The sequence below is a fragment of the Nicotiana tomentosiformis genome, chromosome 6 (genome assembly GCF_000390325.3).
Source record: "Nicotiana tomentosiformis chromosome 6, ASM39032v3, whole genome shotgun sequence".
Lineage (NCBI taxonomy): Eukaryota > Viridiplantae > Streptophyta > Magnoliopsida > Solanales > Solanaceae > Nicotiana > Nicotiana tomentosiformis.
The window spans coordinates 96,585,218-96,657,306 of NC_090817.1; the positions used below are offsets into that span (position 1 = coordinate 96,585,218).

Here is a 72,089-nt window from a genome sequence, read left to right on the forward strand (position 1 = left end):
CTATACATCAGAATCTAACAAGGAAAATACAGAAGATAATGGACATGAGAAAGAGTAGAAGCGGACTCTGTCTGCGAACGCAGTAGATATACCTTGAAGTCTCCAAAGCTGTCCCGGCTCACTGATAGTGCGGCTGATAAGGTGCACCTGGATCTGCACACAAAAAACATGTGCAGAGAGTAGCATGAGTACACCACAATCGGTACCCAGTAAGTGCCAAGCCTAACCTCGGTCGAGTAGTGACGAGGTCAAGTCGGGGCCCTACTGGCAAATATATAATAAAAACAATATAGAGTGTAATACCGCAATAAAATAAAGACTGGAATTTAACAACAATGAAATCATAGAAGGTAACAGCTCAGTACATAGAAAACACAACAGGGGATCTCCCGAGATACCGTCTAGTAGTCCCAAACGTAAATATGCGGGAAAATCTCCCAGAATACCGTTCCGTAGTCCCAAAGTAAATTTGCAAGACATGGGAATCTCCTGGAATACCATTCCGTAGTCCCAAAGTAAATATGCAGTATAGGGGGATCTCCCAGAATATCGTTCCGTAGTCCCAAAGTAAATATGCAGTACGGGGGATCTCCCGCAATACCGTTCCGTAGTCTCAAAGTAAATATGTAGCGCAAACGATAGAAATACAACTACATCACAAAATTCTTACAATTTAGACTAAGTACCAGTCAAGAAAAAAGCAGGAAATTCACTAAGCATGCTGCACAGAATTCACATAAACAATTAAGATACGTAGACATGTTGTATTAGACTAAACATGATAGCTACACATATTGGAATACTCAATTAAGAATAAAAATAGATTAGTACTCATTAAAATGGTATAACTCAAAATAACAGGAAAACATATTGCTACTCAGTAAGAAAATCGGGTTTTACCACAACTAGCCCATGTATGTACTCGTCACCTCACGTACACGGCACTCACATATCACAATAGTTCCAAATCTTATGGGGATTTCCCCCACACAAAGTTAGGCAAGCCACTTACCTCGAACCAAGCTCAATCAATCGATCACAATGCCTTTCCCACGAATATCCGGCTCCGAATGGCCCAAATCTATCCAAAAGCAATTACATATCATAAATACAACCATAATAGACTCATCTAATTAATGAAATCAACACTTTAACAAAAATTCTGAAATTAATTCAAAAATCGCCCGTGAAGCCAACGTCTCGGAATCGGGTAAAAGTCACAAAATACGAACCCCAATCGCTCACGAGTCTAACCATATAAAATTTACTCAAATCCGACCACAAATCCCCTTCAAAACTTGAAATCTTTGTTGAAGAAGTTCTTTCAAATATTTCCCAATTTCAACCCCAAAATCCGAAATTAAATGATGAAATCAACCATAGATTAGTGGAATATAACCATAAAGGAGTTAAGAATCATTACCCGATCTATATATCTGAGAATCCCTCAATACCTCGTCCAAAATCCAAGCTCCCAACTCAAGTTTTTGATAAAATGACAAAAAAACCCCATTTTTTGGAGACTTTAACACTGCCCAGTGATTCTTTAATCGCGATCGCGGAACACCCTCGCGATCGCGAAGAACAAATTCGATGCCCCATTATTTTTACTCTACGCGAATGCATAACCCTCCATGCGAACGCGATGAAATAGCTCCTCAGACTTACGCGATCGCGACTGACCTCATGCGATCGCGAAGAACAACACCGAATTCCACTGCTGCCTTATTTCTTCTTCGCGAACGCGGCCTAGCCCACGCGTTCGCGATGCATAAATTGACGAACCTACGTGATAGCATCCCATTCTTGGCGAACGCGAAGAGATAACCCAGCTGGTCTCCCAATTATTCTATGCGATCGCGGGCCTTATCACGCGATCGCGATGAAGGAAACCAACTGCAGAACACCAGTAAAAACTACCAACTCCTCTTGTCCAAAAATGACCCGTTGAGCATCCGAAACACGCCCGAGGCCCCCGGAACTAAGTCGAGCCCTCAAATCACATCAACTAACGCTAAAATCACAAATCATCCTCCAATTCAAATTTAAAGAACTTGAAACTTCTAAATTCGACAACCGACGCCGAAACCAACCGAACCACGTCCGATTGACCCCAAATTTTGCACACAAGTCATATTCAACATTATGAACCTACTCCAACTTTCGAAATCGGAAAATGACCCCGATATCAAAAATTCCACTACCGGTCCAAAACTTCAAAAATTCGACTTTCGCCATTTCAAGCTTAAATGAGCTACGTATCTCCAAAACACAATTCGGACATGCCCCTAAATACAAAATCACCTAACGGAGCTAACGGAACCGACGGAATTCCATTCCGGAGTCATCTTCATACAGTTCTAACTACGGTCTAAATTTTAAGGCTTAAACCTCCATTTCGGGACTAAGTGTCCCAAAACACTCTGAAACCAAAAACAAAACCTCCCGGCAAGTCACCTAAGCAGAAAAAGGTACGGGGGAAACAATAAATAGGGGATCGGGGCTATTACTCTTAAAACGACCGGTCGGGTCGTTTCATCCTCCCCCTCTTAAAACAAACGTTTGTCCTCAAACGGGCATAAAGACATATCTGAAGTGATGAAAAGATGAGGATAATGGCTGCGCATATCCTGCTCGGTCTCCCAAGTCGCCTCCTCGACCGGTTGTTCCCTCCAATGAACCTTCACGGAAGCAATGTTCTTTGATCTTAGCTTTTTGACCTGCCTGTCTAAAATAGCCACTGGCTCCTCAACATAAGATAGATCCTTGTCCAATTGAACTGAACTGAAATCCAACAAATGGGATGGATCGCCATGATACTTCCGGAGCATAGAGACACGGAATACCGGATGAACTCCTACTAGACTGTGAGGCAAGGCAAACTCATAAGCAACCTCCCCAACTCGACGCAACACCCAATGGACCAATAAACTTTGGGCTCAGCTTGCCCTTCTTTCCAAACCTCATAACGCCCTTCATAGGCGAAACCCGGAGCAAGACTCGCTCTCCAACCATGAATGCCATATCACGAACCTTTCAGTCCACACAACTCTTCTGTCTGGACTGGGCTGTGCAAAGTCTATCCTGAATCACCTTCACTTTTTCCAAGGCATCCTGAACCAAGTCCGTTCCCAATAATCTGGCCTCGCCGGGTTCGAACCAACCTACTGGGGAACGACACCGCCTACCGTACAGAGCCTCATACGGTGCCATCTGAATGCTGGACTGATAACTGTTATTGTAAGCAAACTCCACAAGTGGCAAGAACTGGTCTCAAGCACCCCCAAAATCTATCACACACGCACTAAGCATATCCTCTAATATTTGAATAGTGCGCTCGGACTGCCCGTCCGTCTGAGGGTGAAATGTTGTGCTCAACTCAACCCGAGTACCCAACTCATGTTGTACAGCTCTCTAGAATCGTGATGTAAACTGCGTACCCCGATCAGAGATAATAGATACTGGTACGCCATGAAGCCTGACGATCTCGCTGATGTAGATTCGAGCTAGCTACTCGGAAGAATAAGTAGTCATCACAGGAATGAAATAAGCCAATTTGGTTAGCCTATAAACAATCACCCAAACTGCATCAAACCCCCACTGAGTCCGTGGGAGTCCAACAACGAAATTCATAGTGATACGCTCCCATTTTCACTCCGGAATCTCTAACTTCTGAAGCAATCCACCTGGTCATTGATGCTCATATTTTACCTGCTGACAATTCAGACATCGAGCCACATACTCTACTATGTTCTTCTTCATTCTCCTCCACCATTAATGATGTTTCAAGTCCTGATACATCTTTGCGGCACCCGGATGAATAGAGTACAGTGAACTGTGAGCCTCCTAGAGAATCAACTCACGCAAACCATCTACATTGGGCACACATAGCCTGCCCTGCATCCTCAATGCACCATCATTTCCAATAGTGACCTCCTTAGCATCACCGTGCTGGATAGTGTCCTTAAGTACAAGCAGATGTGGGTCATCATATTGACGCTCCCTGATACGATCATAAAGAGAAGACCGAGAGACCACACAAGCCAATACTCGACTCGGCTTAGAAATATCCAATCTCATAAACTGGCTGGCTAAGGCTTGAACATCCAACGCCAATGGCCTCTCTACTGCTGGTAGATATGCTAAACTACCCAAACTCTCTGCCTGGCGACTCAAAGCATCGGCCACCACATTGGCCTTCCTAGGGTGATACAAAATAGTGATATCATAATCCTTAAGCAGCTCCAATCACCTCCGCTAACGTAAGTTAAGATCTTTCTACTTAAACAGATGCTGTAAACTTCGATGATCGGTGTAAATCTTACAAGGAACACCATACAAATAATGTCTCCGTATCTTCCAGGCATGAACAATAGCTACTAACTCAAGGTCATGGACATGATAGTTCATTTTGTGCACCTTCAACAGTCTGGATGTGTAGGCAATCACCCTACCATCCTGCATCAATACTGCGCCGAGACCAATCTGCGATGCATCATAATATACAGTATAAGACCCCGAACCTGTAGGTAATACCAATACTGGGGCTGTAGTCAAAGCTGTCTTGAGCTTCTGAAAGCTCTCCTCACATTCCTATGTCCATATGAACGGAGCACCCTTCTGGGTCAGCCTGGTCATAAGTGCTGCAATAGATGAGAAACCCTCTATAAATTGACGGTAATACCCCACCAAATCAAGAAAACTCCGGATCTCCGTAGCTGAGGACTGGGCCAACTCTGCATTGCTTCAATCTTCTTCGGATCCACCTGGATCCCTTCACTCGATACTATATGACCCAAGAATTCCACTGAGTCTAGCCAAAACTCACACTTTGAAAATTTTGCATATAACTTCTTTTCTCTCAAGGTCTGAAGTGCAGTCCTCAGGTGCTGCTCATGATCTTCCCGAGTCCGGGAGTATACCAGAATGTCGTCAATAAACACAATGACGAATGAGTCAAGATAAGGCCGGAACACATTGTGCATCAAGTGCATAAAAGTTGTTGGGGCATTGGTCAGCCCGAAAGACATAACAAGAAACTTATAATGACCATATTTGGTCCTGAAAGCAGTCTTCAGGATATCTGGTTCCCGAATCTTCAACTGATGATATCCTGAACGTAAGTCAATCTTGGAAAACACTTTGGTACCCTGTACCTGATCAAATAAGTCATCAATACGAGGTAATGGATACTTGTTCTTCACTGTGACTTTGTTCAACTGGCGGTAATCAATACACATTCACATAGAACCATCATTCTTCTTCACAAATAAGACAGGAGCACCCCAAGGTGACACACTGGGCCAAATAAAGCCCTTATCAAGAAACTCCTGCAACTACTCTTTCAACTCAGGAGGAGTTATATGATATGGAGGAATAGAGATGGGCTGAGTGCCCAGCAACAATTCAATGCCAAAATCAATATCTCTGTCAGGCGGCAAAATCGGAAGATCAGCTGGAAACACATCTGGAAAGTCCCTCACTACTAGAATTGGCTCCACTGTAGGGGTATCAATACTTACGTCTCTCACATAAGCTAGATACACGTCACACCCCTTCTCAACCATTCATTGAGCTTTAAGAAATGAAATAACTATGGTGGAAGTATACTCTAAGGTACCTCTCCACTCTAATCGTAGTAAACCTGGCATAGCCAGTATCACGGTCTTAGCGTGACAATCAAGAATAGCAAAATGGGGTGACAACTAGTCCATGCCCAAGATAACATCCAAATCTACCATGCTAAGCAATAATAAGTCAGCTCTGGTCTCAAAACCACTAAGAGCAATCAAACATAACCGATACACGCGGTCCACAATAAGAGAATCTCCCACAGGAGTAGACACATAAATAGAGGAACTCAAAGAATCCCGTGATACGCCCAAATACAGGGCAAAATAAGAGGACACATATGAATATGTAGAGCCTAGGTCAAATAATACTGACGCATCTCTATGACAGACTGGAACAATACATGTAATGACAGAATCAGAAGCAACTGCCTCTGTACGAGTAAGAAGGGCATAATATCTGGCCTGGCCTCCCCCTCTAGGGCGACCTCTACCTCTCCGACCTCCACCTCGAGCTGGCTGAGCAGGTGGGGTGGCAGCTGGTGCTGTAATCATAGCCTGAGGACCCGGTGGAGCATGATGTGGTTGAGAAGTCTGTAGAGGTGCACCCCTCGTAAATCTGGGGAAATCCCTCACCATATGGCAAGTGTTGCCACACTCAAAACAAGCTCTGGGAGGGCGTGGCTATTATGACTGGCTCGGGCCAGGTCTGCTGGACTGGCCGCTAGGAACACCTCGTGCAGGATGCACACTAGAAATCGGCAGTGCATAATAAGGCTCCAGGGGCCTAGGAGGAGCTGGAACACCACTAGCAGCTGGAAGATCTGAATTAATGGGGCAGTTTACATAACCCCTACCATGGCGAGCTACTGGGACACGAGCACCAGAAAAATAACCAGTCTTTCGAGACCTCTTGGCCTCTCTCTCCTCTATGTCCCGAGCAAGCATGCCCTCCAATCTCCTGGTAATACTCACAACCTGCTAATAAGAAATATCCATCTCTAACTCCCTGGCCATACTAATCCAGATGCTGGGGAGGAGTCCCTCAATGAACCGTCGAACCCTCTCTCGAACTGTGGCAACCAAGACCGGTGCATGTCGGGCCAAATCACTGAAGTGAACTGCATACTCTGGCACAGTCATAGATCCCTGGCACAGCTGCTCAAACTCCGCATGCCATGAGTCCCTGGGGCTCTGAGGGACATACTCTATCAAAAACATGTCCGAGAACTGAGTCCATGTAAGTGAAGTTGCCTCATCCAGACTACTCAGCTCATAAGCACGCCACCACTGATAGGCTGCTCTTCTAAGATGGAATGTATAAAAGAAACCCCGCTCGTCTCCGCTATGCCCATAGTACGGAGTATACGATGACACTCCTCCAGAAAACCCTGAGCATCATCTGTAGCCAATCCGCTGAAGGTAGGTGGGTGGTACTTTTTGTACCTCTCCAGTCTGAGCTGCTCCACCTCAGAAGCTACTACCCTAACCTCGGGCTGAGCTGGAGCTACCGGCTGCATTGGTACAACCTCTAGAACCTGGTCGACCTGAACCCGCTGCTCTGGAGTACCGATGACGGGAGTCTGTGCTCCTCCCCCGGCCTGAGATGTAGCAGGAGCAAGTGGAATCAATCCAGCCTGAGCTAAGGTGTTGAACATGCTTAGAAACTGGGCTAGAGTCTCCTGGACGGCTGGTGCAGGAACAAGTGCCTCAGGTGTCTGCCCTCCAGCTGGAGCTACTGGGGGCTCCTCTGTAGTAGCTCGTGCGAGTGCTCTGGCTGCACCACGTGGACGTCCTTGACCTCTACCCCGGCCCCGACCTCTGATAGTGCGGCTGATAAGGTGCACCTGGATCTGCACATGAAAAACATATGCAGAGAGTAGCATGAGTACACCACAATCGGTACCCAGTAAGTGCCAAACCTAACCTCGGTCGAGTAGTGACGAGGTCAGGTCGGGGCCCTACTGGCAAATATAAAATAAAAACAATATATAGTGTAATACCGCAATAAAATAAAGGCTGAAATTTAACAATAATGAAATCATAGAAGGTAATAGCTCACTACACAGAAAACACAACAAGGGATCTCCCGAGGTACCGTCTCGTAGTCCCAAACGTAAATGTGCAGGGGGATCTCGCGGAATACCGTTCCGTAGTCCCAATGTAAATATGCAAGACATGGGGATCTCTCGGAATACTTTTCCGTAGTCCCAACGTAAATATGCAGTACAGGGGAATCTCTCAAAATACCGTTCAGTAGTCCCAAAGTAAATATGCGGTATAGGGGGATCTCCCGGAATACCGTTCCATAGTCCCAAAGTAAATATGCAGCACGAACGATAGTAATACAATTACATCACGAAATTCTTACAATTTAGACTAAGTACCAGTCAGGAAAAAAATAGGAAATTCACTAAGCATGCTGCACAGAATTCATATAAACAATTAAGACACGTAAATATGTTGTATTAGACTAAACATGATAGCTACACATAACGGAATACTCAATTAATAATGAAAATAGATTAGTACTCATTAAAATGGTATAACTCAAAATAACAGGAAAACATATTGCTGCTTGGTAAGAAAATCGGGTTTTACCACAACTAGCCCATGTACGTACTCGTCACCTCACGTACACGACGCTCACATATCACAATAGTTCCAAATCTTAAGGGGATTTCCCCCATACAAAGTTAGGAAAGCCACTTACCTCGAACCAAGCTCAATCAATCGACCACAATGCCTTTCCCACGAATATCCAGCTCCGAATGGCCCAAATCTAACCAAAAGCAATTACATATTATAAATACAATCATAATAGACTCGTCTAATTAATAAAATCAACACGTTAACAAAAAATCCGAAATTAACTCAAAAATTGCCCCACATCTTGGAATTAGGTAAAAGTCACAAAATATGAACACCCAATCGCTCACGAGTCTAACCATATAAAATTTACTCAAATCCGATCACAAATCCCCTTCAAAACTCGAAATCTTTGTTGAAGAAATTCTTCCAATCTTTCCCAATTTCAACCCCAATATCCAAAATTAAATGATGAAATCAACCATAGTTTAGTGGAATATAACCATAAAGGAGTTAAGAATCGTTACCCAATTGATATCTCTTAGAATCCCTCAATACCTCGTCCAAAATCCGAGCTTCCAACTCAAGTTTTTGATAAAATGGCAAAACCCCCCATTTTTTGGAGACTTTAACACTGCCCAGTGATTCCTTAATCGCGATCACGAGAACACCCTCACGATCGCGAATAACAACTTCGCTGCCCCATTATTTTTGCTATACGCAAATGCATAACTCTCCACACGAACGCGATGAAATATCTCCTAAGACTTACGCGACCGTGACTGACCTCACGCGATCATGAAGAACAACACCCAATTCCACGACTGCCTTATTTCTTCTTCGCGAACGCGGCCTAGCCCATGCGTTCGCGATGCAAAACCTGACGAACCTACGTGATCGTGTCCCATTCTTGGAGAACGCGAAGAGATAACCCAGATGATCTCCTAATTACTCTACGCGATTGCGGGCCTTATCACGCGATCGCGATGAAGGAAACTAGCTGTAGAACACCAGCAAAAATTGCCAACTCCTTAAGTCCAAAAATGACCCGTTGAGCATCTGAAACACGCCCGAGGCCCCCGGGACCTCGACCAAATATACCAACCAATCATAAAATACCATACGAATTAAGTCGAGCCCTCAAATCACATCGACTAATGCTAAAATCACAAATCATCCTCCGATTCAAACTTAAAGAACTTGAAACTTCGAAATTCGACAATCGACGCCGAAACCAACCGCACCACGTCCGATTGACCCCAAATTTTGCACACGGGTCATATACAACATTACAGACCTACTCCAACTTCCAGAATCGGAAAACAACCCCGATATCAAAAATTCCACTACCTCCAAAACTCCAAAAATTCGACTTTCGCCATTTCAAGCCTAAATGAGCTATGGACCTCCAAAACACAATCCGGACATGCCTCTAAACCCAAAATCACCTAACAAAGCTAACGGAACCGACAGAATTCCATTCCAGAGTCGTCTTCATACAGTTCCGATTACGGTCCAAATCCTAAGGCTTAAACCTCCATTTAGGGACTAAGTGTCCCAAAATACTGCGAAACCAAAAACAAAACCTCCCGGCAAGTCACCTAAGCAGAAAAAGGTACGAGGGAAACAATAAATAGGGGATCGGGGCTATTACTCTCAAAATGACCGGTCGGGTCGTTACACACCTTCTCCCCGTTCAACAAAATTTCTTACCCGGACTTTATTTTTGCAGATCAATAATAATAGAGTCAAACCTTCCTTTGACTAGGAATTCAAATAAAAGGTGACTTGGAACACCCGAAAAATCAATTTCAAGTGGCGACTCTGTAAATAAAATAATCCCTACTCAAATTTGTCACTTTAATTAAAAAAAACTCTTTAATCCACAATAATTCATAAAACATAATACAAATTCTTTTGGGGTATAAAAGAGGTGTGACATAGTGTAGACGACTCTTTATGAGGAAACCTCTACAAAAATAATGATTGTCGATTCTTATGTTTAGCTTCTAAAATCCCTCAAAAAGCATCATAAATGAACATGTAAAATTAGTGTTGGTTTGGTTCAATTAGAATTGCATTGTGACAACCGAACATGAGGCTTTGTGGCAACTAATTATAGCCTTTTTTCAGGCTAAAAATACCGTTTTTATTAATATTTTTTTCTCGAAGTTAAGGTGTTTAACTAAGCTTTTAAAAAGGAAAAAGTATTTTTAAGTAAAAGCAGAAATAATTTTTGAATCTTCTCCCTCAAAAGTACTTTTTGAAAAGTATTTTTGAGAAAAACAAACTTAAAACACTTTTTGAAAGTTTGGCCAAACATTAATTGTTGCTCAAAATTATTTCTTAAATTAATTAGCCAAACATAACTACTTCTTACCAAAAAATATTTTTTGAAAAAATACTTTTAAAAAAATATTTTTCAAAATAAGTTCCAAACATGTGTGGTTGTGCGCACTTCTCAATAGTTAATTGTTTTTCTTCGTGATCAACGAAACATGCGCAATCGCACATGTCCACTTTAAGGGAGAGAAGATTCATGTGTGGTCCATAAGTTCTATTTAATACATTCATTATGGAACTTCTATTTCACTTTAAAATAAAATACAAAATCATGTCTATGGAGAGGAAAAAAAGGAAATATATAAAAAATTATAAAAGAAAAAGATCAATTGAATAGATAATAAAAATATATAGAATAAATTTGAACATTTGGACAAAAGAGAAGTCAACTAAATTTTAAGGTTGAGTTTCCATCGGTAGTTTGGTAGGATGCATTACATAAAATAATGCATCCATTAACTTTGTGTATTAATAATATTTTGTTTGGTATATTTTTGAACCTATGCAATAGTTATGCAAGCATTAGTTATACAGCCTATTTAGTATTATCCTATGCATAACTAATGCATAAAAACCATGATATTAACAATGCAATTGGCTTTAATGCATGCATTAGCTTAGTTAAAGACAAAATTGCCCTTCAAAATTTATGCTTGATTAAAATATGCTATTATATTAATGCAAGTTTGATATAAAGTTTGATACTAAAATTGCTCCCGCTATTTATATTTATACTCCGCTAATTTCTTCATTGTAAATTTATAAATTTGTACTCTACTACTACGTACTGGAATGCACTTGTAATCAACTCATTTTTTTTTAATTTTTTTAATTCAAACTTTTTTGCCTAATAATACAAGAAAGTGGAAAATAAAATTATATCCCTAGCAGATAAATAAATACTTAGCATATTTCCTTTTTTATAAATAAAAATTCAGTTTTATGCTACAATATAGGTAGACATATAAAATATTTATTTTAAAACTTTTTTCATATAAAAATATTCCTCGACATATGTTTCTTTTTAAAAAGATAAAGTGATAGACTAGTTATGAGGGTATTTTTATTGACAAACAACTATTTTAGAAATTGTGCAATACTTTAATACATCAAACCAAACAATGGGTAAGAAATATGCCAGCATTACTAATGCCAGCATTACTAATGCCAGCATAATTAATGTAAGCATAACTCATATCAGCATAACTAATATACCATATTCAGCATTATTCTTATGCACCCTACCAACCGACCCCTTATTTTTATAGCTTCAGTGCACGTAAATGCACACAGTTTAAGGTTTAAGGGCCGTTTGTCTATGTTTTTTTTCCTTTTTTCCTATACTTTTTTTTCCAAAAAGATGTTTGACCATAAAATTTTACAAGTTATTGAAAAAATTTCAAAAATAATTTTTTCAAAAACCAAAAAGCAAATCACTTTTTAAAAAAATTCGAAAATTTCTTCCCCTCACAAAACTATAATAATCAAATATAATTCTAAAAGTTATATTCAAACATAATTTTTTTGTAAGTGACATGTATATCCAAATATAATTTTAAAATACAAATATTATTTTTCAACTTAACTCCAAATATTATTTTTGTTAAAAAATTATAATTTTTATGTTCAAACGCGTACTAAACCAACTAACCAAGTATCTCCAAAAAAAAAAAAAAAAAGGATTCTTTTTATATTCACCTCAGCCTCCCTTGTCATTAAAACAAATTCAGTTAACAGTCACAATTCGCATGGCAGAAGCAACTACCAAAATTAAGAGCTCCTTTTCCATATCTAATCAACTAACTAAAGTCATATATTTTCGCTTTCTTTGCCCCTATATCTTATTGGATTTCCTTATTTGTGTGCCCCATTAAATCTTCTTGGATATATATGCATATAATTTAGGCGAAGTAGAAGATGCATTTGCTAAGGTTAACCAATTTGGTAGCTCTCTTATTTCTTGTTCTTGCCTTGTTCTTGTTCTATAGAATATAGATACCCTTCTTTTTCTTCCCCTCAAACTATGGCTGAAGGATCCCCCAAATCACTTTATGATTTCACTGTCATGTGTGGTCCATAATTGTTTTTTAATACCTTCATTATGGAACTTCTATTTCACTTTAAATTTTTTTTTATTTTTAAAAAAGCATGTCTATGCAGAGAAAAAAGGAAATGTACACAAAAATTATATAAAAGAAAAAGGGCGATTGAATAGGTAATAAAAATATATAGAATAAATTTGAACATTTGGACGGAAAAAAAGTCAACTAAGGACCCGTTTGTTCATTAAAAAATTTCTTTTTTTTGAAAATGTTTGTCCATGAAATTTAACAAGTGTTTGAAAATTTTTTGAAAATGAATTTTTCAAAAATATTTTTTCCCCCACTCACAAAACTGCAATATTTTTTCAAGTGAAATGCATGTCCAAATATAATTTCAAATTTCAAATATCATTTTTCAACTTAACTCCAAATACTACTTTTTTCAAAAAATTATATTTTTATGAGAAACAGAAGGAAAAAAATGACTGGAGTGGGAGAGTCAGAGTCGAAAAGAGGATTCCTCACTTTTTTCTATTATTCAAAACCGTACATGAAACTTTCATCTCATACGACTCCTAAGAGATAAAAGAAAGAAGAACCCAATTTCTTTCTTTTTTGATTACCTTCCTCGCGTATGTATAAGACCGAATCCATTCGATTTCTAAAAAGGATTACAAATTTTTAACTTTTCGAGGAATCCTTCATCAGTGGTTGTGTGATCCTTTTGATGACCTATGTTGAAGGGATATCTATCTAATCCGTTCGATTGCGTAAAGCCCGCGGTAGCAACAGAACCATAAAAAACTAAAAAGTATCATCAGAGATGAAATTCCGAATGTCTCTAACGCCGAATAAATAATCAACATTACTGCAACTAGAACTGTCACAGTTCCTCCAACTATGAATATTTTTCACTTTTCAATTTGGATCTTCATTGGTATTTTCAATAAGACCAGACTGCTCCTTGATTTATTTAGCCCACACCGGCGTTCGAACTCCTTCTTAAACAACATCGAATTAAACATTTACCAAAAGCAGAAGAAGAATTAGTAGTAGGGTATCAAACCGAATATTTAGATCCAAACGCCTACTAAATATTAAGGTTGTTATAAATATATTATATTATGGATGTTCATTTAGTACTCTGATGTAAATAAACTTTCTGAAGAATCTTATCCATATGGAACTCCACCGTAAATATGTTTATCTATTTAGTACTCTATTGGAAATAAGCCTCCTAAAGAAACTTATCCTTTCGGTACTCCGTTATCGATAAATATTATCCCTGGTGTCACACTCCAAACCTGGGGAGGTGTGGCTGGCACCCGGTGCCATGCTGGCCCGAGCGAACCACTCTGTAACTCATGATCATTCGACCAAAACTAGAACATACTTAGGTCGAATTAACTGAACTCATTCCTTTTGTAACTATTATGGGCCAACATGGCCAACACTCATAATGTACAACTGTAAGTGGGAAAACACTGTATCAATGAATCATCGTTCTTAAAACATGAATATATATGGACTGTCAAGGCCTCTGACATACTGTACAAAATGAACCTCTGTCTACAAAGCCTCTAAGATTATTTTACATCAAATGGAACAGGGTACCGGCCTACCTATAAGTCTGTAGCAAAACTCTGACACGATGACTCATAGACTCAGCTGCACTCCAAATGAGGTAGAGTCTTACCGATCCTTCGCTGAATGCTAACCTCGTGTACTATGAGGGCTCGTCATACTGATTATCTATACCTGCAGGCATGAATGCAGTGTCCCCAACAAAAGTACGTCAGTACGAATAATGTACTGAGTATGTAAGGCGGAACTGAAATATAACAATAAGACAACATTAATTAAATACATATAGGAATCAACCTGAATCTCTGAAGTGCCAACGTATATGCATACTTATTATACTTATACATATAATGTTTCCCTTTGAGACTATTTCTACTATCCATATCGTATGACGCATGACTGTCCAACTGATCTGTGGTAACTGCCCGACCGGCCGTAACGCGGTGGTAAATGCATGACTGCTCGACCGGCCGTAACGCGGTGATAAATGCATGACTGCTCGACCGGCCGTAGCTCGGTGGTAAATATGTAACTGCCCAACCGGCCATAGCTCGGTAGTAAATGCATGAATTTCCTACCGGTCGTAGCTCAGTGGTAAATATGTAACTGCCCAACCGGCCGTAACTCGATGGTAAATGCATGACTGCCCGACCGACCGTAGCTCGGTGGTAAATGATGATGCATATAATATCATTATGAACATTAACATCTTTATCAAATACCTCAATAGGGAACTAGATATATACTTAGACATGCTTGAATATTATTTTACAGGAATAAATAACGTAGACCTTCTTAATTACTATGAGTAGAACCATTTATGAAATAACATTACATTTACGTATCGTTACTTGGATCATGCCATAAGAAAAGAAGGGATAGCCTTAACATACCAGAGCCGATTCTCTTGACAATCCTTCTAACACACACCAATCGCGACGAAACACGTAACAGCGAGATCAAAATAGGGAACAATCCGTATGATATTCTTGAGAAAGATTGCAACGTACTCCCTTAGAATCGCAAATCCCACGTTGCTATAGTATTAAGTAGTTTTTGTATGAAATGTTGAAGAAAATCAAGTTACTAGAATGATACCTCTCTTTGTATGATACATTTCTTTACTATAATGTTGAAATGTTGAAGCAAATCATTAAGTAGTCACGTTTGTATGAATTGCAAATAAGTAGATACCTCTCTTTAGTGAAGTAAAGAGATCTTTAAATATTGTGAGCTCCATCCGTTCAAGCTTAGCATCTTAATGAGATAAGGAAATCTCCAAATTTGTTGGTTTTGTGGGCCCCACATTAGGATAATTAGGCCATAAAACTCTTCTTAAAATGTGCCACCTTTTTACATGACTTAAGAGTCATTTCTTGGCTTGATCAAGACAACCTTGGGCTGCCATGTTAAGGGCACTTAGTTTTATTTATATTATGCTTAATTACTCAATTAGCTTAATTACTTAATTAATCTCTCACTAAAAATTTATAATTTCCCAATTATTCGCATAATTAGGAATTATCTCAAATTACTTAAAATATTATTCACTTTTAACACACTTTGTACACCTTACTATTATGGTCATGTGGTATCATATAAAATCAATGCATACACTATTATTTCATTAAAACATCCATGTAAAAATACATATATTTTTTTAACTTCTAATTTTCCTAATCTTATATAAAGAGTATAAATTTTCGTACGCTTAATTCTTAAAATGGTAAAAGATAACCTTCTTTTCTTGTGAGAAAATAATTTCTATCTTTATAATAAAGAAAATCTCATAAACTTTCTCATATTATGCGTATAATTTAAAGCATATTCGAAAGTAGTAATATTAATAACTATATAAAATCATATTTTTCAAACTTTTTTTTTTACAAAAATATTCCGTTCAAAATACCGTATCAAATGTATATAACGGCATCAAGGTTGTTAAACTTACGGGGTCTTACAATAATATAGTCACAAATCCGCTATAATCTCATGAATAGTCCTAATCCCTTCAAGATCATATGGATTACTACGACTCATCCTAATATCAAAGTACGGGATGTAACATCCTTCCCCCTTTAGAAATATTCGTGCTCGAATGTTAACTCTTAGAGATTTACAAAACTTTTGCTAGGGTCTCCTCTGTAAACTAAACTAAAATCCAACCTCTATCTGAAGTCTCGACTATTCACAATCTTTTGTACTTGAGTATCTCGTATCTTCTTCACATTTACCTTACTCATTTTTCAATCTCGCGTCGTTTCTTCTGTTTCTTTCATAACCTCCCTTCCACATAGGTAGAAATTATGCCTTAAAGCTCTACTGTGATACTTGCACCTCTGGTGCATACAAAATCTGGTGAAAGCTTCATACTGACTTCTTACGACTTAGCTCTATGGAACGATCTAGAAATAAAATAAGGGTAACATTTCCTAAATGCCCTATAGCCTCTTAATTATAAATGTGGCGCGCAACACACCCATAAGTGAGACTCTACTTGGCACGACTTTGTATATAACAACATCAAGGTTGTTAAACTTACGGGGTTTTACAATAACATAGTCACAAATTCTCTATAATCTCATGAATGATCTTAATCCCTTCAAGCTCATATGGATTGACGACTCATCCTAATATCAAAGTACGGGATGTAACACCTGGTAGAAGATTATCTATATCTGGTACAATACGCTTATCCTTTCGATATTCCATTATGGATAAATATTACCCCCGGTAGAAGATTATCTATATCTGGTACCCATAAATATGTTTATCTATTTAGTACTCTATTGAAAATAAGCCTCCTGAAAAAGCTTATCCTTCGGTACTCCGTTATGGATAAATATTACCTCCGGTAGAAGATTATCTATATATGGTACAATAAGCTTATCCTTTCGGTACTCCGCTATAGATAGATATTATCCATTTAAATACATCACCAACCCCTTAAAATTGTCCACACTTTTTACTTAGACACTCCATTTTAAGTTCGTTTCAATTGAATACTCCAACCACATCCCAAATGTGTCATTTAGACACAATTTGATGATGTGGCATAGTGCGTGTATTACACCATTTTTCAGAGCGTGAGAATTCAATTTTACCTTTTATAATTTTTTCCTTCGGGTCACCACCTTCCTCTCTCCCTCCACTAGTCCACCACCATCACCTCTCTCCTTCTACTTAATAAACCTCAAATATTTTGTTCTTCTTTGTTTCTTCTCCGCTAAAGATTCGAACCTCAACAATAGCTAATATGAATTTTGATTATCACGAACTAAGTAATAGCCGAATTTGAGTTATAAGTTAATAACCCAGATGATTCTTTTGACAATAACCAAAGCTCCAAAAATTTTGGGATTCAAACTTCAACATTCATATGCTAAGAGTCAGATCCAAAAGTTTTCGAACCAAATAATGAGATTCAAGCAGATCTTTAAACCCAACAAAATTGTCCGAAATTTTCAATCCAAACACCATATGTGAATATCTAACAAACTATAAATAACCAACACCAATAGAGTTTAAGAATCTCATATTCACAGGAATTCAAAATTTCAGAAACGATCTCTAGTGAATGTCAAAGATTTCAAACAACTACTAAAAGAAGGAACTTTCAACAAAAAGAAAAAAAGAAGAAAAGTTTTGACAGAAATTGCTCCATGGCTGAATATTTGGTGTATTTGGTGTGTATTGTTTGATTCCAGAAGATCTCGATAGCTTGTTGTGGCGGGTGTAATTTCTGACAATCTGGGATTAATCCTCCATGACAGAGAAATTATTAGTTAATTTCTATATCTTATGCATGTTCTTAATATTGTAGAGGGCTGGAGGTGGAGATTAGGAGGAAAAAGAGTGGTGGCAGGGGAGTGAATCTGTACCTCTGTTCTTTCTTTTAGAAGAAGAAGACAGAAGGAGGGAAGGGGAGTCGTTGGGGTCCTGGGGAAGATGACAAAGGGGTGGGATGGGTTCTTGTTTCTCGTTTTTTTTTTCTTCTCAGTTTTTAAAATTCGTTCAAGTTATGTCCACTTAACTCCGTCTTATTCTTCATATTGGCATGTGAAATACACGTTTCTTTTGTATTTGGTTGCATATCAATTTTGTGTCTAAATGACACATTTGGGATGTGGTTGGAGTGTTCAATTAAAACAGACTTAAGATGGAGTGTCTAAGTGAAAAGTGTGGACAACTTTAAGGGGCTGGCGATGTATTTGGCCTAAATATTACCCCCGGTGGAAGATTATCTATATCTGATACAATAGCAGCTTACAAGTAGCTTGCAGTAGCAGCTTGCACAACAACTTCCTTTCTTCTATAAATAGAGGATATTTCAGTTCATTATGTACATGATTTTGAAGTTGAATAATATATCAATCTCTCTCTATATCTTTCTTCGATTTATTTACTTTACTATTTTTATTTTATAACACGTTATCAGCATGAGACTCTGCCATTTTGAGCGCTTACTTCGAATTTAATTTATATTTCAGTATTCAACTCCGATGTAAGGCGACGCTCTTATGTATGTGGTTAGATCTTGTTCATTCCGAGCATCATAAGACAGATTATATCCTTGAGGTGGTGAGTTTTTCTTCTTGACAGTAGTGATGTAGATATCACTTACATATGGAGTGGCTAAATTTGCGTAATTAATTTGAGCCTTTTGCTTATATTTTAATATCTTTATCATCGCTTGCTTGGTTATATGTTACGTATATAGTACCTATTTTGGTATTTGTTTTCATCCTATTATCTTAATATAGGATTATAAAGTGGATAACATTGTTAGATCCACTTAAAATCCAGCAGAGTTTGCAAGAAATATATAACCACCAGAAGTGGTTATGTTTCGTATATCTCATTGTAACTATATTTTGTTAACCACCAAAAATGGTATATGACTATGACCGCCATAAGTGATAATTTAGGCTTTCTATTGTTACAATTGAAGATAAGCTAGAGATATATTCTCTATATTACATGCATGCCTCGATTTGCTCTTGAAGTAGTAAATATTTTAAAAGAAGTTGAAGCATCACAATTTGATGTGATTAATGCGCGTTCAGATAATTATGTTCGATTTCCTGAAGGTTGAGAATTTTTGATAAATATTAATTCATTCCCCGAAGTGAATGTGATAATATTAATAAAGCTCGTAAATATGAACGCGTTCTTGATGTAAATATATTACAATTCACCTCCAGAAGAAGTAATATGATTGAGAGAATATATACTCAATATTTCATATTTTAAATTTGCTCCAGAAGAAGTAACACAATTGAAATTTTCTCATGAAGTAGGAAAATATTATGAAGAGGTTTTTTCTTGTACTTAAACAATTGTTTTATACTATTGTTTATTTGATTATACTTTTCTCTCATGATACCATAAGTGTCTGAGCAATTTTTAATTGTACAAAATGTATCAACAACTCCCGAAGAGCTAACTATTTGTCTAGAAGACACATGACACCAGTAGTGTATGATAAATATTAGATTGTGGATAATAAATGAAGGCTCTCGAGGAGCTTATATACAAATATGTCATTCATATTATATGTGTAACGACTCGACCGGTCTTTTTGAGTATTATAACCCCATTCCCCTATTTACTACTCGATTTATACGTTACAATTATTTTATGACTTACCGAGTTAGTTGGTTCGGGTCCGAAAGAAATTCGGAGTGAAATGAGACACTTAGTCTCATAATTAAAAATTTAAGTTAGAAAAAGTTGACTGGATGTGGACTTATGTGTAAACGACCTCAGATTTGAATTATGATGATTCCAATAGCTCCTTATGGTGATTTTGGACTTTGGAGCACGTCCGAAAAATTATTTAGAGGTCCGTAGAGGAATTAGGCTTGAAATGGCGAAAGTCAAATTTTTGGAAAGTTTGACCGGGATTGACTTTTTGATATCGGAGTCAAAATCTGATTCTGGAAATTTGAATAGGTCCGTTATGTCATTTATGACATGAGTGCAAAATTTGAGGTCAATCAGACGTGATTTAATAGGTTACGGCGTCATTTATAGAAAGTGGAAGTTTCAAAGTTCATTAGGCTTGAATCTATGTGTGATTCATATTTTTAGTGTTGTTTGATGTGATTTGAGGCCTCTAGCAGGTTCGTGTTATGTATTGGGACTGGTTGGTATGATTGGACGGGGTCCTCGGGTATGATTCGGGGTGGTTCCGGACCAAGTTTGGGTGTTTTGATGCTGCTGGTTGCTGGTTCTGGTATTGTTCTTCACATTCGCGAGGAACCTCTCGCGTTCGCGCAGAAGATTTTTGCTGTTGGGACTTTGTTCTTCGCGTTCGCGAAGAAGGAATTTTTGTTGTCCGTCGTTTGACTTGGAGGCTCATATCTCGCAATTTATAAGAAATTTTGAGCTAATCCAAAAATCAAAAGTAGTAGCTCTTTGTGTCTAGTTTTCATAAAGGTAAACCATTTATCATTTAGAGTTGTGTAAAAGAAGTTATGGTGGATACACTATAGGCTGTCTGGGAAGAGTTTGAAAATCTTTGTGGCACATGGTTGACTTTGGAAGCGTATATCTCGCAATCTATAAGAAATTGGGAGTTGAGAAACAAATGAAAGTTATAGCCCTTGGTGTCTAGTTTTAAGAAAGTTAAACCATTCACCATTTGGAGGTTTGTACAAAATGTTATGACCATTATACTAGAGGCTGTTTGAGAAAGGTTTGAAAATGGTTGTTGGAGAATTTGTTCATCGCGAACGCTAGGGGAGGGTCGCGAACGCGAAGAACAAACCCCTGGGCAGCAGAATAAAGTCCAAATTCGTCTCATTCATCCCTTTTTGGACCAAGGAAGCTCGGGTGAGGCGAGTTTTCGAGAGTTTTTCAAGGAAAACATTGGGGTAAGAATTCCTAACCTGATTTTGGTTAAATTACATGAATATATTGTTGTTTTTATCACTAAATTAGTGAATTGAGTTGAAAATTTTAGAAAACCCTCTTGGTTTAATTTGAAGATTTGGAAGTCGAGTTGATATTGGATTTTGATAAAATTGGTATGGTTAGACTCGTGGTTGAATGGGCTATTTTATAACTTTTGTCGGGTTCCGAGACGTGGGCCCCAAGGGCAATTTTTGAGCTAAATTTCGGATTTTGATGGAAAATTAATATTTTCTTATGGAATTAATTCCAATAAATTTTATTGACTGAATCGAATTATTTGTGGCTAGATTCAAGGCGTTTGAAGGCCAATTCACGAGGAAAAGACATTGCAGAATAAAGAATTACACGGCTTGAGGTAAGTAACAGTTATAAATCTGGTCCTGAGGGTATGAAACCCCGGACTTTGTATCATGTGATTATTTTGGAGGTGACACACATGCTTGGTGACGGGCGTGCATCGAGGGGATTGTGACTTGGTCTGTCCCGTGAAAACTGTAAAGTTTAATAACTTGTTGTTAGCTATGTGATCTCTATGTGTTGTGGAAATTTGACTGTAAGTCATGTTAGAAATCATGTTTAGGCTATATGTTGGTATTGTTGGGACCCACAGAGGTCGTGTACATGTTGAACTATCTGCTTAATTGTTGTTTTGTACTCAGTCACATTTCACTTGATTATTTTATCCCATTCTCTATTATTCATTATTGATGCATCATATCATTATTTTTTGGGTTGATTTCATGATTGTTGAGAGCCCGGGAGACTGGAGAGATTTATGACTGAGCGATGCCGAGGGCCTGATTGTGAGATATTATACTATAGCATGTGAGTTGTCCGTGCAGCACGTGAGTTATCCGTGCAGCACGTGAGTTGTCTGTTGCATCACGTGAGTTGTCTGTGCGGATTCAGATATTATACTATAGCACGTGATTTATCTACGCGGATTGTCGGCTTGCCTAATATCGAGATAGGCGCCATCGCGACAGGTTAGAATTTTGGGTCGTGATAATATGATTATGGTCAAAACATATGTTGTAGTAAACCTGAAGTTTACTAATACAAATGACTATCATATTGAGACTACAAATGACTGGAAGATTGAAAATCTTTATGTTTTCACAATCATAGGGGGTAAAATAATATGTATGTAAGAAGTTACCCGCATTATTCTTCAATTTATACTATCATGTATCATAGTAAACCAAATGTTTACTAATGCAAAAGCAGTCACAATAAATCAAAAATTTTAGTGAGGCAAAAGTAACTACAGTAAATCATAAATTTGCTGATACAAAAGTAGCCATAGTAAATCAGAAGTTTACTAATGCAAAAGTTTATGCCATAGTAAATCAGAAGTTTACTAAGAAAGCACATGCCATGATAAACTTGAAGTTTTCATTTGTCATTTTTAAATGAGCTATTTGAGAATTCAGATAAGCATATACTGAAGAACTAGAAGATTCTTCAAGAATTCTCTTGTGTTGCTTGTTCTCATAATAAATTGATTATACCAGCTAAAGTTAGGACTAAGACCCCTGAATTCTAGAATATATAAAAGGTGAATATGGGCCCATTCACCTATCATGTGAACCACTCATAGATGCATATATGAGATGGTTACATGTGTGTTTATTGTCAACCTGCAGTTTGGTATTTGAAATTGCTTTTCTCAATTAAGAGCATAATTTTCAGATTATGAAATCAAGATAGTTTATCTTGATGATGCTTGTTTATATCCAAGCTAGTTTAGCATTGAATACCTCATATTAATGGCTAAACTATTGCTTATGAGAACAAAGTTTTATGTGTTGGTCTAAGATTTTCTAAATTACATACAACAACACTTGTATGCATCAGACCAATAATATATGATAAGTCCTCTCCTCACAATTGGTTTAGGATCAGAAACCAAATATTTTTAACTATCTAATAACTTTTGATGTGTGGTATATGATTAATTTCTCTACCACAATGCACAAAGATAGGTTTCTCAGAGAAGATTGGGGTTATATATTAGTTTTTCTAACATTTGGGGGATGAAATAAATAGGTAAAAAATATGATATATGAATCGAATTATCATTAATATGATTCTCACTTAGAAGATAATTCAAGTCAAATGGTAGAAGCATTTGTTGATCCAAAATTAAATACTATCATATTTCAGCTGCAATTGCTCCTATTAAAATTAAAGTCCTTGAAGGATAAAGTTTATTGCACGCATGAAGTGTAGTAAATGATCGGTTCCAAAGTTAACAATCTTTGAAAAATGATAGGAGCAAATGATCATAATGAGGAGGAAATGAGCTCTAGAAGAACCCACGACATAATATTTCATGAAACTCCAGAAGAAGTTTAGGTACCTGAAAATAAATAAAGTGATGAGATCTCAACAAGTTATATCATTTAGGAACTGATACAAAATGATCGTCGACTATATATTTGATACAATATAGTTCACAATATTGTAAAAGATTGTGAGGATCGGACCTGTAGCCCAGACACTTGAAGATGTCATGCCATCTAAATGCAAGTCATAACCTATATGACTCATTTGATTAAGTCTATATGAAGATCCCTGAAGGATTTAAAATTCCCGAAGCATATAGTTCAAAGCATCGTGAAATGTATTCAATCAGATTCCAAAGATCTTTGTACGGTTTAAAACAATAAGGGCGCATGTGCTATAATCACCTTCGTGAATATTTGCTAAAAGAGGGTTACACAAATGATGTTATTTGTCCATGTATTTTTATAAAGAAAATAATATCAGAAATTATTATACTTGCAGTTTATGTTGATGACATAAATCTTGTTGGAACTCCAGAAAAGGCAATTGAATATCTTAAGAAAGAATTTGAGATGAAAGATCTTGGAAAGACAAAATTTTGTCTTGGTCTGCAAATTGAATATTTAGCAGACGAGATCTTTATCCATCAATATGCCTATACAGAAAGGGTCTTAAAACTCTTTTACATGGACAAAGAGCACCCATTGAGTACATCAATGGGTGTTCGATCACTTGAAGTGAATAAGGATCCGTTCCGACCTCCAGAACAGGATGTGGAACTTCTTGGTCCTAAAATACCCCATCTCAGTGCAATTGGTATACTTATGTATCCTGCGAATGCTAACAAAGGTTGTGCAGATCGTATTGGTTATGCAGATACAGGTTATTTATCCGATCCCCATAAAGATCGATCTCAAATCGGGTATGTGTTTACATGTGGAGGTACTGTCATATCATGGCGCTTCACAAAGCAATCTATTGCTGCTACTTCTTCAAATTATGCTGAGATAATAGTTAATCATGAATCAAGTAGGGAATGCGTATGGTTGAGATCAGTGATTCATTTTATTCGAGAAAAATATATGTTGGAATATGATAAAAACAACCACAATATTATACGGAGACAATACGACATGCATAGCCAAATTAAAGGGAGGATTCATAAAAGAAGATAGAACGAAATACATTTTACCAAAGTTATTCTTCACACATGATCTCGAGAATAATGGTAATATCGTTGTGCAGCAAATCCATTCAAGTGACAATCCAGTAGATTTATTCACTAAATCTTTACCAATTTCAACTTTTGATAAGATAGTATACAAGATTGGAATGCAGAGACTCAATATTTGAAATAAAGTTTTTATCAGGGGGAGTAAAATACGCGATGTACTCTTTTTTCCTTACTAAGATTTTTTCCATAGGGTTTTCCTTATAAGATTTTTAATGAGGCAGCTAGCAATGTGTATTACTATATATGTGTACTCTTTTTCCTTCACTATGATTTTTTCCCATAGGGTTTTTTCTATTAAGGTTTTAATGAGGCACATTGTCTTTTATTGAACATCCAAGGGAGAGTGCTATAAATATATTATATTATGAATGTTCATTTAGTACTCCGTTGTAAATAAGCTTCCTGAAGAAGCTTATCCATATGGGACTCTGCCGTAAATATGTTTATCTATTTAGTATTCTATTGGAAATAAGCCTCCTAAAGAAGCTTATCCTTTTGGTACTCCGTTATGGATAAATATTACCCCCGGTAGAAGATTATCTATATCTGGTACAATAAGCTTATCCTTTCGGTACTCCGCTATGGATAAATATTACCCCGTAGAAGATTATCTATATCTGGTACAATAGCAGCTTACAAGCAGCTTATACACCAGCTTGCAGTAGCAACTTACACAGCAACTTATAGTAGCAGCTTACACAGCAGCTTGCAGTAGCAGCTTACACAGCAGCTTGAAGTAGAAGCTTACACAACAACTTCCTTTCTTCTATAAATAGAGGAGATTTCAGTTCATTATATACATGAGTTTAAAGTTGAATAATATATCAATCTCTCTCTATACTTGTCTTCAATTTATTTACTTTACTGTTTTTATTTTATAACAAATGTTGAATTTTTACTCTTATTTTTACAGCTTCATTGCACGTAAATGTACACAGATTTAAGGTCCGTTTGTCCATAATTGTTTTTCCTTCTTTCCAAAAATATGTTTGACTATGAAATTTAATAAGTTTTTTGAGATTCTTCGAAAATGATTTTTTTCAAAAATCAAAAAGTGGTTTTGACCACTTTTTCAATTTATTTGAAATTTTATTTTTCCCTCACAAAATTATAATATTTTTTCAAGTGAAATATATATTTAAAATTTTAAATACTATTTTTTAACTTAACTTCAAATACTATTTTTTTTAAAAAAATTAGTAGTAATTTTTATGTTTAAACGCCTATTATCCCACTTGTAGAATTTTATTGGGTCGTTGTTGTAGGTCGAAACGCCTACTAAATTTCACCAAGTACCTCCAAAAAGTAAAAAAAAGGATTCTTTTTACGGAAAAAGGGTCTAATATATCCTTCTACTATTAAAAATTATTTAGAATTATCCCTCGTTATACTATTGGATCAAAAGAACCCCTACCATCTTACTATCCAAACACATATACCCCTAACTTAACGGACTGTACACGTGGCACCAATCCAAGACTTTTGGTCCATCCAATCTTAAATTAGACCCGACCCGCCCCACTACCCACATCTCTCATCCACAAATTGGCACATCGGACGAGCAATGAAGGCACAGAGGAACATAGTGGCAACGATGTAGAACACCATATGTGCATAAAACACCTTCAAAAATACAAAGAATTAAAGAGAGCCAAAGGGTTGGATTGAAGGTACTGGATGTTCAATGATAATGGAGTGCATCAAAAGAATTAATCAACAAGAGACGGGCACTACAACTTAAGTATTTCTCAGATTTGTGGCAAACGACATGGTCAAATGAGTTGAATTTTAAGGGATGAGGGTATTTTGCATAGACGAAGGCTTTGGATGGTTTAGATTTGGCATTGGATCTGCAATGTTTGATGGCGATTTTCAGCGTGACTGGGTAGCTGTATGTTAGAGATTCGTGACAAATAGCACAGTGAAATGAGTTGGGCTTTTATAGGTGAAGGTGTTATAAGGTGGTGCACCTTATTTCTGACAGTTCAAAATTGCTGCAAAAGCGTCAGATCTGCCATTTTTTCCGGTAGCATCTCCCACCAAAGTGTTCTGCTATATTTTAAGGCCTTCCCGTGGTCCAAATGAGTTGAATATTCAAGGAGAAGAACGTGATTTGAAGAGTTTGAAATGAAAATAGTGAGATTTGTTATTTGCTGGGATGATGCTTGTAGTGGGAAAATTGAAGGTGGTGGGACGACGGTGATTGTCGATGATGATTAATTGGAGTGCACCAATCCTTTTCTTTTTCTTATTTATTTTTCTATTTCCCTTTTATTTTCATACTTTTTTCTTATTTTAATAATTATTTTCTTATTTTGTGTTTTATTTCATGGGGCGGGTAACGGGTAGTGGGGTGGGTCGGGTCTAATCTAAGATCAGATAGACCAAAAGTATTGGATGGATGCCACATGTTCAGTCCGTCAAGTCAGGGTATATGTGTTTGGATAGCAAGACGATAGGGGTTCTTTTGATCCAATAACATAACGAGGGATAATTTCAAATAATTTTTAATGGTAGAGGGATATATCAGACGCTTTTCCGTTCTTTCTATATTCACCTCACTTGTCAATAAAGCAAAACCAGTTAACAATCGCAATTCACATGGCAGAAGCAACTACCAAAATTAAGAGCTCATTTTCAATATCTAATAATCACAGGGGCGGACCCACGTAGGATCAAGAGGGTTCAAATAAACCCGCTTCATCGAAAAATAACACTGTATATATACGTATATTTTATATTTCTAAGAACGTTTTATGTATAAAAATTATTTTGACCCCGCTTGAAACATTGATGACGAATAGCCTGTTGGCAAAGTGGGTTCAAATTTTTCCCAAGGTCTTGAGTTCGAAATCAGTCAAATACAGTGACCCCATTCCCAAACTAATAGCCTCAATTCCGAAACCCTTCTTTGTTCTCTGCATATTTCTGAATCTTTTAGTTCAGTTTCAAGGTCATATTGTTTCCTTCCATAGCTGTCTCCTGCCATTAGCCAATATATTTTCGTGTTAGTTGTCGCCTCTCACTCTCTCACCGTCAACTATCACCATCAGGTTTCTCTCTGATTTTTAATCTTTTTCTTGTACATATAAATTAGGTCTATCTTGTCATTAAGTAATTTAGGGATGACTAATTGACTATAACACATTGGATTCAGATTAATCTTGTTTTTTAAGTGTTTGTGTGTATATGTGTTTGGCTAACTGTATTATATAGGTGTTTCTTTCAATTAACTCAATTATTTCATGATATAAATAATATGGTGTAAAATGCTTTCCCATCATTAGAAAATACATTGCTGATTTTTTTATTTGTTCTCTTTGTTGCTTTAAGAAAAGTTATAATGAAAACAATAACTCCTGTAAAGACATTTTGAACTTCCAAAGTTGTGGTCCAAAGCTTTTTAATGATGATTAAAATCTCATCTAATTATTTTATAATATAATGATATGTAAAATAAAAGAAAATTTGGTGAAGAATGAATAAATGTTAGTTTAAATTTAAGTTTAATTAAATTATTCTTCTAATTCGAATTCTAATTTGGTAATCCAGTTTATGTTACAATGAAGAGATTTTATCCTCCGGTATCTTCCAAGTTACCACAATCAAGTTCATCCTCTCTAATTGCTACTCTCGCGGAAGAAAATTTGAACCAATTAGTAGAACAACCTCAATCCTCTAAAAAATAAAGACAAGGAATAGATTTCGATTCTTTAAAGACTGATCCAAAGAAGAGATTACCCATTAGAGACTTTCATCTAAATGAACGTGTTGAGATTAGAAGAGTACCTCCGAAGAGGTCCTTGCCAACCCCAATATCATAAGTTTCCTCAAAGAGATTTTTCGGGCTTAAAGCGTCATTTCAATCCTAAATGGTTTAAAGGATATCTTAATTGGTTGGAGTATAGTGTGATAGAAGATGCAGCTTATTGTTTGTATTGTTACTTATTTCAAGATGAAGGCATTCATCAAGGTGGAGGTGATGTATTTTCAAGTTTAGGATTTAAGAGTTGGCACAAAAAGAACAGATTAGATATGCATGGGTCGAGCAGTATTCATAATCAGGCAAAAAGGAAATGTGAAGATCTATTAAAACAAAAACAGTTAATTCAAACTTCATTTGATAGGCAATCCAGTCAAACCAAGCTCGAATACAAAATTCGCTTGAAGACTTCAATTGAGGTGGTGAGACTCCTATTGAATCAAGGATTGGTATTCCGTAGACATCGTGAAGATGAATTATCATTAAACAAGGGTAACTTTCTTGAGATTCTTTCATGGTATGCAGAGAGGTGCAATAAAATTTGTGATCTTGTGTTGAAAAAGGCTCCAAAGAATGATCAGTTGACTTCTCATAAAATTCAGAAAGACATTATCATTGCATGTAAAATTGAAACAGTTAAAGCTATTATGAACGATCTAAATGGAGACTTTTTTGTATTGCTAGTTGATGAATCATGTGATGTATCATGCAAAGAGCAATTAGTTATTGTCATGCGATATGTTAATAGATGGGGATCTGTGGTGGAGCATTTTATTGGGATCGTTCATGTTCGTAATATTACTGCTTTATGTTTAAAGAAAGTAATTGTTGATTATCTTGCTCAACATTCTTTGAGTTTATCTTATGTGCGTGGATAGTGCTATGATAGAGCAAGCAACATGCAAGGGGATTTACGTGGCCTCAAAACTTTGATTCAACAAGAAAGTAAATCTCCTTATTCCATTCATTGTTTTGCACACCAACTTCAATTGACTCTTGTTGCGGTATCCAAAAAGTGTCTTGAAGTGGGAGAACTTGTATTGTTGGTTTCTAATGTATTGAATATAGTGGGAGGTTCTTTTAAACGTATGGATGATCTTCGAGAATCTCAAGCAGAAAAAGTTCAAGAGGCATTAGATATGGGTGAACTTAAAACTGGTAGGAGTTTGAATCAAGAACTTGGTCTTGCTAGAGCTGCCGATACTCGTTGGGGGTTCGCACTATAAATCTTTTAAGAACTTTATTTTTATGTTTGGCTCAATTATTGATGTTCTTGATACTATCATTGTTGATGCCCGGACTTTAGAAGAAAGAGCTAAGGCAAAGGGATATCTTAGCATTTGTCAAACATTTGAGGTTGCTTTCATGTTGCACCTAATGAGAGATGTTTTGGGGATCACAAATGAGCTTAATACATCCTTTAAAAAAAAGGAGCAAGATATTGCAAATGCTATTCTACTTGTTGAAGTGGCAAAGAGACGGTTGCAAAAGCTAAGAGAAGAAGCATGGGATTCACTTATTGATAAGGTGTTTGCATTTTGTGTCAAGTATAATATTTTGATACCAAACTTTGATGACCTCTATGTTAACTCTGGAAGATCTCGACGTAAAGTTGTTGATTATACTATTTTACATCACTATCGTGTTGATATATTTTTTAAGATTATTGATTGGCAAGTTCAAGAACTCAATTCTCGTTTTAATGAGGTGACAACGAACTTGCTTGTTGGAGTAGCTTGCTTAAATCCAGTTGACTCATTTTCTAGTTTTGACATAAACAAGATATTGAGGATGGCTGAATTGTATCCTGATGATTTTGATGAGAATATAACGGTTACACTCAAGAATCAGCTTGAAACTTATATTGTTGATGTTCGTGATGTTGATGAAAGGTTTTCAAATCTACAAGGACTTGTTGATCTTTCTGAAACACTAGTTAAGACAAAGAAGCATTTGAATTATCCATTTGTGTTTCGCCTTATGAAATTTGCTTTGCTTCTACCTGTTGCCGCTGCTACTGTTGAAAGAACTTTTTCGGCGATGAAGTTGATCAAGAGTGAATTGCGAAACCGAATGAATGACGAATTCATGAGCGGTTGTTTGGTACCTTATGTAGAAAGAAAAATATTTAACACCATTCTGATGAGACTATTATGAATACGTTGAAATAAAAACTCATAGAGGACAATTATAATAATATATTTTATTAGTATATTTTTTTGTTGACCTCTTTATATATTTGATTCTTCGCATTTTGAACTCGCTTGATAAAAATCCTGTGTCGCTGCAATAATCAATTAGCTAAAGTCATAAATTTCGCTTTCTTTACCCCAATATCTTATTGGATTACCTTATTTGTGTGCCCCATTAAATCTTCTTGTCTATATATGCATATAATTTACGCAGAACTAGAAGATGCATTTGCTAAGGTTAACCAATTTGGCAGCTCTCTTTTTTCTTGTTCTTGCCTTGTTCTTGTTCTATAGATACCCTTCTTTTTCTTCCCCTCAAACTATGGCTGAAGGATCCCCCAAATCACTTTTTGATTTCACTGTCAAGGTACATACTTTTTGGGGTTTCTTAGTTCCTTAGTTTTCAAGTTCTAATTTTCATTTCTTTCCTGAAAATTGAATAAAGATCCAATTTTTATGCATAATTGCTTTTGAACTTGAACTTTATGACTTGAATTGATCTTAAATGAAGCAGTGTAATTTATGTAGCCGACCCAGACTTGTTTGGGACCGAGGTGCAGTTGTTGACTTGTTGTAGTAATTGCTTTTGAACTTTGGATTTGCTGTTATTTGGTCTTATATCTGTACTTCCTGCTTTTATATTTTTATCTTTTCATGAAAATTTGCAGGTACTGACTCTTTGTTTTTGTGTGTATGAGACCCTAAGACAGTTTATCTTTTTATTTTTCAATTTTATAATACACTTATGGTGAGTCTAATTTGGATTTTGTAAAGTCTTAGTTTTCATATAGGAAGAATTTGGACTGGTAATTCAAGTTCCTGGTGTTTGGTGCTATATGATTACTTGGATCTTCAGTTACTTATTAGGAATTTGAAATGGTAATTTGAACTAGTTCAGAGCATGTTTCTTAACTTTGGGCATAATAATTGGATTACTCAAAATTTGTACTTTCAGAATTTACTACTATTGGAATTCTAAAGGTTTGAGAATTCAAATGTTAAAGATTAACAAATTATAGGAGAAGTAAGCAACTTATGGCTGAAAGTTTTCTTCTTTTCTTTATTGGAACACGGTTTTAAAGTTGCTAAAGAGATTGAAAATGCAGGATATACTGGGAAATGAGGTACCTTTGAGCAATTATAGGGGAAAGGTTCTTCTTATTGTCAATGTTGCATCAAAATGGTAAGTGAAGTAATCTAGTTACTATTCTTGGTGTTTCTTTACGTCTTGCTTGATCGCTGTGATCAGGTGTAAATTTATTTGCTAACTAGACTTATTATAACATGGGAATAAGTTAGTTGCTGCAGCAGAGTAAATTTATGAAACATTGTGCTATTGGGGGCATTTAAGTTGTATTATGTAATGTTAATGCTGATGCAAACTAGACGTTCTTCTTTTTGGCGCTTATTTCTGTTATTCGATTAAAATTGGTTTTGTTAGTTAGTTCCTTAAGTTCGTCTTTCTATTTTAATTTTTAAAATTTATTTATTTGGTCCTTTTGGATCCTTTTCTTGGCTTTATTTATTGCTTTGTGCTGGTTTTTGTTGCTTTATTGAAGTTTAAAACTCTCTGTTAATTTATTCCTTCAATTACTGCAAGTCTGTAATTTAGAGAATTAAAACGGTGTCTGTGTTAGAGGCAAGTTTTCGAGTCTTTACTTATTTTTGGTTATCTCTCTTCCTTGCAGTGGTTTAACTGATTCAAACTACAAGGAGCTAAATATTTTGTATGAGAAGTACAAAGATCAAGGTTGGCCAGTCATTTTTACAAGTTTATTTCTTCAATTTCAATCTTGAATTTTCTGGTACTAAACCATATTTTGTGGTCATAAATATAATTATTGAAGTGCTATTTCAGGATTTGAAATTTTAGCATTTCCTTGTAACCAGTTCTTGTGGCAAGAACCTGGAACAAATGAGGAGATTCAGGAAACTGTATGCACCAGGTTCAAAGCTGAATTCCCTGTATTTGAAAAGGTAAAAATTACTGTATAACCCAAACGTGTATAACTAAATTCATGCACTGGTACTATTTTCATTACTGAAGGCTTTCTTCTTTCTTCTTTCTTAACTTGATCATGGATATGTTGCTTGCTTAATTTGCATTACTGCACATACGAACTTTTTCTTTTTCTCCAACAATATTTACCTCTGAAGATTCAACAACTGATATTTTACCTTCTGATCGATTTCCGTTGATGCATGGTTGAACCATACTATGAAAACCACGTAAGCTGCAACGGTTGTGCCTTCTCTCTCTGTCTTATATCTCTCTTTCTTCTATAAGCCTTGCTCAGGGAATAACCCATGGGGCAGAACATAACTCAAAAATTCTCCTAAGATGAAAACTCAAAACTATCCCCCTTTCTCTTCGTAGTTATGTTAAACGTATGTGTCTATATATACTACACAGACATACATTAGATGAATGAGGTATATAACGCCATACAATCCACATTGTTTAAGGAAGTTTTTTCATTCAACAGGTTGATGTGAACGGGGATAATGCAGCACCACTTTTCAAGTTCTTAAAATCAGAAAAAGGCGGTTTCCTTGGAAATGCTATTAAGTGGAACTTCACCAAATTTCTTGTGAACAAAGAAGGAAAGATTGTGGAACGATATGCACCCAGGACACCTCCTCTTCAGTTTGAGGTCACCTAAACTGTTTTTCTTTTATTCATTTATGTTCTACCTTTGCCTGACACCTTAAACTGTTTTTCTTTTGTTCATTTATGTTCTCCTTTGCCTGTCACTACTGGTCATTAAGGGTTCAGGAAATAAAAGGAAAATCTTATCTTGTCTTAAGTGGTTGATTGCTGATGTCGAACATGCCCAAATTTCCATCATGTGGTATACTGCCGGAGAAACATAATAAAATTTAGCAGTCCATGAGTATTATGGTTCTTTAGATAGAAAAAATAAATATATGGAAGAAACAGATTGAAATATATATTGCTGAAGCTCTTTTTATTGGTCTGTTACTAATTTCTCTTCTTTCTCACTTTACAGAAAGACATACAAAATCTGTTGGGTTCTTCTTGAGCATCCAGGTCTGCATCTCTCTCTCTCTCTCTCTAATTTCGAAAAAATGGTAAGTTTATACCCTTATTATGCATTGATAGATACACTGTGAATAGGCATCATAAACCTCTAACTTAGTGGCGGAACCAAAATTTTCGTTAAGGAGTGTCAAAATATATAAAAGTAAACATACCAGAAAATTAAGGGGAGTCAAATACATAATATATTTACATATAATTTATTTTTTTACCTAGCTACACAGTGTATTTTCCCGCGAAAAGGTGTCATTTGACACCCCTTCCTATAAGGTGGCTCCGCCACTGCTCTAACTTCATATATGAGTAATTGTAGCGATGGAAGTAAATTCAATGTACTATTCTCATCGTTATTCACCGAATCTTTACAACTTTATTAGAAGAAAATGTTCCCAACGATTTTTCGACTTTCAGTTTGGCATTTAATAGTTGTTTTGAGATGTCCCTGGACTTCCCTGGTCCCTCTTAAAAATTTCCTCATAAACTCCTTGCGCATGAGCCAATTTTCGTACTCAACACCTTTTTTATTGCACACTGGATTATCAAAAATTGGATTCCTCGTATTTGATATTTCACCTAAATTAAATATGCATCTGAAACAGACTTGAATTTCGAGAAAAGCTTGTCTACTATTAAACTAAAGCTGACAGAGAAATTAGACTGTTCTATTCAAACAACAAAAACACTCTTAGATTCTACTTATTATGTCAAAATAGTCTTATTTGCATTACTGTCTGACCAGGAAACATGATTTTTAGTAGTGCGGATCTTCATTTGCATAAAGCGCTATTGATTTTACCTAAGCTAACAATTATATTCTGTTTTTATATTTCAGGATTATTGAAAAGCATCTATTATTCTATCAGCCAAGTGTGAAACTCCAGCCTTTAGTTGGAATGTTTAATTAGTATATCTTTTTCATCTTCCCTGCCTAGGAGCTTGTACCCCCCCCCCCCCCCCTCTTCTGCCTCGTTGATGTACTTTGGTTGTGTAAGCTTCGTTCTTCACGTTGAATTTGTGAAAATAAAAGTTGCAGTAAATAGGTGCCTAGTTAACCGGAGTATTATACCCCGAGGCGGAGCTAACTTGGGTTCGTGATTTTAACCTTTTTATGTTAGTGGGTTCTAAAGTAAGAATTTGTATATATTCAATAAATTTCTTAAGACAAATATATGGTTTAAATTAAAGCTATTGGGTTCGGCCGAACCCCCGCCCGCTTAGTTTCATAAGTCTAAATGATTTGGGGCACAGAATCTGCCGTAGATGTGAAATAAGCTCTAGTTCCGCCCCGGTTATACGTTGTTCTACAAGTCAAGGTGCCAAATATGACGACTACTTCATGCTCTAGAAATGTGAATAATATCATGTGGCCACCATCAAATACAACCAGCAGGATTTGTTAGAATGGGAATAAGCTTTTTGCCTATGAAGCAAAACTTTTTTGCTTGTTTCTTTGGACGTCTCACCTCAACGTATGAAATATGCTTTATACTCAATCCAATGATGTATACTTTAGGTCTGAATGTCACCATTTTCATTCAAGTTGCAAAAAGTTATTCGACTCAAAAATTCATCCTAGTTTTCTTTTTGTCCCGGCTTATAAAAGCTTTCCAAGGTGTGTCCATTCACTTTGCCATAGGCATCTAATGAATTTATAGAAAATCAATCTGAAAGGAATATTATTAAGCAGTAGGTTGCCTGTTGTTTATGCGAGCTACCTTAATTTTTTTATTTTTTATTTTAAAAAAAGAACTCTAATCGAACCTATCTAATAAAGCAAGTCGCATTGTTAAATACATTTATTTACTCATAATAGAAGTGGATCTAAAAATATGAGGAGATTGATTGATTGTTTAATTTTATCTACATAAAACATCTCTAGAGGATTGTTTGTTAAAAGTTACTATCTCGAAAAGATCAAACGCAACACAATTCATTCTAACTTGATCTGAATTTCCAGCCTCCTTGTCATCGTACTCAACACTACCTTCAAAAAATAAGAGAACTACATTGAAGATTGAACTATGAAGATTCAAGAACTCAAAGACTAACAACCAAAACCAGCAGCTCAGCTGCATAACATGAGAAAGCAACAACAACATCAACATACCCAGTGTAGTACCACAAGTGGGGTCTGGGGAGGGTAGAGTGTACGCAAACCTTACTCCTGCCTTTAAGAAGGCAGAGAGGTTGTTTCCGGTAGAACCTCGGCTCAGGAAGGAAAGAGGGGATGAGCAATAACAAGCAAACTAATCTGATAACCGAATCGAAAATACAAAACTAACACTAGGTAATGCAATAAGAAAACCAAAACAAAGGCAACAAGATGTTGTATGGGAGCTGTGGAGGTCAAGGTGTTGTAGCAAATATGAAATGAAGAGGCCATCAGTTGCAAGATCCAAATGCCTTATCACTTTTAACATTGCCCAATTAGTTAGCTCTCATTTTGGGAAGCTAACTGTTAATAATAATTGAGAAAATATATGTAAATTCTTTGACTACTCTCCGGTTGAAAGGTGCATAACTGAGGTTAAGTGGCTTAAACAACCTTTGCTCTTTGTTAAGTTAAACAGTGATGGTAGTTGTATTAATGGAAATTGTGGAGGTGGCGGGGTGGTTAGAGACAGTGGTGGTAAAATGCTTATGGCTTATGCTATACCAATGGGTCAAGGAACAAGTAACTTAGCAGGAGCAAAGGCCCTTCTTTTTAGCCTAAAATTTTGCGTTCAACAAGGATATGGACTGATTATTGGTGAAACTGATTCCTTGCTACTTCACAATTGCATTCAAGGCATATGGTCCACACCATGGAGAATCAACAGTGTGGTTATGGAGGTAAAAATGCTGGTTGAACAAAAGGGTCTAATCATTAGACATTGTTTTAGAAAAGCAAATCAAATTGCGGACAATATGACTTCTCTAAGTCACCAATTAGAGGAAGTGTATATTTTCACTTATTTTGATACATTGCCTCGCAGGTCAAAGGGCTTCTAAATGTAGATAGAAGAAAAATTTCAGTATTCCGATACAAAAAGAGAAAACGAAGTACCATAATATATGGACCACCATGAGTTCTCAACTTTATTACCAATTGGCACGTTGGTGTGGAGATAATCCCACCAATTCTGTACTTATTGTATGAATTTGTTGTGTCAAATTCTCAATACATATAGAAGGCCAAGATATACCCTCCTTCTTCAAATTGTATCTTTTGCATTGCAATGGTAATAAAATTGTGACTTGGAGTTAAAAAAAAGTAATATATGAAAGACACTAAGAGATGTATCAAAGCTATTGTTAGAAACGAGGACAACACTCGGCTACCTAACTCTTTACCTTTATTTTTAATCTTCACACCTTCCTATCCATGGTCATGCCCTCAGTCAGCTGGAGCAACGCCATATCTTGGCTATTCACCTCTTCCCAATACTTCTTCAGCCTGCCTCTACTTCTCCGTTGGCCCTCCAACTCCAGCCTCTCACACCTCCTCACCGGAGCATCAGTGCCTCTGCTCTTTACATGCCTGAACTATCTAAGTATCGCCTTTCGCATCTTGTCCTCCTCAGGGGCCATGTCCATCATATCCCGGATAAATTCATTTCTAATTCTATCGAACCTGGTATGACCGCACATTCATCTCATCATACTCATTTTAGCCACATTCATCTTCTGGACATGGCATATCTTGACTGGCCAACACTCCGCCACATATAACATAATCGGTCTGACCACCGCTCTATAGAACTTAACTTTAAGTTTTTGAGGCACATTCTTATCACACAGAACACCAGAAGCGAGCCTCTATTTAATCCCCCTCCCCCCTCCCCCCTCCTCCAATTGTATCTTTTGAGATACTAAGAGATGTATCAAAGCTATTGTTAGAAACGAGGACAACACTCGGCTACCTAACTCTTTACCTTTATTTTTAATCTTCACACCTTCCTATCCATGGTCATGTCCTCAGTCAGCTGGAGCAACGCCATATCTTGGCTAATCACCTCTTCCCAATACTTCTTCAGCCTGCCTCTACTTCTCCGTTGGCCCTCCAACTCCAGCCTCTCACACCTCCTCACCGGAGCATCAGTGCCTCTGCTCTTCACATGTCCGAACCATCTAAGTATCGCCTCTCGCATCTTGTCCTCCTCAGGGGCCATGTCCACCCTATCCCGTATAAATTCATTTCTAATTCTATCGAACCTGGTATGACCGCACATTCATCTCATCATACTCATTTCAGCCACCTTCATCTTCTGGACATAGGAGTTCTTGACTGGCCAATACTCCGCCATATATAACATAATCGGTCTGACCACCGCTCTATAGAACTTAACTTTAAATTTTTGAGGAACATTCTTATCACACAAAACACCGGAAGCGAGCTTCTATTTCATCCTCCCCCTCCCCTCCCCCCACACACACACCCCCTCCCCATCCACCCTATCCCCCAATACGGTATGTAACATTCCCGTCGATCTTCCCATTCCCTTGTATAACAGACCCAAGATACTTGAAACTTTCTATCCTAGAGATGACTTTTGAATCTAGCCTCATGTCTTCATCCACTTCCTGAGTCGCGCCACTGAACTTGCATTCCAAGTATTCTGTTTTGGTCCTACTCAACTTGAAACCTTTAGACTCCAGAGTTTACCTCCAAACCTTTAACCTCTCGTTAACACTACCTCGCGTATCGTCAATTACTACGACGTCATCTGCAAATAACGTGTACCACGACAACTCCCCTTGAATGTGTCACGTCAGCGCGTCGATCGCCAGGGGAAACAGAAATGGGCTGAGAGCTGACCCCTAATGCAACCCCGTCACAACCAGAAAGTATTCTGAGTCCCCTCCCACTGTCCTCACCCGATTCTTAGCTCCATCGTACATGTCCTTAATAGCTCTAATGTATGCAACATGAACGCCTCTAGCCTCCAAACATCTCCACAACACCTCACTCGACACCTTATCGTAAGACGTCTTTAAGTCGAACACCATATAACATGAGAAAGCAAGAAACACAAAAATTCAATTCGGGTCACAGTTGGTTTACTAATAGAAAACCTGGTATAATCCAAGGTCTCTAAAGTCATTAACATAGGCGGATTAGGAATTTAAACACAGTGGAAGATTCGGAAAAACCCATAAATAGTACTCTCTCCGTTCTGAACTTATTTCCTTTTTGGTCTGTTCCAAAAAGAATAACCCCTTTCTAAATTTAGAAACAATTTAGCTTAAACTTCCAATTCTACCCTTAATAAGTAACTCTTATAACCACACAAATACACACAAATTCTCTGAAGCCTTTTTTAACTTGTTTAGGATCACAAATTAAAAAAAAATTTATTTTTTCTTAAACTTCGTGCTCGATCAAATAAGTTCACGTAAATTAGAATGGAGGGAGTACTTATCACTATCCATCTGTTCATTTTTACTTTTACTTGTCATTTTTAGCAAATGAAGAGAAAAGACATCCTTTTTTTCCTTGCCGAAATCCTTATTTTTGAAATGGTTCTTCGCGCACCCGCAGAAGCGGTTGGCCAAGCAGCACTGCAGACGCTGCTAATTTAACCGCAAAAGCGAAAGTTCTGGGCAGAATGGTCCAAATTTGTCCAATTCTGATATCAAATGGACCTTCAAATCTTAATTTTTCGTTTTTAGAAGATTTTATAAAATCTGATTTTTCTTCCATAAATTCACGGATTCATATGTTTTATATCCTTCATTTAACTACTCAATCCACAAATTATTTCCCAATCCACCAATTATTTCCCACACGGAGAGAGTAATGAGTAATTACATCCTCCCCTGTTCATGAAGGTTTTGTAGGAACTCTTGGAACTCAAGAGTGGCAACTCCAAGTTATGGGTTCTAAATTGAAAGAGTGGTTCTAAACGTACATCTAACTTTATCTCTCCTTGTTCTTCGTGCTATATATAAGGTTCGACTCAATGCACTGGTTCTGCCATACTCGCAAACTATATTTGGATCTGCAACTGGTACTCAATAGGCATAACAGGAGAAGAAATTGATTTGTAGTCTAACCAAGAATAATTCTGTGTTTAATCAACCATACATGGTAAACAAAATTGAAACATGAAGAAGAATTGAGATTGATTTTGATGTAATGGTTTTCACTTAAAACTTTCAATGTACTGATGATACAACAATGATGATACACAGGTTATAGGGGGTCAGATTTATTCCATGTATTGTTGGTTAATCATTGACCTGAAACATCTCTTCCTTCCTCTTCATGTAATATTCTTCTACATTGCTTTACCCATCATTGGACAAGATTCTTTTTTTGCATATCTGTCTCCAGGTAAAGCTTCTTGGCCCTGTGGCCATAGCCCTTTCAAGATCAAGCAAAGCACAAGTCTCTGTCATGATGTGAAGAAATCAACCTCTCATTTCCCTCTGATCTCAGCTTTTTCTAGCATAAACTTGTTGACTTCATCTTCTCTTCTAATTGCACAACTTGACAGTGCAGGCAACAGCTTGAGCCCAGTATTTTAGCCTTGCTTTCACATCTTCAGGATCATCACCTGAGGTAAGAAAAGATTGTTCAGGATTAGTGCCTTGAGAAAGTACAAGGTGGAGCACAATGTTCAAGAAACAATAATAATTGAGCAACAAATTGAGAGACTTCATAGTTATATCCAGGCAAACAAAATCTTATCTGGTACTCCAAGAAAGATGCACACAACAAAAAGAGGATCTTTTTCTTCAGTTTCCCTTTTGGTATTAGTCTTTTGTTCCAGAAAAATGATGATCAGGCCACAGATAAGGTTAAAAGGAACACGAGTTCCTGAATCTAATTCCAAAGACTGCTCCTTTTTCTTTAAAAAAATTGAAACTTTTTCATCTTGTAATTCCAATATATGCATCTCAATCTAACTAGACAAAAACACACCCTTTGCCAATTCCTATTATATACACATCATTTAATTCCAAAGACTGTACCTTTTTCTTTACAAAAATTGAAACTTTTTCATCTTATAATTCCAACATATGCATCTCAATCTAACTAGATAACAACACACCCTTGGCCAATTTCTATTAGATTCACATAGTTCTGAACAAATAAAAATTTCCAAATACTAGGACTAAAGGGAACTGAAATTTAAAGGGGGTTTTCCAAAAACAAAATAGAAACTCACCAGGACTAGAGATCTTCCAATTAGCAACATGACCAGATCCAGAAGAAGCAGTATCAGACATAGAATCAGGACACTTCTGATGTTCATCAATGTACTTTTGGCTCATTGAATAACAAAGTTCAAGAGCTGGTAAAGTATTACAAAGCTCAGGAATTTCCTCATAACTGAACCCAAAACCAAGATCCAAACACCCCTTCAACTCCTCCAAATCATCATCTGTCAAACTCTTAGTCCTCCCTAATTCATCTTCATCTGAATTTTCTACATACCCTTCAAGAAAAACTTGGTTTTTCTTCTTATTATTACTTCTACTATTAAGCCATATTGGCTCCTCAATATTCTTGAACCAACCATTTTGTGGGGTATTATTGGTAGTTTCATCATCTTCTTGAATCACCCAAGAAACTTCTTCCTCCATTTGATCTTCTTCAAATTCAGATGATGGCTCAACACCATTATCATGGAAAAAGCTTTCATATGACCTAGATCTTGAAGATGTTAGATGAGAGAAAGTTTCCATTTTTCTTTTTTCTTACACCTTTTTTCAGTCTTTTTTCTCTGTAAAGAGTAATGATTTGTGAAGGAAGACTCAGCTTATAAAGAAGACTGAATAATGGCCAGTTGTTTATGGGGTGGATGCACATAGGTCAATATGTATATACTACATGAAATTATAGACCAATGTGCACATGCACATCACTTCAACATTATTTTGTCTAGAATATATAGTTTAGCCTATATTTTCTTAATTAGCTACATTATTATTTGTTGGGCTCTTTCTTTTCTTTTTTTATTTAAACAAAATGAAGACTATAATTTCCTGGTAAGTTTGTGTAAAAATGAATTCAGTTAGTCACTCTAAAGGGCTGCTATTTAGGAGCGTCCTGAATTTCGGTTTTTCTATTTGATTTTTCAGGTCAAAAATATCCTGAATTTTCTGAAGTTAAGATTTTTATATTAAAATATTAGGAAAAAATAAAATACTGATTATTCTCTAAATAGCATCCATGAGAATAACTATATCTGCACTTGCCTCTAAGTTTGTTGTACTTAAAGAAGAAGATTTTGGAATTTATTATGTCATTAATTTTTGCAATCCAAATTAGTCAATGTATAATTACTTGTTAAATTGGTTCTATTAATTATAAGCCATGTATTTATTTCTTAATTATTGCACAGAATCATTCATTAAAATTTTCTTAAAAAGATTTGCATAAATAATTGTGTGAATTATAAATTATGTAATCTGATGTTTTTTCTAAACCAAGTAGGTACTAACTAGTCCCTCCATTTTAGTTTATGTGAAGGAATTTATAATATGAGGATCAAAACACTAAATTTTCAATATGAATTCTTGCATAATTTCTTAAATAAAATTTACATACGGAAAATTTTCTTAAAAAGTACAGGAAGTAGCAATAATATATTTTTTTTTAAAAATAATATTTGAAAGTCGTAATTAATTAAACAAATTATGGACTTCCAAAGAATAGTAGTGTCACATCAAATAAAATAAGTAGAGTAAAACATTTAACTTGGAGAAGTAAAATTGAAAAAGCTAACGAATAAATTAGCTTTTCTACTTATTAGGAAAAGTATTTGAGTAAGCTGAAAATTAAAAGAATGTTCTTTTCTTAGTGTTGGTTGAATTTTTCAAAACAACCTTTTGAATCAAACGCCACACAAGTAATACCTTTCCTTGTTTCAACTCTTAACAAATCATTAAATAATGAAAAATCTTTTAAGTAGGACATTAATTTAATTTCACATTAAATCTATGATTTATTATTAAAATAAGAGGTGTTTAGGTGGTCCATAAGAAAATGGCCAGCTGTGCAATAAGTGACAGAAATAAAATTTGAGGACACGTTGGTGTTAACTGATGGACCACAAGACCTAAATGCTGGTGCCTTACTTTTGTATAGAATATAGTTGAGGTTGTGGGGCCCGAGAAGAAAAGGAGTGTAAGTGGGACCCACCCACGTTTTGATGTTGTTGTTGTAAGATTTGTCACCATCTGTTGTTGTGATTTACAGACACCAATCAATTTGTGGTACTACTGCCTGTTTTGATTCTTTGGTTTTGTGTGGTAACAGTATTTGCTTACATTTGTATTATTATCTCTTTTATTATTATTATAGGTTTGGTGGTAATAGTAGATGCTCTCCTATATGAATTGACAGACTCCCAATTAGTCTGGAAAAAGTATTACAGTAAGTAATCCCTTTTGTTTAGATATGAACTAGTTTGGAAACTAGGAATAGAAAGGAATAGAGGAAAGGAAAAAGCGAAATTTTGCATGTTCATGGTTTGTTTTGACAAAAGAAAAGAGCAAGAATTTTGTGGAGTATAAAGATATTGACGGTGTAGCGGAGTCAGGATTTTTATTAAAAGCTATTAAAAATTAAAGAAGTAAATATACGAATAAGTCGAGGGAATTCAATACATATTATATATACATAAAAAATATTTTTTATTATCTAAATAATGTTATTTTTCTGCAAAAGAATGTCAATTGATACCCTTTAGAGTTATCTGGCTCCGCCACTACTGCTACTGTGTGGTAGGAGTCTCCCACACACAAGTAGGTGTTGGCAAAAAACTAATACAAAATTTAAATTTGTTAATTCGATTAATAAAACTTTTATATTAAAATTTTAGTGATCTTTTACATGTTCTTAGTCGAAATATTAGATTTGGATAGATTTGTTATTGAAGTTGTATCTGCCCGTATTATGAGTGCCCCTTTGGTTGGGCTCTAATTTGATTGAATGAAGGCAATTGCATGTCAAAAACAGGGGGTGTAAAAAGTCATTATCCAATAGTCACTCTTTCCCCATTATCCAATGTAATGTCTATTTTGTCTTTGTTATATTCAATCCTCCTTCTATGCACTACCTTTTTATATTGTATATGATATTTTATTTTTTGACTTAGGTATTTTACATATAGTATAAATATATTTTTTTAATCTTATTATAGGTATTATTTAAATTCATTAACATTATAAATAGAATAATGATTTTATGAATTTTTTTAATCTAACATTGTTTTTTACTATTGTTATTTTATTATAAACGACTTTGATGGTCATTAATGAAATATTTTCTAAATTATAATATATATATATATATATATATATATATATATATATATATATATATGAGAGAGAGAGAGAGAGAGAGAGAGAGAGAGATAATCTTTCGAAAATTTGTTACTCCATCTGTTTCAATTTATGTGAATCTATTTTTTTTTAGTCAGTTTTCAAAAGAATGATCCCCTTTCTATATTTAAAAAATATTTAATTTTTATGAGATGATTTACCGCTACACAAAAATCTTTGACTCATTTTAAACTACAAGTTTTAAGAGTCTTCACTTCTTTCTTAAGTTCAGTGTCCAATCAAATAAGTTTATAAAAATTAAAACAGAGGATTCTAAAATCTACCTCTAATCTTATTAACCGTCTTGTTTTACCTGCATTGAAAAATGTCTGTAAAATTCTCACTCTCTTTTATTTTTCATTTGTGTAAATAAATTTGTGTTAGTATTTATAAAATTTAAGTTTTGTTTTATTCTGCTCGTTTATTTTATAACAGCATGTTATTTACTAGTATAGCTAATTACTTTTTTTCACTATTTTTTTCTTGAAATTAATTTTCAAGTCTGTTACATAGATTGAAAAAATAAATGAAAAATTATAATTATAAATAAAGAGAAAAGAAAGACAAAGTTTGAGATGTGAGGGTAAAATGGGTATTTAAAAAATTAATTAACATAAAGGGGGAAGAATGATTATTGTTCAAAATTGAGGTGGGAGTTTGATTTTAAAGGTAAAGTTGGGGGTATAAATAATTTTCACCCAAAAACAGGATCGAAGGGTTCGATTCGTCTTTGAAAAAAGCTTAACTATTCCACTGTATTTTCTTTCTATCGTGCAGTTTTTTCTAAATCTTTGTATGAATTCTTTACTAAATTAATGACACACATTGAATAATTTTTCGGATAGTGCTTTTCGCATTTATGCCATCATAATAGATTGCTTAGTATTTAAATTTTATATTTCCGGAAGCATTTAAATTGTTAGGCTTCTCAACGACTTGAATCATTTATTTTTTTTGTAACGTTATAAACTTTAAATAAAACCCACAGTCTTAATGGTATTATTCTATTACCAATAAATTGTGAAGTAAATACACCAAAAAACTAACCGTTTGAATTTTGATAAATCGTTGTTGACTCACTCCTTTTCTGTGCATCTTGCATGTTGTTATTTAAGGTGTAAATCGTTTCAAATTAACCTACAAAGTTCAACTGAAATAAGCTCCAACATTTCAATTTATAGTCAATGACATTCATTAGAATTAGAATGAACTATGCATTCGGTTCGACAAAACTTTTAGCCTGATACTTTAATATTATGAAGTGTCAGAAAATCTTATTCATAATATATAAATTTCAAAATTCAATTTTCAAAAGACGATTATTTATGTTTGATACAATTAAATTGTTAGGACCGAAAAATTCAGGTGTCATGCTAAATCTTACAAAACAAACCTTCAGCGACGATAAATCAGACAGCAAACGAGAAATATATCAAAAGAAACACAAACATTTAACGTGGTTCGGTCAATTGACCTACGTCCACGGCGGAGATGAGCAATCCACTATATTAAAGAGAGTACAAAATATCGAGAGAACAAACCTCGCGAAGGGGCAAATACAAGTGACACACTAACACTTGTCCCGTAAAATTGACTTGTTATGACCGCAAAAAATCAGGTGTCATGCGGAAGCTAGTAAGCAAACCTTGAACGACGATAAATCAGACAACAAACGAGAAATATACCAAAAGTGACACAAATATTTAACGTGGTTCGGTCAATTGGCATACGTCCACGACGGAGATAAGCAATCCACTATATTAAAGAGAGTACAAAATATCAAAAGAATAACCTCACGAAGAGGCAAACACAGGTGACACACTAACACTTGTCCCGTAAAATTTTCCCTCCAAACACGACTCTCAAAACTCATATGGCTACATTGTGGATGCTACTGAATGAGAATGACGGATCTTCAATTTATAGAACTCCAAACCTTTTCCTACAAGAAAAGGGACTAGTTAAATATGGAAGAATTATATTTTCCTTCTAGGAAAAGAAAAACTCAATTATGATAAATATATTGTTCTTTCCTTCATGAGATAGGAAAATTAATTATGATAAGAAAATCTGGACAAACACGTAACATAAATAGGGATAGCAAGATGAAAAATTTTACAACCCATTCAAGCATTCAATCACATTTTGTGAATGAACTTGTCCCACATTGATCGTTACTACGTAACTTATTATAATATTGGACTGAGTTTGTCTTAATTAAAGAAACGACATGAACAGCGAAATATTTTATAATCGATCACAACTTATTCGGAATTAAGACTAGTTTTGTTTGTTTTTATCGTAGTAGTATAGTCAAATTATAGATTGTATAGCTGTGAAATATCAAATTATACAGGAGAGAGAGTAGTACTTAATTGGGAATAAGATAATACTTGCTGTTTTTCATCTCCATCAAAAGAAAAGGTTGGAGTTAAAGATAATGAGTTGTGAACTAACTGGGAGTATGTGTGGTTCCTAAGAGGATAAAAAAGCATATAAACTTTTCTATCCAAAGGAGCTGTAAATCGCTTTCAAAAAGTTTAGAGGATAAACTTTTCTATGGTTTTTTCATGTGAAACATATCCAAATATAAGGCTTTTGTCTTTTGTACCTCGTCAGAGAAGCATGTGGGTCTTCTTCACTTTGGCAAGATAAAATTTATCTGAAAGTTAAAAAAAAAAAAAAAAAAAACAGAAAAGTAAACGGAATTATTTGGTAAGCAATGATAATGCTTTCAGATACGAGTTTAAAGCTTATGAATTCAAAGTGAGGTATTTAAAGTTTATGAGTTTTATATACGGTCGAAATAGATTTCGACCTTCGTACGATTGATCGGGGTCAAAATATAATGAATCAGAGAAAGACTTTGTAATATTGAGATGGGTTCCGAAGGTGGTACAAACAAAGCTTCAGATTTCGGGTATAGATCGAACACCGAGTTCGAACTCATTATCGAGCTCGGGTCCGAATCGAACTATGATGAGATGATTTCGAGCTTAAGGGGCAGAGGCCAACCGAGATCGAGTCTGAATCACCACCTGATCCCGAGTCCATATCGAGTTCTAGAAGCAATACCGACCAGCACCAAGGTCGATCGAGCTCGAGCTAACAGACAAGAGCCGCTGTGAATACACTAAGGGAGAGAATCTCGGCGAAAATTAGGGAAAACTGATTTATCATGGGTTCTCCACTATGTATTTTTAATTATAAAAAGTAAGATCCTCCACTATAAAGAGGATGGTTGTATTTCTGTAGAAGGCAGTTTTTGGCTTACATTGTAATTCAAGCATCATATTCTCCTATATTGAAGAGTTATTCTTTTAAATTTCATAAATTGATTCAACTTGCTTAATCCTAAAAATCATCTTCTTTACAAGCTTGTTTACTTTGCATTCTTTGCAATCCATATTTGATATTTCTATTTATCCTTACGATTCGTATTAATTTATATCGCATATCCTTAGAACTACATACAAATTCAACTCCATCCGTTTTTCGGGTAAACAGTTTGGCGCCCACAGTGGGGCTAAAGATAACAGTGGTTACTTGATACGAATCTGCAAAAACACACCGTTTTATGCTTGTTTCCGAAAGTATCTCGGATTTCGGATTAGCAACGACTAACTACCAATCAAATAGCATTACCTATCGACAACGAAGCTGGTCTTCAAGATAAGAACAACAACTTGACACCCAATACCGAAAGATCACTTGTCAACGCCGTTGGAGCTCGGATCAGAGTGCCGATAGATATCAATTCGCATGTGGCCATTGAGACGAACATACATTCTGAACCCGAAAATAGCATTCATGGTAGTACTCGTTCTGCAGCTCGAAACACCCATAACATTGAGGAAAACAGCGTCAGTTTGCGTATGATTTTTGAAATGTTACAAGCCCAACAGGTAGCGATAGCTCAGTTGCAGAGCCAAACCCAGCTACCAAGCAGGCCGGAGCCCAGCCTACCCCAAGAAATTGCCCACAGAACGAAGCCAGCCATAGTGAGGTCAAATGAGCAAGAATCGGGGACTACACCTGAAATCACTAAAATACTCGAGAAGCTCACAAAGCGAGTCAAAGCCAACAATAAAAAAGTAGAAACATATAATTCCAGTGTCGACCAGATCCCGAGGGCTCCAGCAATGATAAAAGGGTTGGATTCCAAAAGATTCGTGCAAAAACCTTTCCCCTCGAGCGCGGCCCAAAAATCAATCCCCAAAAAATTCCGTATGCCCGAAATTCCCAAATATAACGGAACGACCGATCCCAACGAACACGTCACCTCTTACACATGCGCCATCAAGGGTAATGATTTGGAGGACGATGAAATCGAATATGTGTTGTTGAAAAAGTTTGGAGAGACCCTCTCGAAGGGAGCAATGATTTGATATCACAACCTACCACCGAATTCGATCGATTCATTTGCCATGTTAGCAGATTCTTTCATAAAGGCACACGTCGGGGCCATAAAGGTCGCAACGAGAAAATCAGACCTTTTCAAGGTAAGACAAAAGGATAACAAGATACTAAGGGAGTTAGTATCTCGTATTCAAATGGAACGAATGGATCTGCCACCAGTCACAGACGATTGGGCTGTTCAAGCTTTCACTCAAGGTTTGAACGAACGAAGTTCGACGACATCACGACGACCGAAGCATAACCTGATTGAGTACCCAACTATCACTTGGGCTGACGTGCACAATCGGTACCAATCAATAATTATAGTCGAAGATGATCAGTTGGGGGCTGAACCAGCTGCTCGAAGGGATATCAATTGAGAACAAGGTCCAATCAGGGATCGATATCGACCGTATAACGGAAACCACAGAATCAATGAATCGAGACGTAACCCAGGACAAATCAACAAAATAAGTGATCGAGGTCAAGGGTCTCGGGGACCTATGAACAGAAGTGGGTTCGACATGCCTACCGGATCTAAGGAAGCGCCTCGGTTATCGGAGTATAACTTCAGCATTGAAGCATCCACCATCGTGTCGGCTATCGGACACATCAAAGACACTAAATGGCCCCGACCCATGCAGACCGATCCTGCCCAGAGAAATCTCAATCAAATGTGCGAATATCATAGCACCCATGGCCACAGAACGGAAGATTGCAGGCAACTAAGAGAGGAGGTAGCCGGTTATTCAATAAAGGGCACCTTCGAGAATTTTTAAGTGACAGGGCGAAGAACCATTTCAAAAACAGGGATTTCGGCAAGCAGAACGAACAAGAATAACCACGGCACGTCATTCACATGATCATTGGCGGTGTCGATACCCCTCAAGGGCTGGTGCTTAAACGCACTAAAACATCAATTGTGAGAGAAAAGCGATCTCGAACTCAGGATTACGCACCCATAGGAACTTTGTCTGTCAATGATGAAGATGCAGAAGGAGTCATACAACCTCATAATGATGCACTGGTAATATTCGTACTTATGAATAAAACTAAAGTTAAGCGTGTGTTAATTGATCCAGGGAGCTCGGCCAACATCATTAGATTGAAGGTCATACAACAACTCGGTCTACAGGACCAGATCGTACCCACGACCCTGGTCCTAAACAGATTCAATATGGCATGTGAAACCACCAAAGGCGAGATAATTCTGCCAATAAACGTGGCCGGGACCATCCAGGAAAGGAAGTTCCACATAATCAAAAGCGACATGAGGTACAATGCCCTTTTTGGAAGGCCATGGATCCACAACATGAGAGTTGTACCCTCGACCCTACACTAGGTTCTTAAATTCCCAACATCGAGGGGGTCATAACAGTGTACGGAGAGCAACCGGCCGCAAGAGAAATGTTTGCTGTCGAGGAAGCGAATCTTATATCCTCGCCTTCGCCAATAAAGGAATCGATCTCAAAAGGGGAACAAGATGCCAAATAGCAATCACAAACACCAGCTTTAACCCAACCAGAAAATCAGAAGATCGATGAAGATCGATGAAGATGATGATCATAGGATTCCTCGATCCTTCGTGTTTCCCGATGATTCCGATGCCACCCAATCAACGATCGAAGAATTGGAGCAAGTCATATTAATCGAGTGTTTGCCCGAATGAAAGGTATACCTGGGAACGGGATTAACCCCCGAACTCAGGAACAAACTTATTCAATTTCTTATCGATAACATGAATTATTTTTCTTGGTCCCATTTAGATATAATAGGAATCCCACCGGATATAACAACACATCGGCTGAGCTTGGACCCTAGGTTCAGACCGGTAAAGCAAAAGAAAAGACCCCAGTCCGAGGTAAAGCACGCATTCATAAAGGACGAGGTAACCAAACTTCTCGAAATAGGGTCCATTCGCGAAGTGAAACATCCTGAATGGTTAGCCAATGTAGTTGTAGTGCCTAAAAAAGTGAACAAACTTTGAATGTGTGTAGATTATAAGGATTTAAACAAATCATGCCCCAAAGATTCTTTTTCGCTGCCCAACATCGATCGCATGATCGATGCCACGGTCGGCCACGAGGTTCTTACTTTTCTCGATGCCTATTCCAGGTATAATCAAATGCAAATGCCCCCGGAAGACCAGGAAAAGACTTCATTTGTCACCAAGTATGGAACATATTGTTATAATGTGATGCTGTTCGAGCTAAAAAATGCAGGAGCTGCTTACCAACACCTAGTAAATAAAATGTTCGAGGAACAAATAGGTAAATCAATGGAAGTTTATATTGATGACATGCTAGTTAAGTCCCTGCGCGCAGAGGACCATTTGACCCATTTGCAGGAAACGTTCGAGATTTTAAGGAAATACAACATGAAGCTCAACCCTGAGAAATGTGCTTTCGGGGTTGGTTCGGGCAAGTTCCTCGCCTTCATGGTGTCAAATCGGGGGATCGATATTAACCCCGATAAAATTAAGGCCATCGAAGACATCACCATCGTGGACAGCGTAAAAGCCGTACAGAGGCTAACATGATGGATTGCAGCCTTAGGCCGATTCATTTCGAGGTCGTCAGATCGAAGTCACAAATTTTTATCTCTACTCAAAAAGAAGAACGATTTCTCTTGGACCCCGGAATGCCAACATGCATTAGAAGAATTAAAACGATATCTATCAAGCCCATCACTACTTCATACTCCAAAAACAGACGAAAAACTTTACTTGTACTTGGCAGTATCGGAAATCGTGGTAAGCGGTGTCCTAGTTCGATAAGAGCAAGGTACGCAATTTCCCGTTTATTATATAAGTCGAACCTTAGGAGAAGCAGAAACTAGATATCCGCACTTAGAAAAACTGGCACTTGCACTAATAAACGCCTCTAGAAAGTTAAGACTGTACTTTCAATGTCACTTCATATGCGTATTAACCACTTACCCGTTTCGTAATATTTTGCACAAACCCAAACTACCAGGCCGACTGGCCAAATGGGCCGTCGAACTCAGTGGGTACGTTATCGAATATCAACCTCGTACGGCCATCAAGTCTCAAATATTAGCGGACTTCGTGGCCGATTTCACGCCGACCCTCATACCCGAAGTCGAAAAAAAACTTTTATTAAAATCGGGTACGTCATCGGAGGTATGGACCCTTTTTATGGATGGGGCTTCGAACGTGAAGGGGTCCGGGCTAGGCATCGTTATAAAGCTACCACGGGTAACACTATTAGGCAATCTATTAAAACTACTAGGTTGACTAACAACGAGGTCGGGTATGAGGCCATGATTGCAGGTCTCGAGCTAGCTAAAAGCTTGGGAGCAGAAGTCATTGAAGCCAAGTGTGACTCTTTGCTGGTGGTAAATCAAGTAAACAAAACCTTCGAAGTTCGAGAAGATAGAATGCAAAGGTATTTGGACAAACTGCAGGCCACTTTGCACCATTTCAAAGAATGGACTTTACAGCATGTTCCACGAGAGCAAAACAGTGAGGCTGATGCACTTTAAATTTGGGATCATAGGGCGAGGAAGGTGAGTTAAGCTCGAGGACTATCGTTCAACTCTCGAGATCCGTGATCAAAGAAGGTCATGCCGAGATAAATTCTACGAGCTTAACCTGGGATTGGAGAAATAAGTATATTGAATACTTAAAGAATGGAAAGCTCCCATCGAACCCTAAAGATTCGAGGGCCCTACGAACCAAAGCCACTCGATTCACATTAACTGCAGATGGAACGCTATACCGAAGGACATTCGATGAACCATTGACAGTATGCCTAGGTCCAGGAGACACCGATTACATCCTACGTGAGGTGCACGAGGGCACTTGTGGAAATCATTCCGGTGCCAATTCATTAGCCCGAAAAATAATCAGGGCAGGTATTATTGGATCGATATGGGCAAAGATGCAAAGGAGTTTGTTCGAAAATGTGACAAATGTCAAAGGTTTGCACCAATGATCCATCAGCCCGGAGAGAAACTTCACTCAGTCTTATCCCCATAGCCGTTCATGAAATGGGGAATGGATATCGTCGGTCCTCTGCCATCGGCCCCAGGTAAAGCTAAGTTTATTTTATTTATGACTGACTATTTCTCTAAATGGGTTGAAGCACAGGCGTTCGTAAAAGTAAGAGAGAAAGAGGTTATAGACTTTATCTGGGATCACATCGTATGTCGATTTGGGATACCCACGGAAATAGTGTGTGACAATGGGAAACAGTTTGTCGGCAGCAAAGTGACAAAATTCTTCGAAGACTACAAAATAAAAAGGATATTATCAACACCGTATCACCCCAGTGGGAACGGACAAGCCAAATCAACGAACAAAACTATCATTCAAAACCTAAAGAAGAGGTTGAACGACGCTAAAGGAAAATGGAGGGAAATCCTACCCGAAGTCCTTTGGGCATATCGAACAACATCAAAATCTAGTACGGGGCAACCCCGTTCTCCTTAGTATATGGATTCGAAGACTTGATTCCAGTCGAAGTCGGGGAACTCAGCGCTAGGTTTCGATATACAACAGAAGAGTCAAATAACAAGGCTATGAACACTAGCCTCGAGTTATCAGATGAAAAACGAGAAGCTTCTCTCGTCCAATTGGCCGCCCAAAAGCAGCGAATCGAAAGATACTATAATCAAAGAACCAAGTTTCACTATTTTAAACTCGGGGACTTAGTGCTAAGGAAAGTCACCCTCAGTACCCGAAATACAACGAAGAAAAACTAGGACCAAATTGGGAAGGACCATATCAGGTTCTCGAGAACGTCGGAAAGGGATCATACAAGCTCGGTATTATAAACGGCAAACAACTATCAAGCAATTGGAATGTATCACACCTAAAATGATACTACTGCTAAGGTACAACCCTCCTATATTCGTTTACATTTCAAAACTAACCCCTGCAGGAGTCCGATCAGGAGCTAGGATGTATCATTTAATACGAAGCCCTAGGTCTGAAAGCAAGCGTTGCACTTTTTTTTTTCCCTTAGACCGGTTTTATCCCAAATGGATTTTTCGGCAAGGGTTTTAATGAGGCAACCAATGATCGTGCTATACTTAGAAACAATTCGACAGCATTCGAGGCCTCTTTATAATCGACCTCGAATACTGGGGGGCAATAAGACCTCAAATATATCAAGATTCTGATGCAAGAAAGTTATTTCATAACAACAGGGTTCCAATAGGAAAAGTTGTAAGAGCCAAATGGTCAAAACAAACCATGCTCATGTAGTTGGCCCGAGCCCTGACGCAAAACATGAACACATGTATAATGACTTGCAAAGAAAGTTCTCTTCTTTACTGATATCTTATATCCAAGAAAAATTCCTCTATTTCGAGATTTATTATACAAACAGGATTGAGTTCGAGCAAGCACTCACTCGACCATTACGCCTACGGGCTACATTACTTTGAGTTCGAATCATTCACTCGACTACTAAGCCTACGGGCTACTTTTATTTTGAGTTTGAGCAAAGACTCACTCGACCACTAAGCCTACGGGCTACTTTTATTTTGAGTTCGAGCAAAGACTCACTCGACCATTACGCCTACGGGCTACATCACTTCGATTTCGAATCATTCACTTGACTACTAAGCCTACGGGCTCATTTTATTTCGGGTTCGAGCAAAGACTCACTCGACCATTACGCCTACGGGCTATATTACTTCGAGTTCGAATCATTCACTCGACTACTAAGACTATGAGCTACTTTTATTTCGAGTTCGAGCAAGCACTCACTCGACCATTACGCCTACGGGCTACATTACTTTGAGTTCGAATTATTCACTCGGCTACTAAGCCTATGGCCTACTTTTATTTCGAGTTCGAGCAAGCACTCACTCGACTATTATGCCTACAGTCTACATTACTTCAAGTTCAAATCATTCACTCGACTACTAAGCCTACGGCTATTTTTATTTCGAGTTCAAGAAAGAAGTCACTCGATCATTACGCCTATGGGTTATATTACTTCGAGTTCGAATTACTCACTCAACTAATAAGCCTAAGGGCAACATCACTTCAAATTCAAACAATCACTCAACTCGACTACTAAGCCTATGAGCTACCTTATTTCAAGTTTGAGTAAGCGCTCACTCGGTTATAAAGGCTACGAAGTCCAAATTTGATCAAATTGCCTAAATCCTTGTGAAAATATTCATAAGGCATGAATAAAATCCTCACAAGATAGGAAATAAAATAGAAGCAAGTCGGCAAAAGAAAAGGATATTTTTATATACAGGATTGTTTACATAATTGATTACAACGTAAAAACTAAGGGCTAAGCTTCTTGGTTATCCCCGGGAGTGGTCTCTTCTCTATCGGACTCCCCCCATTCTCGGACCCGCTCTTACTCCCATCATCCTCATCATTATCATCATCGGAAACCAAGGCTTCAACATCGGCTTCTAGTTCTTTAGCTCTTTTTATCTCTTTAACGAGATTGAAACTTTGAGCATGGATCTCCTCGAGGGTCTCCCTCCGAGATCGGCACTTAGCAAGTTCAACGACCCAATATGCTCGAGTATTGGCGGTCTCGGCTTTCTCTCTTGCTTGGACCTGGGAAGCTTCAGCGTCGGCCTGATAGACGGCAACGAGTGCATCCGCATCAGCCTTTGCCTTTTCGACGGTAGATTCGGGATTGGAAAGTTCAAAGGCCAACCGAGCCTCGAGCTCCTCTATTCTTCTTGCTTGAACCGAGCTTTTCTCCTTCAAACTGTGAAGTTGGTTTTCGGACGATGATAATTGGGCTCGAGCTGCTTCTTTCTCTGCAGCAAAGTGATACATACCTTCTTTCCACTTCAAAGACTCCGCTTTTATCTCATCGACCTCCTCACGAAGTTTCCCGATCATCTCAATTTTTTGCTGCAGCTGTGAGACCAAAAAATTAGCCATCGTTCGGGTATCGAGCCCATAGGCTTTTAAAAGTATAATTACCTGCTCGGACAGATCGGTCTGATCTTGGTAAGCCTTGGCCAACTCAGCTCGAAGGTCTTTTATTTCCTCTCCCCTTTGCCCTAAGAGGATCTTAAGGGAGTTCCTATCCTTCGTAACCCGTGGAAGGTCGGCCTCATATCGACGCAGCTCGGTTCGGGACCGAGAACATGATTCTCGATGAACTGTCATGGCCTGCAAAGAAAGAAGAAATGAAGTTAGAAAAGAAAAAGTAAACATAAAGGTAACGCCATATAATTTAAGGCTTACCTAATTCAAAGTCTTCTGCACTCCATGAAAAAGATCTGATGCGTCACTTGTATCGGTAGCGTCGTCGACACCGATAAACAGGTCACGAAAAGGATCCTCTCCATCATGAGGCCTGTCTAATTTGAGGGCCCCTAAAGCCTGGGCTTCCCGAATCGCCCCTGCAGAAAAGCAGGGAAGGTGGGCGAGTCTTCGAGTGCTACTGCCCCAAGTGAATCACGTGGGGTATTCTCTTCGGTTCGAAGATATTCGGGAAGAGCCCTTTCAGACATATCCCCCATCTGTTGGCTTCGATGGGATGCATCTTCGATCTCCAAAAACTAGGAGACTCTACCTAAATCTTTCTCCGATATATCCTTAGCTCGAGGCGGAGCCTTATGAACCACCATCGATCCAGCTTTCTGTGGAACGTCGGTGGTCTTCTTCGTTCGGGCCGCCAGCGCAGACCCATCATTTTCTTCTTCTTCTTCTTCTTGTTCTTCTTCTTCTTCATCATCCCTCAGACGCAGAACTGATTCTACGGTCAAAGGAATGATATTCTTGTTCAGCTTACGAGCCGTCCTCTTCTTCGATTTTTCATTTTCGAGGATGGGGGCTCTTTTCCTCTTATTATCTTTCACCAGCTTTGGGACAGAGTCCGAAGCCTCTTCCTCGACGGACGAAGGCCTCAAAATCGCATCTTTTCCCACACCTACATACGGGAAATTTTATTAAAGTGTGTGAAAAACATCTTGTTCGAACTACCAAAAGATACGAGAAAGGTGCTTACCGTGATTTTTGGCCTCCCATCAGCCTTTTGACAAGTCACGCCATGAGCGCTCGGTGTATGAGGAGGTGGAAACTAGATCGCGTACCCAGTTCTTGAGATCGGGCACTGCGCCGGGCATCCAGGGAATCGCTGCATCACAAAAGGGGAATATTGGTGAGAAAGGAAATGAAAGGAAAAGATAGTAGCAGATAACGACAGAATTACACTTACGCTTCATGTTGCACTCCTCGGGGAAAAAGCATTTTTTCGGTCGGAATCAGGTCCAAAGTCCTTATTCGAACAAACCTGCCCATCCAACCTCGATCCTTGTCCTCGTCTATACTCGAGAACAGAGCCTTGGTAGCTCGACGTTGGAGTTTTATTAACCTTCCTCAAAAAAAAGGCGAGGACAGTATAATCAGACAAGATGATCGAGGGTGAAAGGCATCCTCTCGATATTATTCAACAAATATCGGATCAAAATAATGATCTGCCAAAAGGAAGGATGTATTTGGCCTAGGGTTATTAGGTATTTACGACAAAAATCTATGATAACAGGGTCGAGGGGACCTAACGTGAATGGGTAAGTATACACACTTAAAAACTCTCTCACGTGAGTAGTAATATCCTCTTTGGGAGACGGCACTACCACTTCTTTGTTCTCCCAGTTACAATCTTTTTTTATTCGCTCGATATACCCCGGGGTTATCGAACAAATATATCTCGATACGGGCTCACATCAGCCAGGAACCGGCGAACCTTTATCGAGTTTGAAATTGGAGGTAAGAACACACGCCACCGGAACGCATTCCTCGGGCCGTGAATCTACCGGTGTTTTGTCGGCGGCAGATCGGGAAGAAGAAGCTTTTTCTTTTGGGAGGACAATTTTTGATGTCTTCACCATTTTGGATTTAAAGAAGGTGACAAAGATTTGGTGGTTTAGAAGAAGAATTTTGCAGAAAAGAGTCAAAGATCAGCGAATAAACTCAGAAGAGACGAAAAAGAACTTGAAAACTTTTCTAAAAGAAGTAAAAGTGATGAACGGTGGACGGAAAGGCTATTTATAGATTAAAACAATGACGGTTCAATATTAGCGGTGGCCGACAACCGCCTGATATGCATTAAATGCCTTGAAAAGTTAAATCGATGGGTCAGCTATCACGTGCGTCATGATCGAGCCCAATGTGAACGTCAGCTTACAATCCAATCGAGCCATTAAGAAATCATATCGTTTCTCACCACATCCTTCCCGAGAAACGAGGGGACTATCTGTATATGGTCGAAATAGATTTTGGCCTTCGTACGATTGATCAGGAACATAATGGATCAGAGAAAGACTTCGTAATATCGAGATGGGTTCCGAAGGTGGTACAAACAAAGCTTCAGATTTTGGGTATAGATTGAACACCGAGTTTGAACTCATTATCGAGCTCGGGTCCGAATCGAACTATGATGAGATGATTTCGAGCTTAAGGGGCAGAGTCCAACCGAGATCGAGTCCGAATCACCACTTGATCTCGTGTCCATATCGAGTTCTAGAAGCAATACCGACCAACACCAAGGCCGATCGAGCTCGAGCTAACAGACAAGAGCCGCTGCGAACACATTAAGGGAGAGAATCTCGGCGGAAATTAGGGAAAAACTGATTTATCATGGGTTCTCCACTATGTATTTTTAATTATAAAAAGTAGGATCCTCCACTATAAAGAGGATGGCTATATTTCTGTAGAAGGCAGTTTTTGGCTTACATTGTAATTCAAGCACCATATTCTCCTATATTGAAGAGTTATTCTTTTAAACTTCATAAATTGATTCAACTTGCTTAGTCCTAAAAATTATCTTCTTTACAACCTTGTTTACTTTGCATTCTTTGCAATCTATATTTGACATCTCTATTTATCCTTACGATTCATATTAATTTATATCGCATATCCTTAGAACTACATACAAATTCAACTCCATCCGTTTTTTCGGGTAAACAAGTTCAAAGTGAGGCATTCTTAAGTCACTGAAGTCTAAATTAATAATTTATACATATTCAATTGATTTCTTAAGATAAATATAAATTTGGACCGAAGTTTCGTCGAACCCTCTTCATTTTTTATATAATTAATCATCAGATATCCGAAATTTACTAACCCGACTAGAAAGGAAAAAGGCTTCATATTACCAAAGGTTTTTTCTTTGCTAGAGCTCAAATGTGGAGAGAAGCATCACACTACACCCCTTGATAGTCATTTCGGTGATCAATAAACTAATGACTGAGAAAACGTTTTCAATTAAAAAATAAAAGTTGCTAAAAATAAATTTGTAAGGTGTTGATTTAAATGTGTTTTCATGAATAAAGATTAATTACTTTAATTTAATTAATACAATTTATTTTTATCATTCTTTTTATGATGACAGGTGACTAGTGATACATCATTCTATATGAGGAAAATCAAGAAAATTAAAAAGAACATTTTAACATAATATGATAATATAGCAAAACGATTTCTTAGATGTAGTCAATGCAGAAGAGTAATGTATATACTTTCAGAAAAGTACTCAACCAGTGGATAACGTTACATAGTCATTTGAGAATATACCCTTTTTCTCTTGGACAATATTAGTTTCCTCTTGGCGAGGTTTTGTTTAACAGAAAAAAACCCTACATTTTTTTAGAAAACAAAATACTCCTTAAAAATTCAGTATTTTGGTTAGGATGAAGATGTAAACACCCATAAAAATGTAAACACACGACATATATATTCAAAGACTTTAATTAACAATTGTGATATATATGTCCATCATGTATGCTATATAATATAGAAAATCTCATAGTTTAATCAACTATTTTAATTTCCCCGAGTATCATCCAGAATCAATGGGAAATATTCTTCGGGACTTGAACGTAAAACTTCAACTTGAAAATTTCTTTTGGGGGGATCTACGCATTTAATTCTATTCACACTTAATGCAACAAATAATTTTTTCTTCTATAACAACCATAAACTCATTACTTATATATATAATAAAAATACACTGGCACCACCGCCACGCAAATATAAAACAATGGTCTGTGCGGCAAATTGGTCAAAAATATAATAAATTAAAGAAATAATTGTGACATGGAACCAAGCTGGAGTTTTTTTCTTATTTTTGTGAATAAAAGAAAAAATTGTGACATGGAACCAAGCTGGAGTTTTTGCTTATTTTACTCCCTACTTTCATTTTTTCAAAAAAGTATATATAGTCCCTTCTTTTATTTTAATTTTTTCCTTGTATCTCTTATTTCAATTATTATATAGGCTGTGATCCGGATATTCTGGGAAAATATTGGCACCTCCTCATGATATGTTGGCTGTTATTTTGTGCAGAATACGCAATCAACTTGCCAATGATTGAGTAAATAATAAAGATCTCATAATTATTAAGTAAAATAACACCTACTAGCATATATATAATTCGGACATAATCAGATTCTTTCTCGATCGAATATGTAAACCAATTCAATCATTCTATTTACCTAAAAATTCTCTTTCCACTCTGTCAAAAATAATTTGTAAGCAATTGACCCTCCCAGCTCAGTTTTGTTGTTACTTATTTCTACAGCCATTTACAACTAATTTTCTCTAGGAAAAAAGAAAAGAAAAGAAAAGGGGGTCCTTTCCAGAGAAACTTTTGTTTTCTTAATTTCCCATTTGGTTTCAGTTGGATAATGGGATTAAGGTTCAGTTGTTATTATAAGTCTATAGTTGCTTTCTGATTGAATTTCTAATGAAGTTGGAAGAAAGTTATACTACTATAATTTGGAAGAAAGGCGGCAGGTTTCATTTTTATGGCTACTGACTCCCCTTTTGTTAAAAATGTATTATATAGAGTTTTTTTTTTGGTAAAATGACTTTTACGAAGAGAAAAAATATAGGTGGAATCAATAGACAGTACTTAAACTTAGTCGAATCTTTCAGCTAAACACCTAGGCATGACCTATTAAACACTTGAAATTAATTAAAAGTATAAATAATAAAGAACTTTTTACTTTTCAAGCTCTGAACAGCAATGTGACACATGTACATTGCCACATCACCATTTTGTATTTAATAGATATAATAAATACTTCTAATTAACTTTATGTGCTCAATTGATTATACTTTTAGATAATGTGTCTAGATGAAAATTACGTTAAGTTTTAAAGGGTGGTCTGTGTATTCAGCCAAAGATATAGTATTGTGATTTCAGCCTTTAATAATTATATAATTTAAAATAAAATTTTGTTTAATATTATTTAGATCCAACACCTATGGAACAAAAGAACAAAAATACAAAAAGGGCAACCAAAGTAGCAACCAAGTTTGATTGGACCACAAAAGTAAAGTAGTTTAGTTAATTTAGAGGAAGTGAAAGAAGATAATGTGGGTCAATCTCAAGTCTTCTCAATCCATATTTTCACATCATTTTGTAACTATGGTCCATGGATGATGATGATGATGCATGTATGCATGTTAATAGCTATCCACATGGAGTTGAGGTGACATGGCAGCATAAATGTGGGTCCCATATTTCTCTATTGCCACGTTGACAACAATAATTGGGCATATGGGGATCACTAGAAGACAACTACTACCAACAACCCACGTGGCTAGTCAGTACCAGCTCAATAATTCAACAATTGCTTAAAATTCTCAACTCTAGTGGGCCCCTCTAAAGGACCTCCGCGGTATATCCCAGTTTGGGAAATTAGTCTAAGACGCAAAATAGCACTAATAATACGAAAATTTGTAACACTATAGAATTTGTTAACAAATCTAGAAGATAACTTATTTTTAAATAAAGGCACAATAGCCTCACAAACACTTGTGTTTGTTTCTGTCTGTCATATCGCTTCACGTATTCAACGAAGTTTCATCGACACATGAGCTCAATCAAAATATATATTTTAAACCCCTATGACTATTGACTGAGCTTATGTGTCATTCATTTTGCTGAGTCGGAAAAATGAGTGGCTACACGCTCTAAAAAGGAGAATGGATATATTAATTTTAATTTAAAAATAATAAAAAATAAGCATAAAAAGAAAAAGAGTAAAATTATTTCCCAACCCAAGCATCCCTACCCCTTCAGCCTTATTTGTCCCCTCGTTTTTTCCCCATCTTCTTATCCCCTTCTTTCCTCTCGTAACCCTCCCCCAACCCCTCTACCCTTTGTGGATAGTCGGCATCAAAATTAAAAGTACAATATAAAAAGGAGAAGAATTTTCTTTTAGGGAAGCTAAATAAACATATCTGTTAATGGGGTTAAAATTTTTAAAGATATCAAGAAGTTATGAAAATGCGAAGTAATTTTTCCGACGATTTTTTCTGCGACTGTGTTCATTAGTCCATGGTGGTCATGGGTTTTCCAAAGGAGTCTGGTAAGTGGAGAAGTAGGTGGTGGAGTCCGCTTGTGATTATTTTTCAGTGATCTGATTTTGCTTTGTGGTGGTCGGCAGTGAAATACTTCCAGGGATGTAGTTCTTTGTTTTATACTCGTTGGTTGTTGCCCCCTTTTTGTGTCTCTGTAAATTCTAAGTTTACTATGGTGATATGAATTTTACCTAAAATAGTGAGAGTAAGGAGATGAAGCAAGATAGAAAATTTTTATTAAAATTGAAGAGTTTTATGTATATGAATTGGGGTTTAAGATTGTGTCTAGAAAGGTGGAAAGAGAGCAAAACGGTGAGTCGACTCCGATTTTCCGATTATTTCCCGGTGATAAGGATCACCGACGGCATAGGAAGATGGAGATGGATTTGAAATATTTTTATAAAGTAATATTTAAATAAATAAAGATGTGACATCAATTTATATAATGTGGACATGATATTTTCTCCACGTCAGGCGAGTGACCAATACGTAATGCCGAAGAGGTTTAAAATACATGTTTTGACTGAGTTCATGTGTCTGGATGAAACTTTGTTGAATACAGGGAGCGAGATGACAAACACATACAAGTACAAGTGTCCGTAAGACTATTCTACTTTAAAGAAAAAACAAACTTTACGTAGATTAGATGCTCAAAATGAAAATAAAAAAACAGATTTTTAACAGGAATGTTTTGCTAACTTTAATATTATAATAGGCGTTTTATCTCATTTTGCAATTATCACAAATTTGTACAGTAAATGGTTAAATAATAATTTAGTTAATGTATATGAATGAAAAGAAGAGCGAAGTGACGAAAAATGTATTTTAAATTTGTAGGAATGTAGGTGTAAAATAAATAAAGATTTAGCATCCAAAAGTGGTCACATATTGTATAAATAGTATAGAAAATCAGGATTTAAATTTCAATAAATATGAAGAAAAGAAATGAAAATGTGCCGTATGAAACATGACAAGTTGTAAGAGATAGGTCTGAATATGTGGGGAAAAGACATGTGATTGGTATTGGGAACAAACTGTTTGTGAACACAATTATCAATTTCTCCTGTGGTTCTGCTGCTTGCAATTGCAACTACATTTCTTTTTGATGTGATTGGGATTATTTAATGATTTTGGTCCACATGCCACATTTGTAGTAATGTGAATCCAATTTCTTTCTCTCAATTTTTTTTTGATTGGTTTGTATGGGCTAAATTAAATTTGAATTCGCACAGTAAAACTCTTAGCAATTTCATATCAAACCCTAAAACTTCTTATTAAAGAGGAATGAATACGTGTCAATTCACCGCCACACTTGTTGGTTCTCTTACAATTGTTCCTACATGATACTACTTTGTCTAATCTATTTATTACTATGAAGTATTTTTATTTTTTTCTTCTTTTTCATTTGTGTGTGAATATGAGTTTACAAGTGACATAAAGATTTTAAACTATGGTATTTATTAGGTGACTAATTCTGGAGTTTGGTCAATTCAATCCATGAAAATTGTGATGATCTATTTCTCTGTGTTAGGCTATCGAGTTCGACTTAATTCAGCCATTTTTGGGTTGACACACTATTTAGTGCAATGGCAAGGTGTGTATTATTTGACATCAGTCAGCTTCAAAAACATCTATAACCACAAGCTGTGTTCTATTTCGATGTCATTTTCACATTAAAATTAGATTATTATAATTGTGGTGGTGAAAATTTATTAGTAGCTTAATGATAATGGCAAAAATGGAATTATTTTAGTTTTAGTGAATTGGAATAATTTCGATCTATTTCTAACTTTACACACACATATATATTACGTTTATATTTCCCCCCACTCACACAGATACACATATATACATGATTCAAACAAAAAAATTGGGTCTGATCGAATTCTCTCAATGGCTAGATCATTTTAGTTCCCTTAAGGGAACAAAAAATCAACTAAAGGATTTTTTTTTTTCTTTTCTCATAATCAGTGGAGTATGGAATGCTCAACTAGGAAGTCAGCTATATTCCCTTTGTCACGAGGGACGTAAAGGGCAACTCGGTGTACGAATCATATTCTCGTATTCGTGATAAATGATAAAAAATGTATGTCTTTGAGTATGTTTGCATATTATATCTTATGTGAATTGCGGGAGATTACATGTTTATAAACATATAATATGCTCATTACATGTTTATTGTGTGTAGGAATGAATTTGGATGGAAGCTAGCAAGTATTGGATGATTTGATGTAAAAAGAGTAGAGATGCAAGACCTGGGAGCGTGCCACAATTGGTACACTGCATGAAGGTAGACGCGAAATGGCCTAGGAGATGAACAAAAAACAGCGAAGTATGGAGGTTGGCGATGCACCTGGCACGTGAAAGAACAAAGAAGAAGAAAAAAATAGCTGGGAGCGTGCTAGAAGTCGCGCTTTGCACCAACTCTAGCACGCGACTCAGCGTGTCCTTTTCAAATTAGGAGAGATTAAAGACACCCCATATCAACCCTAATTGATATAAATACATCATAAAACGTCCTTTTGAAGGAGGAGACACTACTTTAGGGTTTTACAACACCTAAGGAAGCGAAAACACACTAGGAGCAAGGAGGAAGATTCAACCACGAGTTTTTTCCCTTCTTCTTCTTCTTCTTCTTCTTCTTCTTCTTCTTCTTCTTCCTATTTTTCATTGTTGGTTATGAATTTTAGTATTGTAGCTTTACATAGTATTATGAGTAGCTAGTTTATTATCTAGAGTTTTGATGGAACCTCTTGGAGGATGAATTCTTGTTACGTTTTAATACAATTCAACCTTTAGATTTATCTACTTGTTTCAACTACGTGCTTATTTTAGTTGGTTGAATGGCCATCGATTGACTGTGCCTATTTATTATGTATTGCTTGAGAAAGGATACATATTTAGGTGGTTGTTGAACAACGTCACTCCTAAGGTATATGAGAGATCAATACGGCAGGTTTAAAAGCGGGATTAGAGATAACGAAGCTTTGACGTGATCATAGTGAGCGATGAAAAAGTGCGAGCTAGCGTAGTTCGAGAGAATACGACTACTACATTATTGTAGTTGCTCGAGAGAGAATTATGATAAGTCGAGTTCTTATGATCAGTAGAGAATACTTAGGCGAAATTATAGGAGACGTAGCGGGAAGGATTCCGACAATTAGGGAAATCATAACTCTAGAACTCCTTAATTTAGTCTCCAACCCTTAGTATCTTTATTTGTTTATTTACTACTTTAGTTTGTTAGTTAATTAGTTACACATAATAATCTTAATATTTATAACTTAGAAATTATTTGAGATTGTCTTCTTAGTGATAATAAACAGTTGTAGTTAAGTTTTAGTTCTCTGTGGGATTCGACTCTAGACTCTTAGACCAGATTATATTTGCAGCGATCGCTTATCCTTTTTAGGACTAGAGTTGGGCGTGTTCAATTCACGTAGGGTCCAAGGGTGTTACGAACTGCCTCCTTAAGGCGATCAAAGCTAGCATTCACTGTGACAGAGACCCCATCAATTCTATCGTGCATCTCTTTGAAGGCCCTTACTCCTTTTTCTGCAGTCTTGAGAATCTACACTCGAATCTTGGACACGCCAGACCCTATCTCCTTTGCCATTCCATGGATATTTTCGATCTGGATTTGTATAGAGGTTAAGAAGCTCTCGATGACAGACAATGTTTTATTGATGGAGACAAGCTTTTATGAGAGGTCAGAATCACTTGTACTGGGGTGAGACACATGAGCTTTTGCCTTGGAATCGGAGGGGACATTCTTGGTTTCACCTTCTTATTTCTTGACCCGGGCACCCTTTACAGATATATAACCCATGCTAACAAATCCCCTTGAATTGTAAGACTTGGTGACAATTATATAGGGATGGTCAATAAGGGATATGTTGTTAGCTTCTAGCAGATGGATGATAACCATACCATAAGGAAGACTTGTGGGATCGTCGGCACTTTATATCATGAAATTAATGACCCAAGAGGACAACTTGATCTTGTGCTTGGTTAAAAGGCAATAAACAAAGAAGGTATCACACTGGGAGAAGGTAGAGAAGGATCATGTTCTTGGAAGAAGAGTGGTTACTACAATATGTGCTAAGACACGAGTTTCAAAACAAACATCACTGGTCCTAGTTGACTAGGGAGAGAGTCAAAGGGTGATTCAGCTATACACCTTTTAGCTTGATCAAAAGAGATTTCAAAATCCTCAAGCTAGGTATTCTTAAAAAGCATAGAAAACTAGAACAGCTACATTGAAAAATAGTATCAAACAGAGCACAGTCCAGAATAATGATTTTGCTAATAACCAAGGTTTCTAATTTATCAGATTTGCTAGAGCGAAGATTTGAATAGAACATTCTAACAAGGGGTTTATATACCTTTGGAGGAGGCAAGGAGAGAAAACTTTTCCAATCCTGGAATTCGAAGAGTTCCTTCACTTTGTAGTTAAGCTTGTCCATGACATTTAAGTCGACAACTCTACCATGAGCGACTGGCTTGTCTTTGAAAGCAATAAAGGCATCCCTGTTTGGAGTATCCCAAAAATTCGGGTCAGATTCAAGAGAACTTGAGAGATCAGTTTTGGGCTTTTTGGGAGCGAAGGTTTCAGGAAGGTCTGCCATGCGTCGTTTTCCTAGGGCCTTCTCGTTGAGACTGCGAGCATCATCTGAGAGATCTTTAGAGGAGGCAAAGTCCTCGGAGTGGTCTGATCCTATATTGACTGGTTCAGAAGGTTGAGAAGAGGGTTTTGCCCTAGAGCGAGTGCTTTTTCGGGTGGAAGCAGAGGGATTTTTGGAGTGCTTTGCCATGGTAAGGTTTGGAACAGGGTATTAGAGATACAAACAATGTGATTGAGATAGAAGAAACTTTGAACTTAAAATATGTGATAAACGACGGTTGAGTACAAACAAAAAGGCATCAGATATTTGACGCAATGATTGACCGGTCTCTGAAAGGGCGTAAAAAGGTGTGAAAACGGAAAAGCAACAGACACACAATTAATGCATCTTACACACTTAAGGAAATAATTAAACTAAGATACATTAATATTTAAAAAAATACCACAAAGGCACTAAAGTTATGAGTTTATGGAAATAATGCCAAGAGAGTCTCGAAATGCATAAAATTTGTCTTCTAGGTTTTGTAAAAATGTCTGCTAATTGATAAGTGAAACTTACAAATAGTAATTCTATGTTTTCTTTAGGAATATGATCTCTAATAAAATAGTACTTAATATCTATATTCTTAGCTCTAGAATGATGCACAATATTCTTTGTTAAATAAATAGTACTAGAATTATCACAGAATATTTGAACAAGCTTAAAAAATAATTTATAGTCACTCAATTTATAAGACATCCATAGCAATTGAGCATATCATTGTCCAATTGCAATGTACTCTGCTTCAGTTGTGGAAAGAGCCATTGATCCATGTTTCTTACTGTTCCAGGAAATTAATGCTTTTCCCAATAATTGACAAGTCCCACTTATGTTTTTTATGTCCTCCTTGTCACCTGCAAGATCGTCATCTGAAAAACCCTCAAGTTTAAAATTATTAGAGAGAGGATACCAAAGTCCGTAGGAGGTGGTTCCAATAAGATAGCGAATAATTCGCTTTACTGCTGTTAAGTGAGACTCTTTAGGAGCTGACTGAAACCTGACACATTTACAAATACTGAACATGATATCTGGTCGACTAGCCATAAGATATAGTAGAGACCCAATCATTCCACTATACTTGGTTTCGTCTACTGATTTTCCCTGTTCATCCCTGTCTAAACTTGTAGACGGACTCATAGGAGTTCCAATTGATTTGGCATTGCTCATCCAAATTTTTGAATCAATTCCTTTATATACTTGGTTTGGCAGATGAATATTCCACTTTCTGATTGATGGATTTGTAGTCCAAGAAAAAATGTCAACTCTTCCATCATACTCATTTCGAACTCATTTTGCATGAGATATGAAAAATCCTTACACAAAAGAAGATTAGTACTGCCAAATGTGATATCATCTACATAGATTTGAATAATGAGATTACCTTCAGTAGATCTCTTGATAAATAAAGTAGTATCCACCTTACCTCTGGTAAACCCATGATTAGTTAAAAAGGAACTCAATCTTTCATACCAAGCTCGAGGAGCTTATTTGAGTCCATAAAGAGCTTTAGCTAGCTTGTACACATGATAAGGAAATTGTGAGTTTTCAAAACCAGGAGATTGTTTTACATATACCTCCTCATCAATAAAACTGTTTAGAAAAGCACTTTTGACATCCATTTGAAATAGTTTAAAACCTTAGAAAGATGCATAGGCAAGCAATATACGAATTGATTCTAATCGTGCTACCGGTGCAAAGGTTTCATCATAGTCGACTCATTCCTGTTGTGAGTAGCCTTGAGCTACTAGTCTGGCTTTGTTTCTTACTGCCTTTCCTTCTTCATTTAGCTTGTTTCGAAATACCCACTTTGTTCCAACTACAGTAGCATTTGCAGGCTTAGGAACTAATTTCCAAACTTGTTTTTTATCGAATTGATCAAGTTCGTCCTGCATGGCTTGTATCCAGCTGGATTCTTTTAGGGCTTCATCAACTTTCTTTGGTTTTACTTGAGAGATGAGTGCAATATTTGCTTTCTTTTTTAGAGACCCTCTGATTTTCATCCCTTCTCTTGGATCTCCTATGATGAATTTTTAAGGATATTCAGGTTCACTTCTTCATTCATTCGGTCGGGTTTCAACTGTAGAAGTAGTTGACTCCTTTTGTGGTTCAGCAGGATTGATCACAGGTTCATTAGTCGACTCTGTGACTATAGCTGGGATATCAGTCGACTACTGTGGTTTATTTGTCTGTGATACTTCTTGACTGGTGTCTTCATCACCTGTAATGATTCCTTTCTCGTCCACTGAGTTATTTTCATCAAATATAACATGCACTGATTCTTCTACAGATAATGTACGTTTGTTGTAAACTCTAAATGATCTACTGTTAATAGAGTAACCAAGAAAAATACTTTCATCACTCTTTGGGTCAAATTTTCCAAGGTTATCCTTACCATTGTTGTGAATGAAACACTTACCTTCGAACGGGTGAAAGTAGCTAATATTTGGCTTCTTACCTTTCCATAATTCATATGGAGTCTTCTTCAAAATAGGTCTTCTGAGGCACCTGTTGAGACTATGACATGATGTATTGACTGCTTCTGCCCATAAGTGATTTGGCAGTGAATGTTCTAATATCGTTGTTCTTGCCATATCTTATAGAGTTCTATTCTTGCGTTCAACTACTCCATTTTTTTGATGTGATCTTGGGTATGAGAAGTTATGTGTATACCCTTGGTCATTACAAAAAACTTCAAAGGATCTGTTTTCAAACTCTTCTCTATGATCGCTTTGGATGGTTGTGATCAGATCCCCTTCTCCTCTTTCAATTCTTTTGCAGAAAATCTCAAAACTTTTCAGAGCTTCATCTTTATGAGATAAGAAAATTATCTATATAAAACGTGAGTAGTCATCAACAATAACAAAAGCATAACGTTTACCTCTACTGCTGGCAGTTCTAGTAGGTCCAAACAGGTCTATATGAAGTAATTGCAATGGCTTGGCAGTGGACACAATATCCTTGGTTTTAAAGGAGTTTCTAATTTGTTTACCAATCTGACATGCATCATATACATGATTTCTAGAAAAGTTGAGTTTGGGAAGACCAATAACTAAATCATGGTTGGATAGTTTTTCAATAAGATGCATGCTTGCATGACCAAATTTTTATGCCAAAGCCATGGATCGTCAGAAATAGATGCTAGAAAAATGTGACTGTCTAGATTTTCAGTGCCATCAAGAATATAGACATTTCCATACCTTTTTCCTAAAAGAATAATTTTACCTGTTTCATCCTCAATGGCACATTCTGTTTTCTTGAACTTTACTTCATATCCCGAATCACATAGCTGACTTATGCTCAAAAGATTGTAGTTGAGTCCATCTACAAGATATACCTCTGTAATATCACAATTATTTCCGAATGAAACTGTACCGGTACCAAATATCTTTTCTTTTGAATCATCACCAAATTTGACATTTTCACTATTTATTTTTGTGACTTCTTTGAATAGATTTTTGTCACCCATCATGTGACTGGAACACGCACTATCTAAATACTATTTTCCTTTGCAGTTCTTTCTGTGGTATTCCTCGCTTGTTTCACCTCGTGCCATGAAACAATTTTCAGTATTTTCCTTGCATTCATCGTCTGATGTATCTTCATCAATCCAGCAGTCAGAGTATTTGTTTATGTCATTTTTCGGGATGGTCATGAAGCATAGGTTTGCTATTTCTTCGTGTTCTGAACTATCTTCATCACTCCAACTTCCGAAGGCTTTGTTTTTGTTGAACCCTTTAGAGACTTTTCTTTTAAGATCTGGGCATTCATCTTGAACATGCCCATACCTTCCACACTTATAACATTTTCCATCATTCTTGTCTTGTTCATTATATTGCCTAGTTCGCCTAGATGGCATCCTTCCCCTTCTTGTATTTCTATACCTTCTCATTAACCCATATATGTTTCTTGATACCATAGCAATTTCTTCTTCGAAGGCTTATGGATCGTCATTAATATCATTTTCAGTCCTTGAGATATAGATTTGAAGGCAACTGTTTTCTTCTTTTCTTCCTGACTTGTCTTCTTGAGATGGGTTTTCTCGAATGCTATAAGATCTCCTCTGAGTTCATCATATGAAAGTTTGTTTAGATCTTGAGATTCGAGTGAAACTACTTTAGTCTGCCAAGTGGTAGGTAAACTCCTTAGGATTTTTCGAACTTGATCACCACTTGAATAGGGTTTACCAAAAGCTTTTAGATCGCTAATAATTTTGCTGAATCTTGCGAACATTTCCTCAATGAATTCTTCTTATTTCATCTGGAAGAGTTTATAGTCATGAACCAACATGTTTATTCGAGTTTCTTTCACTTTGCTGGTTCCTTTATAGGTGACCTCCAATTTGTCCCACATTTCTTTAGCCGTATCATAACTTGAAATCTTCTCATACTTTTCTCCACTTATAGCGTTATACAACAGGTTTCGTGCCTAGCATTAACCTGAATGACCACCATTTATTTGTCTGTGTATTCATCTATATATTCAGGATCAACGGGTGGTTGAGTTGTTGCTGGTAGTGGATAGTTTCCTTTTTTGATAACACGCCATACTTTCACGTCATAAAATTTTGCATAAATTTCCATTCGCATTTTCTAGTGAGAAAAGTGTTGTCCGTTGAAGTATGGTGGTCTCACCTCTGACGTTCCCTCTTGAAAGAGTTCTCCAATAGTTATTTGATTGGCCATGATCTTTTCTCACAAGCGGTTAAGCAAAAGTGTGAGACTCGCTTTGATACCAATTAAAAGTTCAAGAGGGGGTGAATTGTAATTTTTCTTTTCTTTTTCGAGGTAGTCGGCTAATTTGAGTTCTAGTCGACTGGACTTTTCAGGAATAGAATGTAAAAGATAAATTGCAGAAAGTAAATGACACAATATATTTTTATACTGGTTCAGATTCAGAGTGAATCCTATGACCAGTCCCCTTGGGTTGCAAGGGTGATCTCTTTCAAGTATGAAGTGGCTTAGTACACATGAGTTGATGTTGTTATACACCAACAGCTTATGTCACTCATTCTTCTCTCTATAATTGATACAATGCCTCACCTAATTTCTTTTCTCTCTCTCTCTCTCTCTCTCTCTCTCTCTCTCTCTCTCTCTCTCTCTCTCTCTCTTCTTTTCTTTGTTACACAAGGAATCTAAAGCAGACTATAATATTTTGTTTGAAATAGAACAAAGAGATTGAAGTCGTTTGACCAAAGTATATCATTCCAAAGCTAGTGCAGTAGGTATTTATACTTCTCGAGGCCTTCAAGTCTTGTACATCTTTTTAAGAGATTGTGAACCCAAGGGAGTTGTATTCAGACGGATTCGTAGATTGATTCTTTCCGAGATTGATTCTTCTGCTGACTTGTCTTGACTCACGGGCTTGAGTGATTTCTTCCTTAAATGAGAGAGTATTTCCGTTGCCAAATCCATTGATTGATGCCTTTGATTGACATCATTATGTGGGAGAATCTTTAGCGGATGATTGCGTGCACATAATCTCCTTTGATTTAGATCCTCCCTATAATAACTCTTTTAATTGATTTTGCTATATTCTTTGATTGGTTAATCCGCTTCTCTTTCCTTTTTTGTTGGATTCATTTCCTCCATTTCATTGCTCAGAATCTTTTCCTGCACATAGGGAGTAATAGGTTATTTTGCATCATTAAAATTTACTGAGATCTAACAGACGACACTTCTCATTTGAAAGCCAAAATGTGCATAAAGGAATAATTAGTTTTTGGCTTGCAAGGATTTATTCCACCACCCATGGAGCATAGTAGAAAACTTGAAGCAAAATTGGGGGTCCAATTTATA

General features: G+C 36.8%; 5 protein-coding genes and 2 long non-coding RNA genes across 8 annotated transcripts; 4 read left to right on the top strand and 3 right to left on the bottom strand.

Moving 5' to 3' along the window:
• Positions 1-28,331: 28,331 nt before the first annotated feature.
• Positions 28,332-29,558, top strand: LOC138894459 (uncharacterized). Its single transcript, XM_070179156.1, has 2 exons — positions 28,332-29,153; positions 29,211-29,558. Exons 1-2 carry the CDS (start codon positions 28,332-28,334, stop codon positions 29,556-29,558), a joined length of 1,170 nt encoding a protein of 389 aa, XP_070035257.1.
• A 22-nt stretch (positions 29,559-29,580) lies between these two features.
• Positions 29,581-30,489, top strand: LOC138894460 (uncharacterized). Its single transcript, XM_070179157.1, has one exon. The coding sequence runs from the start codon at positions 29,581-29,583 to the stop codon at positions 30,487-30,489; it is 909 nt and encodes a 302-aa protein (XP_070035258.1).
• Positions 30,490-30,719: 230 nt separating this feature from the next.
• LOC104088922 (probable glutathione peroxidase 2) lies at positions 30,720-34,773 on the top strand. Of its 2 annotated transcripts, none has more exons than XM_009593689.4 (7): positions 30,720-30,891; positions 31,631-31,707; positions 32,213-32,274; positions 32,383-32,501; positions 33,011-33,178; positions 33,536-33,576; positions 34,418-34,773. In XM_009593689.4, the coding sequence occupies exons 1-6, from the start codon at positions 30,748-30,750 to the stop codon at positions 33,566-33,568; spliced, it is 603 nt and encodes a 200-aa protein (XP_009591984.1). In that variant the 5' UTR covers positions 30,720-30,747; the 3' UTR covers positions 33,569-33,576; positions 34,418-34,773. The 2 variants fall into 2 exon arrangements, with proteins under 2 accessions (XP_009591984.1, XP_018623903.1); XM_018768387.3 differs by having other exon boundaries at positions 30,732-30,891; positions 33,536-33,617.
• Positions 33,019-33,342, bottom strand: LOC138893375 (uncharacterized). Its single transcript, XR_011408752.1, has 2 exons — positions 33,280-33,342; positions 33,019-33,231 (listed from the first exon to the last, which is right to left on the bottom strand). It is a non-coding gene; the product is annotated as an uncharacterized lncRNA (long non-coding RNA).
• Positions 34,774-39,665: 4,892 nt separating the features above from the next.
• LOC104088923 (uncharacterized) lies at positions 39,666-41,374 on the bottom strand. The gene is made up of 2 exons (XM_009593690.4): positions 40,740-41,374; positions 39,666-40,124 (listed from the first exon to the last, which is right to left on the bottom strand). Exons 1-2 carry the CDS (start codon positions 41,257-41,259, stop codon positions 40,045-40,047), a joined length of 600 nt encoding a protein of 199 aa, XP_009591985.1. The 5' UTR covers positions 41,260-41,374; the 3' UTR covers positions 39,666-40,044.
• Positions 41,375-63,477: 22,103 nt separating this feature from the next.
• On the top strand, positions 63,478-64,434 carry LOC117274820 (uncharacterized). Its single transcript, XR_004505000.2, has 2 exons — positions 63,478-63,716; positions 63,819-64,434. It is a non-coding gene; the product is annotated as an uncharacterized lncRNA (long non-coding RNA).
• Positions 64,435-67,011: 2,577 nt separating this feature from the next.
• LOC117274822 (secreted RxLR effector protein 161-like) lies at positions 67,012-67,461 on the bottom strand. Its single transcript, XM_033654183.1, has one exon. It carries the CDS (start codon positions 67,459-67,461, stop codon positions 67,012-67,014), a length of 450 nt encoding a protein of 149 aa, XP_033510074.1.
• Positions 67,462-72,089: the final 4,628 nt, after the last annotated feature.

Bases quoted from the DNA above. Each gene is read 5' to 3' on its own strand.
- LOC104088922 (XM_009593689.4), top strand. From the start codon at position 30,748: ATGCATTTGCTAAGGTTAACCAATTTGGCAGCTCTCTTTTTTCTTGTT. The intron at 31,708-32,212 runs GTAAGTGAAGTA...TCTTCCTTGCAG, and splicing joins GTCAATGTTGCATCAAAATG to TGGTTTAACTGATTCAAACT. The intron at 33,179-33,535 runs GTCACCTAAACT...CTCACTTTACAG, and splicing joins CACCTCCTCTTCAGTTTGAG to AAAGACATACAAAATCTGTT.
- LOC117274822 (XM_033654183.1), bottom strand. From the start codon at position 67,461: ATGAGCAATGCCAAATCAATTGGAACTCCTATGAGTCCGTCTACAAGT.
- LOC104088923 (XM_009593690.4), bottom strand. From the start codon at position 41,259: ATGGAAACTTTCTCTCATCTAACATCTTCAAGATCTAGGTCATATGAA. The intron at 40,125-40,739 runs GTGAGTTTCTAT...TTCTTACCTCAG, and splicing joins TTGGAAGATCTCTAGTCCTG to GTGATGATCCTGAAGATGTG.
- LOC138894460 (XM_070179157.1), top strand. From the start codon at position 29,581: ATGTTTGGCTCAATTATTGATGTTCTTGATACTATCATTGTTGATGCC.
- LOC138894459 (XM_070179156.1), top strand. From the start codon at position 28,332: ATGAACGTGTTGAGATTAGAAGAGTACCTCCGAAGAGGTCCTTGCCAA. The intron at 29,154-29,210 runs GTAATTGTTGAT...GTGCGTGGATAG, and splicing joins CTGCTTTATGTTTAAAGAAA to TGCTATGATAGAGCAAGCAA.